At 43.2% G+C, this 72,089-nt stretch overlaps 1 protein-coding gene and 1 pseudogene across 1 annotated transcript; both read left to right on the top strand.

The window, feature by feature from the left end:
- Positions 1-727: 727 nt before the first annotated feature.
- On the top strand, positions 728-2,085 carry LOC113617692 (AP-2 complex subunit mu pseudogene; annotated as a pseudogene).
- A 42,156-nt stretch (positions 2,086-44,241) lies between these two features.
- SNX18 (sorting nexin 18) lies at positions 44,242-71,727 on the top strand. Its single transcript, XM_027101123.1, has 2 exons — positions 44,242-46,059; positions 68,978-71,727. The coding sequence occupies exons 1-2, from the start codon at positions 44,436-44,438 to the stop codon at positions 69,229-69,231; spliced, it is 1,878 nt and encodes a 625-aa protein (XP_026956924.1). The 5' UTR covers positions 44,242-44,435; the 3' UTR covers positions 69,232-71,727.
- Positions 71,728-72,089: the final 362 nt, after the last annotated feature.

The following is a 72,089-nucleotide window of genomic DNA, read 5'->3' as shown; positions in this document are numbered from 1 at the left end:
ATTTTGAAAATAACTCTGTGTTAGCAGTTGAGTTGGCTAGATGTTCTCCACAAAATAACAGAGAAGTATTTTAAATTTGAAAAGTAAATGATTCTAAGTAACTATTTTTTTCTGTATTTCCTTAGCATTGTTTAAAATATAAGAGCATGTATGTTTGCATGTATATGTTTATAAAATCCTGTTTATTAATGTTTTCTAACTTCAAGGACAAATACAAAAAAACATATTGTGGTAAGATAAAATGGTCTCTATGATACCATTCTTTGTAATTTGTTGAGACCTTCTTCATGACCCAGTATGTAGTAACTTTTCTTAAATGCACTATGTATATATGAAAATAATCCATGTGTATATTTTCTATTTGAGAATATATATGAACAATCTCCTAAGGAAGGAGACAAAAGCAAAAATAAACAAATGGGAGCTAATTAAAAGCTTTTGCACAGCAAAGGAAATCATTGACAAAATGAATAGACAACCTACTGAATTGGAGAAAATATTTGCAAATGATATGACCACTAAGGGGTTAATATTCAAAATGTATAAACAGCTCATACAACTCAATATCAAAAATACCCCCCAAACAACCCAGTTAAAAATGGGCAGAAGACCTGAATAGAGACTGCAGTGAAAGCCGAGATAGTGGGCATGCGAGCAGGGGGCAGGCGGACATCTTGGGATCCGAAGAGTGGCCAGGCCAGCTGAGCAGGGGGCCGTGGACACCAGGTCTGTTCTCAGAGAGATGGGCCATGGAGACGGAGCTGCTGCCATGACTGGAGGCTTATTCATCTATAATCACAAGGGTGAGGTACTCATCGCCCAAGTCTACCAAGATGACATTGGGAGGAACGCAGCGGTTGCCTTTCAGGTCAATGTTATCCATGCCGGGCAGCGGGTACGCAGTCCCATCACCAACATCACTCGCACCAGTTTCTTTCACGTTAAGTGGTCCAACATCTGGCTGGCAACTGTCACCAAGCAGAATGTCAGTGCTGCCATGGTCTTCGAATTCCTCTGTAAGATGTGTGACATAATGGCTGCCTACTTTGGCAAGATCAGCAAAGAGAACATCAAGAACAATTTTGTGCTCATATATCAGCTGCTGGATGAGATCCTAGACTTTGGCTACCCAGAGAACTCAGAGACAGGCGCGCTGAAAACCTTCATCACCCAGCAGGGCATCAAGAGCCAGCATCAGACAAAAAAGAGCAGTCTCAGATCACACTGGGCAGATTGTCTGGTGGCGGGAGGGCATCAAGTATAGCCAGAACGAGCTCTTCCTGGATGTGCTGGAGAGTGTGAACCTCCTCATGTTCCCACTGGGCCAGGTGCTGAGTGCCCATGTGTCAGGCCGGGTGGTGATGAAGAGCCACCCGAGTGGCATGCCCGAGTGCAAGTTTGGGATGAATGACAAGGCTGTCATTGAGAAGCAGGGCAAAGGCACAGCTGATGAAGCAAGCAAGAGCGGGAAGCAATCAATTGCCGTTGACGACAGCACCTTCCATCAGTGTGTGCGACTCAGCAAGTGTGACTCGGAGCGCGGCATCAGCTTCATCCCACCGGACGGAGAGTCTGAGCTCATGAGGTACGGCATCACCAAGGACGTCATCCTTCCTTTCCGAGTGATCCTGCTAGTTCGGGAAGTGGGACGCACCAAGCTGGAGGTCAAGGTGGTCATTAAGTCCAACTTCAAGCCCTCACTACTGGCTCAGAAGATTAAGGTGAGGATCCCAACCCCACTGAACACCAGTGGGGTGCAGGTGATCTGTATGAAGGGGAAGGCCAAGTACAAGGCCAGCGAGAACCCCATCATGTGGAAGATCAAGTGCATGGCAGTCATGAAGAAATAGCAGATCAGTGCTAAGATTGAGCTTCTGCCCACCAACAACAAGAAGAGATGGGCTCGACCCCCCCATTTCAATGAACTTTGAGGTGCCATTCGCGCCTTCTGGCCGCAAGGTGCACTACTTGAAGGTGTTTGAACCGAAGCTGGACTACGGCGACCATGATGTCATCAAATGGGTGCGCTACATTGGCCACAGCGGCATTTATGAGACCCGCTGCCAGCTGCCTAGTGGCAGCTAGCCCGCCTCCCCACCCCCCTGTTCCACAGGTCTGGGTGCCCTCCACCACCACACATCAGTGTCTCCTCCCTCCTGCTTTGCTGCCTTCCATTTGCACCAGCCCGAGTCTAGGTCTGGACCAACCACACTGCAAGCGGGGCTCCCTGGGCAGGGTGGTTTCTGAGGCTACTGTTCCTCCATGCATCTGCCTGCCCCAGCCCAATGCCAGGCTCTGAGTTCTGCGACCAAAGCCAGGTGGGCCCCATCTGCTCCCCTCCCCTGTGGCCACATCTCTCTGGAGTGGGAGGATTGGCTGCCCCTCACCTTAGAGCTCCCCCAAAGGCAAGAAATGGATCCCCAGCCCTCAGTTCCTACTCTGCTTTGGGATAGGGTGAGCTTCATTTTGTACATGTGTGACTTCATCCAGTTATAAACCTAATAAACTCGGTAGAATGGGAAAAAAACAACAACACCTGAACAGACACTTTTCCAAAGAAGACATACAGATGGCCAACAGGCACATGAAAAGATGCTTAACATTGCTAATCATCAGGGAAATGCAAATCAAAACCACAATGGGATATCACCTCACACCTGTCAGAATGTCTATCATCAAAAAGATCACAAATAACAAATGTTGGTGAGGATGTGTACACTGTTGGTGGGAATGCAAATTGGTTCAGCTACTGTGGAAAACAGTACAGATGTTCCTCAAAAAACTAAAAATAGAATTATACGCTACAGCGATTCTGCTTCTGGGTATATATTCAACAAAAGCAAAAACACTAGTTTGAAAAGATACATGCACCCTAATGTTCATTGCAGCATTATTTACAGTATCCAAGATATGGTAGCAATCTAAATGTCAATCAACAGATGAGAGGATAGAGAAGATGTGGTATATATACACAGTGGAATACTACTCATCCATAAAAAAGAATGAAAGTTTGCAATTTACAACATGGATAGACCTGGAGGGTACTATTCTTAGTGAAATAAGTCAGATAGAGAAAAACAAATACTGTATGTTATCACTTATATGTGGAATCTAAAAAATAAAACAAACTAATGAATATAACGAAACAGAACAAAAAACCCTCCTTGTATTATCTAGTAATATATATTAAGATCCCATATTAGAGAATTAGAATTTGCACATACCACTTAGCAGTATCCATTTCAAAACATATCTGAATAACAAAGCTTTTTATATTTGACATTTCCCCTCAGTTTTCAAAGCTATTCTTTCCCAATAATTTTCATCAGAACTTAAGAACACTTGGGAGATGCTCTACCAAATGTTAAAACATATTGTCACGCTATGATAATTAAAACACTGTGTTATTGCACAAGAATAAATTAATCAATGGAACACAGTTGGAAACACTGAACAGAATCCCATTATAAAAATTTAGTTTGATAATGGTAGCTGATAAAATAAATAGGAGTATAATTCAATATATGCACCTAAGATAACTGTGTAGTTATCTAGAAAAATTAAATTAAAAGCTTATCCCTGGGCTACCCTGGTGGCGCAGTGGTTGAGAGTTTGCCTGCCGATGCAGGGGACACGGGTTCGTGCCCCGGTCCGCGAAGATCTCACATGCCACGGAGCGGCTGGGCCCGTGAGCCATAGCCGCTGAGCCTGCGCGTCCAGAGCCTGTGCTCCGCAACGGGAGAGGCCACAACGGTGAGAGGCCCGCGTACCGCAAAAAAAAAAAAAAAAAGCTTATCCCTATTACACACTACAATCAAAAAGAAAAATTACAAATGAATTTTAAAAGTACTAAATGTAAAACACACAAAAGAAGCCACAAATATCCACTGTGCTGGTTACTCTTTATTCTCTCACCTTTCACGGCCCTGTTCTGTGCCCCCAGGGGACAGCTCTCTGGTTTCAAGTTGGATTTACCCAACTGACAGCACCAGCAAGACAGCAGCCTATGGAATGACAGACAGATTGGAGTATTTTTGATCTTTGACTCTTGCTGTTTCTATTCCAGGTTCTGGCAGAGGTTGCCTCCGTCTGTCAGCAGCTCGATGAGGCTTCCCTCTCTCCTCTGGCTCCAGCCCACAATGGACCAATAGTTCTGTTTCCTTTTCCCTGTTCCTCAGGCTCAAGGGGGTAATGACTTCCCATTGTTACTGGTCTCTGGGTGCCTATAAGTCTGCATCAATTCTGATGTGTGGGAGTTTTTCCCATATCACCAAACAATTCTGCCATGCCAGCTGGGTATACTAAAATTCAACTCAGTTCTGACACTATCTACCCATAGATCCTACAAGTTAAGGGGTCAGCCCAACAAGATTGCTCCCCTAACCCCAACTTCAGACATCAGCTGCAATCCCAGGTTATTACCTGTGTTTCTGATCAACTGGCTATAGACTGGCGATTCCAATGACCCCTTCCTTGGGTTGGATTAATTTGCTGGAGCAACTCAGAGAACTCAGAGAAACATTTTACTTATTAGATTACTAGTTTATTATAAAAGGGTATATAACTCAGGAAGAGGCAGATGGAAGAGATGCATAGGACAAGGTATGGGGAAAGGGTGAGGAGCCTCCATACTTTCTCTGGGTGCCTCTCTCCTTGAATCTTCACACGTTCACCAACGTGGAAACTCTCTGAACCCCTTCCTTTGGGTTTTTATGGAGGTTTCATTACATTGGTATGATTAATTAAATCCTTGGCCATTGGTGATTGAATTCAATTTCTAGCCCCTTTCCTCTTCCAGGGATGAGGACTGAAAATTTTCCAAACCTCTAACCACATGATTGGCTCCCCTGGCATCAGCCCCCATCCTAGGTTACCAAGGGGCTTTCCAAAAGTCACCATTAACCTAACAAAAGACAACTCTGTGACTCTCCCCACTTAGGAAACTCCAAGGATTTTAGGAGTTCTGTAACAGAAATGGAGACTAAGACCAACTATATATTTCTTACTAGAAATCCCAATATCACAGTGCCTCAACATTTATGTTGGTCCCTCAGCCCTGCCCACACCTCTGTAAATAATCACTTTATTATATATTTTTTTAAAAATCCAAGCTAAGTATGCTTTTTGTTTCCCCTCGGAACTCTGAATGATGTATCCACCTATATATTCTTCATTTGGCACAAAAAAGGCATCTTTAAACAAATAAACAGAAAGACAACAAAAAAAATAGGAGAACATAAAAGGAAATTTTTAAAAATTAAGGAATATTTGCAATTTTTTGGATTTTTTCTAGTCTATGTTTGAGACTAAAAAGTATGATGATATTCAGTGTTGCTGAGTATGGTAAACAATACCTCTGTACCATAAATTAGCACAATCTTTCTGCCAGATAGTATGTTAAGGCTCAGTATAATTTTAGAAGTAGAAGAGTAAGAATTAAAGAATTTACTCTAATGATACAATAAAAACTTGCACAAAAATTTGTGAGGCATTCTTTACTTTGAAGTATTGAAAATGTAAGAAATTTGTTAAACAAACTAAAGTCTATCCATATAATAAAACACTATACTGTCAATAAAAATCATCTTCCAGAAAAATACTGAGTGAAGTGGAAAAATGCTCACTAAATTTAAGGAGGGAAAGCAAGTTACAAAAGGTATATAAAATTCCCACCTTTATTTTCAGTGGGCATATCTCCATGTCAATAAGTTTTTGTTTAGGATGTGATTCTAATGGCAGTATTGTACTTCATAATATGGATATGCCAAAACTTATTGTACGCTGAGAAGAATCAAAGGTTAAGTTTAAAAATGTCAAAAGAGGAGAGGGATCAAGATGGTGGAGTAAGAAGACATGGAGCTCACCTCCCACCATAAACATATCAAAGATATATCTGCATGAGGAGCAATTCTCACGGAAAACTAACTGGAAACTGGCAGAACTCCTACACAACCAAGGCTGCAAGAAAGATTCCCCCACATATACTGGGATCCCCAGTTCCAGCTGAGTAAATAAATGCATACCTATCGATAATTACTTTAAATGTCAATGGACTAAGTGTTCCAATCTATAGACATAGGATGGCTGACTGGATAAAAAAACAAGATACTCCAATATGCTGCCTATGAGAGACTCACTTCAGGGTAAAAGACACACACAGACTGAAAGTGAGGGGATGGAAAAAGATATTTCATGCAAATGGAAACAAAAAGAAAGCAGGAGTAGCAATACTTGTATCAGACAAAATCGACTTTAAAACGAAAGCTATAACAAAAGACAAAGAAGGGCATTACATAATAAAAGTGATCAATACAAGAAGAGAGTATTACACTCATTGACATACATGCACCCAGTATAGGAGCAAAACAAATACTAACAGACATAAAGGGAGAAATTGACAGGAATACAATTATAATAGGAGACTTTAGTACTCCTCTGATATCAATGGACAGCTTTCCCAGACAGAAAATCAATAAGGCAACAGAGATCCTAAATGACACAATAGAATAGTTGGACTGAGTTGATATCTATAGGATAGTACATCTGAAAAACAAAAAAAGCAGAATACACACTCTTTTCAAGCATGCATGGAACATTTTCTAGGATTGACCACATACTAGTATACCAAAGAAGCCTCAACAAATTTAAGAGGATAGAAATTATTTCAAGCATCTTTTCTGACCACAATGGTGTGAAACTAGAAATCAGCCACAGAAAGAAAAACAGGGGAAAACAAATGATCACAAGGAGACTAAATAACATGCTGCTAAAAAACCAGTGGGTCAACGATGAAATCAAAGAGGAAATCAGACAATACCTCAAGACAAACAACAATGAAAACACAACCTTATAAAATCTATGGGATGCAGCAAAAGCAGTTCTAAGAGGGAAGTTCATAGTGATACAGGCCTTCCTCAAGAAAAAAGAAAAATCTCAAATAAACAACCTAACCTGTCACCTAAAAGAATTAGAAAAAGAAGAACAAACAAAGCCCAAAATCAGCAGAAGGAAAGAAATAATGTGAGGAAATAAATAAAATAGAGATAAAAAAATAGAAAATATCAATGAAACCAAGAGCTTCTTTTTGAAAAGATAAACAAAATTGATAAACTTTTAGTCAGATTCGTCAAGAAAAAAAGAGAGCCCAAATCAGTAAAATCAGAAATGAAAAAGGAGAAGCTAGAAACGACATCACAGGAATACAAAGGATCACAAGAGATTACTATGAACAAGCATTTGCCAATAAAATGAACAACCAGGAAGAAATGGACAAATTTCTAGAAAAAATACAGCCTACCAAGAAGGAGTCAAGAAGAAACAGACAATTTGAACAGACTGATCATTAGAAGCTAAATCGAAACTGTAATAAGAAAAACTCCCGGCAAACAAAAGTTCAGGACCAGACGGCTTCACAGGAGAATTCTACCAAACATATAAAGAAGAGCTTATACTATCCTTCTCAAACTGTTCAAAAAAATTGAAGAGGAAGGAACACTCCCAAATTCATTTCACAAGGCCATTACCCTGAAACTAAAACCAGACAAGGACACCACAAAGAAAGAAAATTACAGACCACTATCTTTAATGAATATAGATGCAAAAATCCTCAACAGAATATTAGCAAACCAAATCCAACAATACATAAAAAGGATCATACACCATGATCAAGGTGGATTTATTCCAGAGTCACAAGGATGGTTCAGCATAGGCAAAAGTGTTTTACTCATTCAATGAACATGTCCCATCTCTATTCTATTGGATTATTCTGAAGAAATCAGCATTTTTAGGACCAAAAATCCTAAGAGGTTATGAGCTATAAAATGCAATAAGCACAGATCACTTTTATTTCTAAAAGCCTAGTTTTCAGTGCATTGCAAATTATTTTCCAATTTGAACCGTAGATGCAGCCCAGAACTTCATTTAAGCTCAGAGTTTATTAGTGGGGGAGATCAAATGAGCTGTCTTGGCTGAACGGCAGGCCAGGAAAGCATGTCTCCTTTCCTCACTCCCCCTGGTGGATTTGACTGGATGGGACAGCCACCATGATGTCCCTCTGTGAAATGCTACACTGAGGTTGCCAAGCACATACATGCCATTCTCCTGAAACACTACTCTTCGAAAGGGTGGAATTTCCCTGTGCTCTTGTTTCATCTCCCCAAGCCCAGTATTCTCAAATTCTCCAAGCAACGCTCAAAGTCTTGGAGAACTCAGTGTGGCTTTAATTTTCAGTTGCTATCAAATGGGATACAATTAATTTCTTGTGGAACTGATTTTTTTTAATTTGCCAGGAGTTTCTAAATAGGCTCTTTCGGTGCTAAGTCTATGAATAAACTTTATTCTTGGGGCAAGGAAGAAATATCTCTTAAAAAATAAAAAACCTCTAAGGATTGTAACTTCATGGCAAAAAAAACAGAGTAATTAGGAAAGTAGACTTTGAAAGCAAACAAATATAGACAGACGGGGGTTTGAGTACTAACTTTGTAACTTTCTAATCTGGTCATTTTGGTCAGTTTGCTTAACCCCTCTATGCTTCAGTTTCCTCACCTGTAAAATGGGGATAATTATAGTACTGATCACATGTGTTTTGAAGATTAAATGAGATGAAGATATAGGGTGACCAACAGGCCTGGTTTTTGCCCAGGTCTGAGGGGTTTCTTGGGACACAAGACTTTCAGTGCTAAAGCTGAGATATTCGCAGACTAGGATGGCTGGTCACCCTATAAGAGGTCAGGTACATATATAATGCCTGGTATCCATAAATGATAGCCATTATTTTATGTATTACAGATATCTTTAAGCATATCCCCATGGACATGTTTTCTACGTAGGTTAATTAGACACATCTCGACTTTATGCTTTATAAAAAGACTAAAACATATAACAAGAAAAAATGCTTCATTAGTAGATCAGCATCACTGTCCATTTTTAAGGTCTACTTGGTTATTTCTAAAATTCTACAAGTCTATTTTTTTTGCTTACTGACTTCAAGTCTTGAAAAACCTCACATTGCTCTGTGAAGTAGTATGTAAGTACACATTTCTTCAAAAGTGCACTGTGACAGGGAGGGTGGGAGGGAAGGAGACGCAGGAGGGAAGACATATGGGAACATATGTATATGTATAACTGATTCACTTTGTTATAAAGCAGAAACTAACACACCATTGTAAAACAATTATACCCCAATAAAGATGTTAAAAAAAAAAAAGTGCACTGTGGCAAGATAAGAAGCTTTGTCACAATAAGAAATGACTTGTAGAATGATCTTTTTAGTACAACGAATAAAAAGTCATTTAGGGGACATCAAGCTTTTGGATACAATATTTCCATGTGAAATATTTCTAGTTAAGACGGCCTACTGAGCATATTTCTTTATCAGTCCTCTCCTACCTGTCAGTCCTATTTAACAACATAAATTTCTCTTTTGTCCTTATTCTCAGGCATTGCAGAGACTAGGAGGGAGCTTATCAGGTGACCTCAGATCCTGGCAAACTCGTGGCTGACCAAAAGCTCTTGGGATCACATTGACAAATCAGGGGAAAGGGATGCAGAGCCATTGTTTTCTAAGTTTGTCTGGTTTTAAGAGTCACCTGGGGCTCTTATTAAACATACAGATTTCTGGGTTCCTCCAATAGAGATACTGATTCAGAGAGGGGGTGGAGAGCCCTTGAACCTGTAATTGATTGGTGTCCCCTGAGACGCTTATGATGGGGCAAGTTTGGAAATGGTTCTCAACCCGGGATTGTCATTATGCCTGGGGGTCTCCAAGCACTTAATGCCATGGAACCAAGGATGCTAAACATCCCACAGTGCTTGAGCCAACACAAGACACAAAACAAACCCTGGAAACAGGACAACCACTGCATAGAATTTTAAATGGAACTCTACACTTCATTCAGACACTCCATTAACGTTTGTTAATCTAACAAAATTATCAGTATCCCAAGGAGCTAGACTAAATATAGGCTGACCTGCAGATGATAACATCTCCCTCTGGAGGGATAAGGGAAAATTACTTTCATACAAGCAATTATTTTTAAACAGATTTATTCCTGTTCTTATTTTCTTCAAAGATTATATAATGCTATGTTTTATATGTAACACCAGGAGAGAGAGTACTATTCCTTTCAGAAGGGACATTCTGAAAGAAAAGAAATAACCATGTGTAAAAAGATATTCTTTAACAAGTCTTGTTCGTCATTCCCTTCCTACTTACTGCTCATCAACATGGCATGCGTAATGCTTGTCCTCCTATTTACCTTTTTATTCTTTCTGCAGTGGTTCTCAAGTATAGTTCTCTATACCTGGAAGGTTTAATTTTCCTAGGGTTCTGTCTTCTCCTATTTTAAGTTTTCTTCTTGTATTTTCTTCTCCCCCAAGTGCCTTTATTTCCCGTGCTTACTTTCTGTCCATCTACTTCTCTTTCTTTCATTTTCTCTCTAGCATTTAGTCCCTCCTGCCTTATGATCTAGAACCTTTAGTGCCTGTATCATTCCTTGGATGTTACAGGCCAGCTGCCTGATGTGGGATGACCAGCTGTCCCAGTTTGCCCTGTACTAAGACCCCTCTGTCCCAGGCCAACCAGGATGGCTGATCACTCCACTTAACCAGTAACCTGGGGAAATAATACACTGACACCAGGTGGAGGGAGGAGTAACTCTGTTATTGGTAGTACCCTGCTGGGTGGCTGTAGTTTTTTAATTAGTGATTGTTGGAAGAGCATGCAAATGCAAATAAACCAAATAGAGGTCAGAACCAATTATTAGCAAGAGTTTCTCTGGTCCTTTCTGTGAAGGACCAGAGAAACCAAGTATGTGACTAAAAGAGACTTGGAAGATCAGTGTGAGAGACTGAGTTGGTCATTAGAGCTGAAGGCTGTGAAGCTGATGTGTAGCCCTGCCTGTAGAGAAAAGAGGATAGTTTTGGCACTGAGATGTTTGAGCCGAGTAAAAACCACTGATGATGTAGTCTATTCCAGAGTAACCGACAAATCAGGAGGACGCATTGAAGAGGCAGAAATGGCTCTTCCTGCTTCTGGGAAGCATTGTGGAGGCTGAGTCTTACCAGTCTGAGTTGCAGGATCAGAGACTTCTCACCGGCGAGCTGAGTGGGAGTTCTCTCAGGGGCTCAGTGGAGCCCCGAACAGCCTTCTGTGGCTTTCTCCAGTGTTCTGGATCAGAGCGAATTAGAGTAGTTAGGGGCTAAAATGTCTGACCGAAAACAAGCTTCACCACCCCTGTCGTTCTACCATGAAAAGGACCATTCCTCTTTTACCTTCAGATTGTCTTTGTATGTGCCAATATCCTTAGTCAAAGGCCATACTAAAATATAACTCATCCCCACTGCGATGCTAACTGATGACCCAGGGTTTGTTTTATTTTTAGGAGCCATAGGAAGAGCAGCTCTGTCACCTCTTCACTTCCCCTGTGAGAGAGGATTCCTGCTTCCAGGCGCACACGATGCCTATTTGACAAATTACACAATTTTGAATACGTGACTTATTCTTCCGTAATTAATTCATTCTAGCGGAAAGCACAGAACTCTGAGATTCTTAACAGACGAAGGGAGTGAAATCCAAGACTCTCAAGTACTTCTGGGGGAAGTCTGACTCAACCATTGTTCCTTGTTTTCATTCAGCAAACCGTTTATTGAGCATTTAGTACATACTGAGCACTCTGCTTGGTGTTGTAGATAAAACAATGAAAATAGTGTAATTCTTGACCTCAAGGCACGGACGCTATGGTTTTTAGAAAGTTACATACATGTGAATAATAAAGGTGACAGGTGCTAGAGTCAAAGCATATTCACGTTACAAGGTAAGGGTGTAGTCCGTTCTCCCTGGGCTGTGGTCCCTGTAGAGATCGAGCCTACCAGCTCTGGAGGAGGTCTGTGACTGTGATTGATTTATTCATCATTGATCTCTACTGCCTCACACTTGGTAGGTGCTCAGTAAATAGTTTCTCAATGAGCAAAAGATGGTGTTGCCATAAAGCATGGTGGATGTGCACAGAAACGATGCAAGTAGTTCAGCCAAAGGGTCCAGGTACTGCATGATCGGGCCCTGCCTCCCTCTCCAGCTGCCATCTCCCGTGCTCTGCTCCCCTTCCGTCATGCTGAGCAGTTAAGGCTTTATCCTGAAAGCAATGGGGAGGGGGGCCCAGAGCGTAGTTTTATGTCGGGCTCTGACATGGTCAGCTTTGTGTTTTAGAAACATAATTCTGGCTGCAGTGTGAAGGATGGATTAGAGGGGGAAACTCTGGAGTAGGGAAGATCATTCAGATTAGCAGTCATTCAGTTGGGAGAATGCACACAAGAATTGCCCAGTAACTGTCCAGGGCCCACCCCAGACCATTTGAACCAGAATCTCTGGAGATGGAATCCAGATATCAGTAGTTATAAATTGTCCCAGGTGATTCCGGTGAGACATGAAGTTGAGTAGCATAAGATGGTTGCAGAATGGAAAAAGGGGGCATAGATACTCGGGCTATTAAAGGTAGAGGAACACCACCACTAAGTAACAGAGCAGGGGCCATGAAGACAGGGAGGAATTGAATTACTCACAGGTTCTGGCTGGAGTCATTGACATGGGAAGTAAGGTGACTGACCTTTCTAATTTCTCTGGAGTGTCATGCTTTCAGTACGGATGATCCATCATCCCAGGGCAGTTGATCACCCTACAGGAAGGATAGTGATAACTTTTACCAAAATAAGTAGTAGGCATCAGAGTGTGGTTGGGAGAAAGATGATTAATTTTAAACATGGGTGACAGCTGCTAAGTATTGGTGACTAAGGCTGCCCTAAAGCTCACAGCTGAGGATCAAATGAGCTAAATACCCCACATTCTAAATTCCTAGAATCACAGCTGTTAGGGCCATACATCCTCAGCAGGGCTTGCTAAGAGAAACCAGGAAGCAGAACAAGCACCGCCACATCCCACCCTAATATAAGATGAGGTTGAAAGGGAGAAGGCTGTTGCCTTTTGTAGAAGTACGTTACTCACGTAGAACTACTTATTTTCCAGAACACGGCAGGGTGGCTCTGGGCTACCTCTCATCCTCAGAGCCAAGGGGAGGAGCTGACAAGAGAACTGCTCACAGGTGTGTGGGTCTCCGCCTGTGCCGGTCCCTGTCTGGACAGTTAGAGGGCACAGGCTCACTGTGCAGCCCCCGTGCTACCAGGGTAGAGGAAATGCACATGGGGGAGAGATGCTATGGTGTGGGACTGCTGGCTGAAGCAGGTTGAACCTTCAGGTTTGGAAGATGGATCCCACATGTGCCTGAAGACGCAGGAGTTGGCTGTGGTAAGTAGATCATATTTAGAGCGCTGTTCTTACCTGGGAAAGCCACAGCAAAGAGGAATGGGATATGTGGCTGCCAGCTTGGGGGCTGGGCCTGACGCTGAGAATGAAGCTCTCTCGTGAGGGACCCCTAACACCCAGAGCTGCTGCTTGGGAGCAAATTCCTTGTCAGATGAATGTGTCAGCCTCCATCTGCCCACACTGAGCACAAGGACAGTAAGCTGGGTCCCGCAAGTCCCCTCTCCCTTCCTTAACCCTCCTTCCTGAGCTCTATCAGAGGGGTATGTGATGGAAAGACATGGGCAGGTCTGTGTGGGCCAGACCGCATCCACAGCCCTGTTCTGCTGCGGGGTCAGGAGAGGAGATGGGAGAGAAGAGAGACAGTGATTGGGGATGAAACTAGAGCTTTGAGACACTGAATCTTGGGGGTAGGAAGTCATTGTTTTAACAGCTGGAAGTAACAGTTCTGAGAACTGAGAGGGCCAGAAAGTTAGAGCAATGGGCTGAAATCACTAAGGAAGCCCACTTTCCATGGGAAAGGGGATTTTGACGCAGCAGTCACTGCCACGTGAGCAACCCCGAGGAGGGACCCAGGTAGTGAGAAACCGAAGCCTTCTGCCAACAGTGAAGTGGGCCCTTCTCAGATGACTGCGACCTCATGGGAAATCCTGAGACAGAACCTAAGGCACTCCTGCATTCCCAGCCTCCAGAAATGTGAGATAATAAATGTTGTTTTAAGTTGCTAGTTTGGAGGTCATGTGGCCATAGATAAGGAATAAGAGTTGTCCTGAGTTGGGCCAAGGAGGCCAGGCCTTTATATCTGACTCGCTGACTAGTCATGGGGTGCAGGCCGCTCCTCGGAGGAGGAGGATTTGGATGAGGCCGCTTCCTTCAGCTAAGGCAGCCCCCGAAGAGGGCAGTCCGCTGAAGGCTATTTACCAACAACATTCTCACCAGCTGGGTGATTCAGTCCTTTATTCCTCAGGAGGGATCTGGGCAGCTCATCACAGCGTTCACCATGAAGTGTTTAGTTTGGGGCTTCTATGGGCCTCCAGAAAGAAGCTTCTGGAGCACAAAAAGGGTGCTGGTAAGCTAGGACTCAAGAGTTTGACAGTCTGGGAGTATCTGCCACGCATCCTATTCTCTTCGTTACCACTGCTCTCCTTTTAAATGTTGGGGTTTCCTGGGGTGTCATTCTTGACTTCCTCTCCATGTCTGAGTAGAAAAACCAGGGAGATTGGCGTCCATAAAGCAAGGAGGAGGAGAGAAATAGGAAGAAGGTGGTGGTCGCTGAATGTAACGGTTGGGGTCTCGGGAGAAAACAGACGACAGACTCAAGGGGAGAGACAGAAAACGCTTGATGAAGGGACTCTTGACAGAATTGTGGCCAGGGATGGGGGGAGCACCAGAGGGACCTTGAGGCACCACCTGCCACCAGGCCTGCAGGGGTGAGGGCAGGGAGGGCACGCAGGGGAGGTTCTTTGTGGAAAAGGCTGTCCATCGGGAGCCGTGGCCTTCCGAGGGGGACCCAGCGATCCAAGGATGCTTGGCAGGGCCAAGGGCATACCTGCTGGCTTCACTCTCCTCCTGCCCTCTGGGTTTCCGCCAAACCCACCTGGGAGCCAGACGGTCCAGGAGTCGTTGGTGCAGCCCACACAAGTCAGCTCCCTGCTGGCTGCCCCGGCGGCACAAGGCAGGGCGGAGGAGGTTGGAAAGTGGCTCTGCAAGGGCAAAAGTGAAAGGTGTTCAGCAGACAAGAATTAGATGTGCTCATGACCAGCTCCCTCTTAGAAGCGATTTAAGATAACTGCAAAGGTTGGGGTATACTTAAGTTTTAAGGATGATATCTGAGAGAAACTACTCCTCTCTTCTCCCATAGTGTCCCTGATGCCACTGACAGATCGTAGATAAAGAGGCCACGGGTCTGATCCCCGGAGTATTACTTTCCTAGGAAATTATATTCAGCTCTGTATCTTGACTGTGGCATTGTACTAGAGTCCGGCAAGATGTCCAGAGGTAAACAGGAAAAGGGTACAGGAAAACTACTTTTTACAACTGCATGTGAATCTTCAATCATTTCAAAATAAAACATGCCATTAAAATCGCATTCCCTTATTCATATTCCACTCATTCCACTTATGATAATTGAACCTGAAGCTTTAAAAGTGATGCAGAGTTCCCCAGGAATCGCTGAGCTAGTTTGCATTCTCATCTCATCAGAATGAAAACTTTGAGTCACCTGATCTGCTATGATTTGGATCGTGCTTCTGTCGAATGCAGCTGTTGCTGCCTTGAATAAGGAAGAATGAATCTCAGGCCCAGGAGAGGGGCCTGAGGCCTCGGAATGCCAGTGACCAAAATAGACCATAACTGGGTCTGTTTCACAGGCACACTTCGGTCTACTCCTTGCACTGATATTGTGATAGAACAGCTCTGCACGGCAGGCCATGCTTCTACAGACAGATCTTAAAATCCTTAGATGCTGTATTTATGAGTCTGTTTTTGTTTGTTTTTTAGATTGCCAGAGGGTGAAGGGGATTAAGAAGAAACACACCTGCAGTTATAAAATAAATAAGCCACAGGGATATCATATACAGCATAAGGAATATGATCAATAATATTGTAATAATTTTGTATGGGGACAGAGGGTTACTAGGCTTATCAAGGTGATCGTTTTGTAATATATGCAAATATCAAATCGCTATGTAGTACATCTGAAACTAACAGTATTGTACATCAACTATATTTCAATAATAAAAAATCCTTAGATGTTATTGCTTCCTTTCAGAGGCTCTTAGTTAATGGAATTAACTAGCTTATTTATCATTAGAATAAAGTAGTAATTTAGAAAACAAATCTACACTAACAAGCTCATTTGGGAAACAACAGCTGCTCCAAGATTCCAGAGGAGAAGGGGGAATTAAAAACCTGATCCCAGCTGAAGACATTTCTAGACTGAAAGTGCCTGATGTCTAACTCAATTGAAATGTGTTTGGAATATGTGTGGAATGTATAAAGTTTCCTTGAACATTTTTTCTTCAGATTTTTTAGCTCTATGATGTTACATTTCACAGGCTAAATATGGAATGGCTTGGTAGCCTAAGATTACAGAACAAAAATGATAATTCTCAGCCCTGTATACAAAACAACTCTCACTGATAGTGTGTGCTCTTTGTTCTTTTCCTTGAAGATTAAGCAGTTTTATCTCTCGGTAGGATGTACTTCATACAGGATGACTCTGGATTCCTTTTTCTATATACAATTGGTACAGTCAGGACTGAAATTTTATTTTCTCTCTCCTCATAGAAAATAATATAAGCACCTTATTAAACAGCACCTAGACCAAGAAATGCAAGGGCGTTATAATACTTCTAAGCTCATTATGATCTTAGTGAACAGGTTTAGATTCAGGACAATACCGGAAATGATTATAAAGTGCATGCCTGATCAATTTCAATGGAGTCATTACTTAGTGCGAGTTTATGAGTAAATTTATGCACATCACTGTCAAATGCAGCCATGCTTGTGGAAATATAGGAAGTCATTACAGTATCGCTTCATAACAGAGATTGTACTATCAAGACCCATAGATGTCACCACTAAAAATGGTCCCTTTCCTAGGCATTTATACTTGTATTTTTTTTTTTTTTTTTTTGCAGTACGCGGGCCTCTCACCGTTGTGGCCTCTCCCGTTGCGGAGCACAGGCTCTGGACGCACAGGCTCAGCGGCCATGGCTCACGGGCCCAGCCGCTCCACAGCATGTGGGATCTTCCCAGACCGGGGCACGAACCCGTGTCCCCTGCATCGGCAGGCGGACTCTCAACCACTGCACCACCAGGGAAGCCCCCACTTGTATCTTGATCACCCAAGAAAGAGTAGCTGAGGAAGGTCAGCAGAAGGTCACGTCTAAGGCAGAATACACGATTCCTTTATGAAATAAACTGCCTTGTTTTATCTGGCCCCTTAAACGATCCCACTAATTACATTCAAGCAAGCAGGGTGGGAACAGATTAGATTATGTGGAATTTAAAACAAAGGGTCTAGTGCATCTCCATGGCTGTTTCGTTAGAATCTGTTAGCTATAAATTACATTTAGAGTTGTTACTATCATTTATCTTCAACTCCTTATAACTTCCCATCATCAGAGTGAACCACCAGGTGGACGAAACTCTCTGGGCCTCTTCTCAGTTCAGGAAACAGTCAGTGGCATCGTGGAAATTTTCCTTTTGTATTCAATCCTGATTTAGGTTCAGAGCCTAAATTAAGTCACTGCTGTGCAATTGTGTGACCTTGGGGAAGTTATATGACTTTCCTGAGCTTCGATTTCCTCATCTGTAAAAGGAGGGTAATGTGAGATTCAGAAGTAATGTACCTAAAGCACCTAGCACTTCTGTGCTAGGCCATAATAGGCCCGAATCAATAGGTGTCTCCACAAAATAAAGCAGATCAGTGGGCTTGACTTGAAATGTATTCCTACTTTAAACGATTTCCCGATAATAAATCGGAGACAGATTGATAACAGCCTTTTACGGCTCCTCCTATATGTGAGAAACATGTGGGAAACAAAGCAGAACACTTAGGGCTTGTTTCAGAGATAAAAGACTAGATAGTGCCCTCTAGTGGTAAACGGGTAAAACGTCTGAAGGACATCTATTTTTTTACTTGGATTCAGACTGAAGTCACAGAAATACCTAGAATGTAAAATCATGGGGTCAAATATAATTAATATTTGGATAGGGTTTTAACTTTCACACCATCCTATAAAACAATGAAATGAAGGAAAACCTTACCTATTATAAGACAAATCGCAGTTTAATCATATGAGCGACAAAAGAATCAGAGCCAGAAACTATTTTCTTTTTCAATCAAAGGTGACCACTTTGATTCATTTTTGCACTCATGACTAAGTATTACATAAAGAAATTAGTTCAGTAGGATGAATTAACAGACTTCCTTCCCAGTTCACTGATCGTTTCACAGGATTTCTGGTAGTCTCTGACAGTTTAGAAAACAGGAATTGGGCTATATAATCTTCTCCAATGATTCTCTCTAAGCATTAGTTGATACAGAACTTCCCTTAACTGGACATTAATGAAGCTGCTCCCATCTAGCTCCTGAACTCTCAGAATCTCCACTTCTACCAGCACTATTGCCCTTGAAGTTCAATCAGGGCAGTGTCAGCTAGTAGTTAAAAGCAAGAACTCTGAGGCCAGACTGGGTTCAGCTCTATGACTCAGTTTTCTCATCAAGAAAACAGCAGTGTTAATATCAGCTGCTTCGTAGGATTGTTCTAAGGATTGATTAAGTTCATAGGTGGGAAGTGATTAGAACAGATCCTGGAATTACTATTATTACACAGCTCTTATGTGCCCTTCCTTCTCAGTATTACAGAGAATGCAGCAGAAGCTTAAGATCCAGGCCCTGCCCACAAAGAGTTTATGATTTACAAGGGAAGACCTTGTTAGAGGGGTGGGTCTTTCCCCACTTTTTGGTTTGCAAGGGGAGGACTTTTCCTAAAGCATATCCAGGGCCACTCATATTCTTGTCCTCCCCGCGAGAAGTGGAGTGACTCAGTTGGAGTGGGGTGACCTTGGGGACAATCCCATGAGGAAGAGGTGCATCTTTTTAATGCAGGTACAGGCTCATTTGACCCTCACTCTATAGCACATCCTCCAACTTAGCTTGGTCAACAATACAGGTGATGACTGGATTCTGCCAGCCAACCATTTGGTCTAGTTCTCCATTTGTTCAGAACTCAGTCTGAGAACTGGACAGCTATTTATTGAGGGGACCCCCTTGGAGACCCCAACAGAACACACTGATCCATAAAAGCAATTCAATACTAACCTGTATGGTGTGGACCTACCATATAAACCTGTCCAGAACTGAGAATCTGGTGTATGTTGAAGCAACAGAAAAGAGTTTCATGGAAACGGGACTTATGCTGGCTCTTAAAGAATGGGATAGAATTTGGGTGGGAGGAGGGAGGAAAAAAGAATCCTTCTGCAAGCAGAGCAATTTTTTCCTAAACCTTGCAGCAGTTTGCACTTCTATGCAATTGGAATAAAATATAAAATATTGGTTAAAATTAGAAAGTCATTTTCTGTTTGATGACTACATGGTACCATAGCCAAGCTGTGGCAGAGAAATAGGTGACGTAGTTCCTCGCTGCCTGATTTTCCAATCACGTGTGACCCAAGTGCCGGGAAAGTTCTAAGTACTTTACACATATTAGTCACTTATTCCTTACATCAACCCTACGATCTACATATTATTATGTCCCCCATTTTACAGCTGAGGAGACCAGAGCACAGAGAGTGGTCATTTGTTCAATATCAGTAAGAGATAGAACAGGGGTTTGAACCCAGGCAGTCTGACCCCAGACTCCATTCTCTCACCTCAGTCTGCTGTGTGATTTCCCAGTCCATGGGAGGGGTTTGGGGTGAGCCTTCCTTGTGAAGATGGTCAGTAAAGAGACCAGCCTGACCGGAGCGAAGGTTTGGACTTCGGAGGCTGCAACGGGAGGCTGAGAGGTAGGTGGGGCTGGTTGATAGAGGGGTTGGAAAGCCAGAGGTTTGGATGCAGGGATAAAAAGAAAAGGCAGGATTAACCCTAACATGCTCCGCCCACTCAAGAACAATTCTATATTGCTCATCATAGTAGTTCCAAAGAAGGCTTCAAGGGTTTCAGTTTGGTTGAATGGACATTACGTAAATATGAGGATATGGCAGAACAAAAGCAGCACCTGATCCCTCTGTGCATGGGCTGGGCCACCGATGGGCAGGGCCCGTGAAACACATCCTCATTCATTCTTGCCTTCCAGCTGTCTGCTTAGAAGACAAGCAAGGCTGGAAGTATGAGTTTGAGATTTCATATGTATTTAAGAGCTGAAACCACGACATGTGAAGCTCCCTGAAAAAAAGTTGCCGAAGGAGGATGGAGAGAAATACCGATGGAAGAGGGAATTTGGGCAACTCAGTGCTGTGGAAGTCAGCCGATCTGCACAATGTAAGAAGATCCCGGTCGGCTACTCTGAAGGGGTGGTAGAAGATGAGTACAAGTATGAAGCCAGGAGATTAAACAGTGAGCTGAAAAGTACTGAAGAGAGGAAATGAAGCTTGGTTTCTTCCCTTCCATCACTAGTACGTTGGGTAAGGAAAGGAACACCTGGTTCCTGTCATGCTTCTGACTTCTCCACCCTCCCAGGGCACAGGGCATCTTTTAAGTTGGCTAAGATGATGTGGTGGTGGTGAAGGGGTACAGTTTTTTGTTTTTTTGTTTTTTTTTTGCAGTACGCGGGCCTCTCACTGTTGTGGCCTCTCCCATTACGGAGCACAGGCTCCGGGCGCGCAGGCTCAGCGGCCATGGCTCACGGGCCCAGCCACTCTGCGGCATGTGGGATCTTCCCGGACCAGAGCACGAACCCCTGTCCCCTGCATCGGCAGGCAGACTCTCAACCACTGCGCCGCCAGGGAAGCCCTGAGGGGGTACACTTTTGAGAGGCTGGGCAATAAAAAGAAATCAGGAAAGGGAAGCAGATTTTTCAAAGGTCTTTTAAGATAGAACTTAACAGAACACACAGCCCACGGTATCATAGGTGTTTGATCCTTCCTGTAAAATGCCGTGATTACGTTATTAAGATCTTTGTATCAGTACAGTTCCCACCAGCAAAGCAGAAGCCACTATGACTACTTGAAACAGGGAGATTTAATGCATGTAATTTGTTATGTAGGTGACAGAAAAAGTCAAAAAGCCAAACTGAGGACCGTGAGGCAACCTAGAAATTAGCAACAGCAGGAAGCCACTTCCTTGCCAAGTCTATAGGGTCAAAGAGAAGAGGCCAGATCACTGGAACTCAGAGGCCAATTTCACCTGTAGAAACTGGGAATGGTGGGCCTGTCGGGAAAACTGGCTGAAGAAGAGGTGCAGCTGCTGCCCGAGCATCCCGGGAATAGCGGGGCAGATAGACTCTAGCTTTTCCCTTCCGCCCACTCCAGTCTCCCTCCAGCACCTCCCATGGCCAAGTCCAGCTGGGCATTCACTGACAGGGGAGCCTGGGAAATGCACCCAGGAGCGGTCAGGCCCCAGGACACAGGGCAAAGCAGGGGACTGGCCAGGGGGGCACCTGAGGGCAAACATGTATCAGACCTGATCGGTGCTCTTATAACATTTGACCCATCATGGGGACGGTCTCTTCCTTGTACAGAAGAGCCAGGGCCCACCTGAGGGTGAAGTCATTTCTACCAGAAACCAATTAGACTCATTCTTCAACCTCAGTTCCAGAAGAATCGAGACGCCTAATGGTGGCTCTCGTGTGGTAGGCCACATGGTTTCTCCTAGATGGAGGGAGATGGGCTGAGAAGTAGAGAGTGAAGGGTCAAGGAGAGGAGCCCATGAGCACCTCCCAACACCCTTTAGAAGCTGCGAGAAAAATACTGAGACGGGGAGCAGAGTGGAACAAGGCCAGGTAGGCTGGAGGCTGAGTTATGGTAGCAATAGAGACCTCTACCATTTAAGCCAGAGGGTTTACATGTTTCATATACTTTCTCTTTCATTTTCTTTCAGTATTTTGATAAATTAAGAAAGACATTTGAAACCCCTACATGTGACACTGGTGTTATGGTGTTGGGTGGGGTGAGTGGATTTCTGTCCAAGCTTATGTCACAGCTTTAGAGAGGAAGTGGATCCCTGGGGCTGGTGGTCATGGGGGGATTGACATGACTGAAGCCCAAGGGGAAGTGAAGCCCATAATAGAAGCTTCAGGTAGGGAAGCAGTTCCTTGTGTGCCCTGACTATATAACCCTAACAGTAAGCTTAGTGATCTGGAGTTTTAATAGCTAATAGTTATTGAACACTGTCTAACTCCATGCCCTCTTATATACACTGCCTGTGTCAATTAATTTAACCCACATAACAACCCTATGAGGTAGGTGCAGGTTATAGATGTGGAAATTGAGGCTTAAAGGTTAAGTAACTTGCCCTGGGTAAATTGTGGAGCCAGGAGTAAATTCCAGGCAGGCTGTTTCCAGAGCCTGCCTGTTTAACCACTATGGGCAAATCTAAGAACCTTGAAAAAAAGAAGAGAAGATGTCTTTCGGGAAAGAGAGAAGACTCTGGAAAAGATAAAATGAGGGAGGGAGCTCTTAGAAGGAGATGGGAAGGGCTGGAGAGGAGAGGACAAGTGACTGGTTCTGTGAGAAAGTCTCTGCTACATTAACATGACATCAGCCAAGCTTGAACATTTCTGCAGGGAACACTGTGTTGTACAGTCTGTGTCTGATGATTCCAATAGCTAGAGTCCCTGTGGATCTGTTGTCTGTTGTTTCTGTTGGTTCTTATTCAGGGCCTTGTCTCCTCATGTTTCTGGCAATCATTGAGAGGTGGGGTTGTATATGAAAAATAAGTTATGGAAATATGTTGAAGCCTAGACTTGTGTTAATCATCCTCAAAAAAAGACTTTTGTTTGTTTCTGGGGAGTGCTGGCAATCTGGGATCAGCTTAACTCAAGTTCAAGGCCTGAGGTTTTCTGAACTACCAGGTGATGATAAACCAAGCCTGGTATGAGCTGGGTTATTTCTGATCTACTCTTTCTCCTCTGGTTGTGGGAGAGGACTTTTGGGTCTTAGGCCAAAGCAAAGGATTACTTACCATGGAAAAATGTTATAAAAATAATGAGAAAGCAACGAATGGATTGCTATTTTCATCACGAGTTGGTTCTATCAACTCTTGTGATTCTGGGCTATGGACCGAGGCAGGTGGCAAGGTGAAAGGTCAGGGTGAGGACACAACCAGTAAACTGGACAGGGAAGTACAGAAATGGATGAGTGGAAATTCGATGCTGAGCTTTTAGAAAGACCCTGAACAATCTAACCTCACTCTCTGCTTCAGAGAGTGAACATTAGTAATGAGGGTACCACAAGCTGTGACATCCTTGTCACATCACGAAGAGACAATGAGGGTGGGAGGAGGGTCCCTGCTCAAGCACAAAAGGGCCCAGGCCAGCGGCTCCCTGACCTTATTTTTCCCGCCAGACCATCTCTGGGCTGCTAAGGGGGCTCCCAGGAGCTGCGGAGGGCAAACTGAGTGCCATGACTCAAAATTGCCAGGGGCGGGGATGGTCAGGGTCTGGGATTTGATTTGATCCTATTTTAATAATCGATTAGCTTAAAGAAGGTAATTTGGATAAAGAAGATGTGGTACATAAACACAATGTAATATTATTATTCAGCCATAAAAAAGAATGAAATAATGCCATCTGCAGCAACATGGACGGACCTAGAGATTATCATACTAAGTGAAGTAAGTCAGAAAGAGAGAGACAAATATCATATATCACTTATATGTGGAATCTAAAAAAAATGATACAGGGACTTCCCTGGTGGTCCAGTGGTTAAGACTCCGTGCTTCCACTACAGGGTGTGTGGGTTTGATCCCTGGTCGGGGAAGTTCCGCAGGCCACGCTGTGTGCCCTGCCCCCCCCCCAAAAGACTCCATGCTCCCAATGCAGGGGGCATGGGTCTGATCCCTGGTCAGGGAGCTAAGATCCAAAAAAAAGATGCAAATGAACTTATTTACAAAACAGAAACAGATTCACAGACATAGAAAACAAACTTCTGGTTACCAAATGGGAAAGGGGGGGGAGGGATAAATTAGGAGTTTGGGATTAACATACGCACACTACTATATATAAAACAGGTAAGCAACAAGACCTACTGTATAGCACAGAGAACTCTACTCAATATTCTGTAATAACCTAAACGGGAAAAGAATCTGAAAAAGAATAAGTATAAATATATGTAGAACTGAATCACTTTGTTGTACACCTGAAACTAACACATTGCAAATCAACTATACTACAGTATAAAATAAAAATTGGCAGGGGTGGGGATGTTCAGGATCTGGGATTTGATTTTGTCCTATTTTTAAGCTAATAAATTAGCCCGTTACTGTTCAACGAATGCTGGCAGAACACATCGACTTGTGCTTCAGAGAGAAGGGACTTTGACCACACCCATGGCACAGCATGACCACTACCACATTGACATGGACTCCTCTTGCCACCGGCAAGTCCCCTGGGGGTAACACAGGGGGCCTGGGATGGCCACCTGCGTGTGAGGTGAGTTGCGTTACAGGAGGGGACACTGAGCTTGGGGAGTCCAGCGTTTTCGAGCCAGCAGTAAACAGCCTCCCGCTTTGTCCCAGGGGGACACATTATCTCATTCCTCAAGGTTGCCCTTTGCAGACACAACCCTGAGAAAAGACCCAGGAGAAGTGTGGCCCCGCCTTCTTGCCACACCCAGCAAGAATGCACAGGGCCTCTCAGGGCTCATGGTAGAATAACTTTCCTCACAGAGGTGGTGTTGGGGGATAACTTAAAATGTGTACAGTCTTAAAAAGATTATTATTTTCCATTTGTAGTCTCCAACAATGGGAGTCAAAGCCCCACTTGTTAGGGTTCTGCTCTTTTGGGGGACCCAGTCCGGCTAGCTAGCACGGCTTCCACCACTGCTGTCTCCTGAAGTTTGCTGCCTCCTTTCAATCAGCTGTGCTTGTTTTCAATTATGCTCTTTTGCATGCTCTGCTGATTTTGAAAGCAGCGTGCACAGTGGCATGGTTGCTGATCTTGGCATTAAGAAAGCTGGGTTTAGGTCCAAGCTCTACCATTTACCAAACAAGAGAGCAACAAGCCCATCAGGCAATTCAAAGTTGGGCTAACATAGTACCTTCCCTTTGTTTAGTGAAGGACACTTCAAGATCATCATTTTGCAAGTCACACTTCTCCTCCTCCCAAAACGTGTTCCTCTGCCTCCTGCATTCTTTATCTCACGTAGGGACACCATCTACCTGTCCAGATTCTTGTCCCCCATGCCTCTGCCTCCGGCTTGCCAGCTTTACCTTCTAAGTAGTATTGTTCTTATCATCCTCTACTCACTCTCCTCCCTGACATTGTTCATCTTTATCATGTTCCACCTGGAATCACTCAATAGTTCCCTCAGGAGCTTCTAGCATCAGGCTCACCACCCTTCAGTGGAACCATCTTACTGCCTGGTCTTTTCATTTCCCTCATTTCAAATACCTCTCATCCTCGTCCAGTCCAGTCTCCTTACAGCATGATCCTTACATGATCCTTACATGATCTCCTTACACCATGATCCTTAAGTCCTTCTGCACCTCACCTTGTGTTATTATTACTTACTTCTTGTGTTTCTCAGCTCCCACCATGGTGTTTTACATCTTTGGGTCTCTTTTGCTCTTCCTACATGGAATGCCAATCCTCTCTGTGACTAAGCCCTACTCCTTTAAAAACTCAGGTCTGGTAATACCCAATGATGCAATACAAGAAAAGGAAATTAGGAGTATAAAGTTGGAAATGATATTATACTCCAGGAAAACCCAAAACAATCAATAGAAAAATTACTATAAGCAATAAGAGAATTCAGTAAGGTAGTCTGATCAAAATAGTACCCAGAAACATCCCTCAGATAGGGAATGGAATGTTTCAATACATTATGGTACATCCATACAGTGTGATGTTATGGTACAGTAAAAGAGTATGAGGACACGCTCCATATCCTGACATGGAAATATGTCTAAGATATGTTGTTTAAAAAAGTTGCTTTACAATGTATATAATATGCCACCTTTGTGTAAAGGTGGAGGAGGGATAAATATATTTGTGTAAGGAAACTCTTGAATGATAACAAGAAATTATAAAAGTTTTTGCTTTTGGACAGCGATAGTGGAGAGGGTTGGAAGTAGAGAGGACAGTATATGGCCAAGACTTTCCACTGTATATTTTATGTCGTTGAGTTTTGAATTAGATGAGTTATTCAAAAGACTTAAAACAAAAACAAAATAAAAACCAAAACCTCAAGCAGCACCTCTGTTCCTTTATGTCTCCTTCATATGAGAGGAAGTCCAGTGTGGTGGCTGGGAGCAGAGGCGTGGCATCCCGCAAACCTGGATTTAACCCCATGGCTCCGCTTACCAGCTTTTTGACCTTAGGAAAGTCATGTATTCTCTGAGTCTCAATTTCCTCCTTTATAATTTGGGAATAACAACCCTCAAAACAACCCTTTTAGATGAATATTAGGTGTGATAATGTTTGTAATGTAATTAACACAATGCTTTATATAAAATCAGCACTTGACATTTTATACATACATATTTACATATACCTACATATGTGTGTTTGTGTATATACATGTATACACACACACACACACACACACACAGTTGACCCTTGAATAACATGGGGGTTAGGGGCGCTGAAACCCCATCCAGTCATAAATCCAAGTACTGCTATCTCTGCCTCAAAAACAAAGGAATTGATAAATGTCTCACCCAGGGGCAGAAAGTTGAAACGGTTTGGATAGAATCAGGACTCAAACCCTAGTTCCGTTGATTCCAGATGCTGTGATCTCTAACTGAAAACAAACTTGTCCCCATACTTCATTTAGAGATCTTTAAAATGGCCATAAAAAACAAACTTAATGGTGACCAAAGGGGGAAGGGGGTGGTGGAGGGGTAAATTAGGAGTTTGGGATTAGTGGATAAAAACTACTATGTCTAAAATAGATAAACAACAAGGTCCTATTGTATAATACAGGGAACTATATTCAATGCCCTATAATAAACTGTAATGGAAAAGAATATGGAAAAAACATATATATATATATATAACTAAAACACTTTGCTGTACATTAGAAACTAACACAACATTGTAAATTAACTATACTTCAATATAAAATTTAAAAAATAAAGATCTTTAAAATAAAAATACAGGTATTATATTTATTGGAAAAAACTCCATGTATAAATGGACCCTTGCAGTTAAAACCTGTGCTGTTTAAGAGTCAACTGTATACACACACACACACACACACACACACACACACACACACGGATACAGATATAAATACATACCTGTATGTTCCAGGAGAAGTATAGTTCATGCTCCAGCTTTACTTCACAGGGCTCAGATGCTCTTTCTCTCTTCAGGATTCAGACAGGTAAGAAGTAACTTGGACTTTCAAAACAGGTGCTGCAAGCTGGAAGCCAACAGAGGAAATGTTGCCCGTGGAAACATGTTATCAGACTCACATAATGTTTTCAGAATCAGGACATTTTACATACAGATCAGGGTTTCTGGCTTCTTAGAAAAATTAAGGCATATGGCAATACAGGGCCCATATTCCAGCTTGTCCCCAGGGGACAGTGCTGTGTGTCAATGTCCCCTTTAGACGGGGCGAACTCTCATTTCACCACAGGCCCCCAACTTCCTACCACTCACCACTGCCCCGTCCCCACCAGTCCCATTTATGTTACTTCTTTCCCACATGGGCATTTGAATTGATGACTTCTTACTTAAAATGTTATTTTTCTCTCATATTTAAGCATCTATCTTTCACATTTAAATAATAGGTCTGCTCTGAACCCACTTCACGTAAGTCAGATTACTGGATTAGCACATCGTTTTACCCTTAGATTGTATTATAAATGGCAGTGCTCTCCTAGAATTCTATATTAAGTTCTCAGGGTGATGAATGTTCTGTCTGTTGCATGCATATTCATTTCCCTTCCAACTCATTTCCTTGTCTTAGAGACATTTGTTAGTGTGTTTTGATAGGTGTCTTGGGGGAGTTATTAAGATATTGTGAAAACCGATCCTGAATAAGTTTTCACTTAGGTTTTGTTTGGCAGTTTCTTCTTTTAGGTTTGCTTGTCGGTTTACTTCTCTGAATTTTAGATTCTCCTGCAATTTCTGACCTCCAGGCAAAGGTGGATGAATGCAGTTCTGAAATGGTAATGAGATAAAGGCTTCATCAGAATTAATAGGCGAGAGAGAAGGACACAGCTGCTCCAGGGAGAGCCACCCTCGTCTGAGGAAATCAAGGGCTTCTCTCAACAGGATGCTTTTTTACTTTTCTCTGTTCCTCTTCTCTTCTTGATCTCATATAGTCTAACTTTAGAGATGACTTTTTTCTTTTCTGAGCTAAAGGATGAAAATGGAAGACTCTTCCTACTTCCATGTCCAAGAACTGAAACTCACCGTATTTATCCCAAACATCTCCTTTGATTCTTCTCCCAACGTGGGCTAATGACCACTTTGTAACATGCTTATATTTCCTATAGCTGCTACATATTTGTTGACTTCCAACATGAACTACTTCCGTACCTCCTGTATTCCTGCCATTAGGATAGCCACAGAGAATATATGTGTGAACCAAGGATAATGTCCATCTGTAAGAACCATCACCTCAAACTCTTGGAATTTTCACTCTGAAATCCATGTAAAGGGGGCAGATTGGTAACAAATCCACAACACAGTGGGACAGATGCCATGAAACAGATATGAACAGAATACTGTGAGAACACAAGGGAAGGAATAAATTATTCTGCCAGGTTTGCCAAGAGAAGCTTCTTGGGGGAAGGTTAACAGGATTTCAAAGTATGACCAACAGTTTTGCCAAACAGATTAAGAGAGGTGGGTACTCCAGGCAGAGGAAAGAGCCCATGTAAAAGTCTCAAGTCTTGACAGGCACATAGCCTGTTGAGGAAACAGTGGGAAAGCTAGTATGGCTAAAGTGGAAAGTAAATAATACCAGGGCATTTGCAACAGTCCATTATAGTAAGAAATGAGCCTAAACTCAGGTGGTGGTGGAATGGATGGAGGAGAGGGGCTAACCTCAGGATACAGGTAAGAGAGGAAGGGGCAACAGGAGTTAATGGTAACTGAAGTTTCCATCTTGGGAGTATCTCTGTACTCTAACACCATCACCAGAGGAGGAAAACCCAGGAGTGGGCAGGTCTGGGGTCAGCCAGCAGGGTTTGGATACCGTGACCCCGTTGAATGACCTCTGTGGCTAAATCCAAATGGATGTTCTTCATTTTCGTTTGCCAATGTGACTTTTTCCCTCTCTTCTGTGAATTTTTTTCTATTTCCTAAGACATCGCTCTCCTGAATTTCCTCTTACCTATCTGATCCCTCCTTCTCAGGCATGCAGAAGAAAAGGGGTGTTTGAAGGAGGTTATCTGTGGTTGGCTACTGTTCCTATCTCTTGTCCACACTCTCTCACTATGGTAATTTCCCATTTCACAGCTCCTCAATTACTACCTATGAACTGGTGACTTCTAACTCCAAGTCTGCATCCTTCATCTCTCTGGGTTCCAGACCTTTTTGTGCAACTGCCTACTGAACATTTCCACCTGGGTGTCCTGTAGGCACCTCAAACTCAGTGTCTGAAACTACACTCTCATCTTCCCAAGCCAAACCTGCTCTCATGTATGTCTCATCTCAGCAAATGACCCCTCTATCCACTTGGTTACCCAGGCTCCTCTCAATTCTAAGTTCCACTGGACCACGTCCATCTTGGTTACCACTAACATAGTGAGTGGCCCACACATAGCAGACATGTATTGGTATAACAAATGAAGGAGGCAGATTGGCTCCTTAGGTTTCTGAGTTTTGTCAATCCTCCTGGAATAAAAGTCATTCTCTATCCTCCTCCCAACCCACTTTGGTCTGAATTAATCAAAGCAAGCACCATTTGCTTCAGAAAGACTTCCCTAACTACCACCCCACATCCCTCCAAGATCTGCTAAGTTCCATAATTTCCTGCATACATCCTAACCATAGCTCATAGCATATGGCTTCCATGCTGAGTTCATCCACCAGCTCCCTAAAGGATGAAGCAGGTATCTTCGTAATATCATAGTGCCTACTTGCTTGATGGAGGGAAGCAAAGAAGGAAAGACAAACTGATAGGAATTCTGTGAGAGACATCCAAAACATATTTTAAAATGAGTGTGGGGCTTGGAAGAAATCTGTGACAGACAGGGATGTGAATTACCTATGGTGATGCCACTGGGGTGATTTCTTTTGCCCTGGAAGATGTGTGAGGGACGAACTCTCCTATGTCTATAGGAGCTGAGATGGAAGTCGGTCTCTGGTATAAGGTACCAAAGAGTAACAAGGACTCGCATGAACTCCCCTTATCTAAAGGGGAAAAGCCAATAATTGCAATGTGGAAGTGCTGGCCCAGTGTAGTCAGATCTTCTGATTTTTTTCCAAAAGAAGTCAGAAATCTATATTTTTGGATGAATGAAAAATCTCCTACATTTTAAATGTTGGTCAAACTAAACATTAGGCCAGATTCAGGCCTTGGCTTGACAAACTGTGACCTTTGGTACAAAACACTGAGGAATGTTGACTTCTAAACTATCAAATTGTGTATATACTGACAATGAAACAGAGGTCACAATTCGAAAGAGGACAGTAAAAAAGCAAATGAGGAAATGTATCTATAAGAACGCCCTCATCAATCAATAGCTGAGTTAACTTAGGAAACACATGTTTGAAGAAAGTGGAAATTTTATAAAGGGAGCCATCAGGTAAAGAATATTGAATCAGGTTCTTGGTTTGATTTTGGAGTAGGAATCACCTGTGTGTGAAAGGGGTCCAGTACTAAAAAACAAGGGATTTGGCAGACAGTATTTTAGGTCCTTGTGGTATATTCTCAGCTATAAATACCATGCAGAAGAAGCAAACATCATAGAAGCCAAATATGAAAATGTGTCTAAGTCGATGAGCTCTCTGCTCATTTCAGGGATGAAATGCACAATTTGGGAAATTGATTTTAATTAAGAATTGGACTGGATTTTGTTCAAGATGGAGGAGTGGAAGGAGGTGCTCTCACTCCCTCTTGCGAGAACACCAGAATCACAACTAACTGCTGAACAATCATCGACAGGAAGACACTGGAACGTACCAAAAAAGATACCCTACATCCAAAAACAAAGGAGAAGCCACAGTGAGACAGCAGGAGGGGCGCAATCACAGTAAAATCAAATCCCATAACTGCTGGGTGGGTGACTCACAGACTGGAGAACACTTATACCACAGAAGTCCACCCACTGGAGTGAAGGTTCTGAGCTCCATGTCAGGCTTCCAAACCTGGGGGTCTGGCAACGGGAGGAGGAATTCCTAGAGAATCAGACTTTGAAGGTTAGCAGGATTTGATCGCAGGACTTTGAGAGGACTGGGGGAAACAGAGACTCCACTCTTGGAGAGACTGAACCAGACCTACCTGCTAGTGTTGGAGGGTATCTTGCAGAGGTGGGGAGTGGCTCTGTCTCACTGTGAGGACAAGGACACTGGCAGCAGAAGTTCTGGGAAGTACTCCTTGGCGTGAGCCCTCCCAGAGTCCGCCATTAGCCCCACCAAAGAGCCTGGGTAGGCTCCAGTGTTGGGTCACCTCAGGCCAAACAACTAACAGGGAGGGGACCCAGTCCCACCCATCAGCAGACAAGCAGATTAAAGTTTTAGTGAGCTCTGCCCACCAGAGCAACATCCAGCTCTACCCCCCACCAGTCCCTCCCATCAGGAAACTTCCACAAGCCTCTTAGATAGCCTCATCCACCAGAGGACAGACAGCAGAAGCAAAAAGAACTATAATCCTGCAGCCTGTGGAAGAAAACCACATTCACAGAAAGATAGACAAGATGAAAAGGTAGAGGGCTATGTACCAGATGAAGGAACAAGATAAAACCCCAGAAAAACAACTAAACGAAGTGGAGATAGGCAACCTTCCAGAAAAAAGAATTCAGAATAATGATAGTGAAGATGATCCAGGACCTTAGAAAAAGAATGGAGGCAAAGATTGAGAAGACGCAAGAAATGTTCAACAAAGATCTAGAAGAATTAAAGAACAAACAAACAGGATGAACAATACAATAACTGAAATGAAAAATACGTTAGAAGGAATCAGTAGCAGAATAACTGAGGCAGAAGAACGGATAAGTGACCTGGAAGACAGAATGTTGGACTTCATTGCTGCAGAACAGAGTAAAGATAAAAGAATGAAAAGAAATGAAGACAGCCTAAGAGACCTCTGGGACAACATTAAATGCAACAACATTCACATTATAGGGGTCTCAGAGGGAGAAGAGAGAGAGGAAGGACCTGAGAAAATATTTGAAGAGATTATAGTCGAAAACTTCCCTAACATGGGAAAGGAAATAGCCACCCACGTCCAGGAAGTGCAGAGAGTCCCATACAGGATAAACCCAAGGAGAAACATGTGAAACACATAGTAATCAAATTGGCAAAAATTAAAGACAAAGAAAAATTATTGAAAGCAGCAAGGGAAAAACAACAAACAACATACAAGGGAACTCCCATAAGGTTAACAGCTGATTTCTCAGCAGAAACTCTACAAGCCAGAAGGGAGTGGCATGATATACTTAAAGTGATGAAAGGGAAGAACCTACAACCAAGATTACTCTACCCTGCGAGGATCTCATTCAGATTCGATGGAGAAATCAAAAGCTTTACAGACAAGCAGAAGCTGAGAGAGTTCAGCACCACCAAACCAGCTTTACAACAACTGCTAAAGGAACTTCTCTAAGTGGGAAACACAAGAGAAGAAAAGGACCTACAAAAACAAACCTAAAACAATTAAGAAAATGATAATAGGAACATACATATTGATAATTACCTTAAACATGAATGGATTAAATGCTCCAACCAAAAGACACAGGCTTGCTGAATGGATACAAAAACAAGACCCATATATATGCTGTCTACAAGAGACCCACTTCAGACCTAGGGACACATACAGACTGAAAGTGAGGGGATGGAAGAAGATATTCCATGCAAATGGAAATCAAAAGAAAGCTGGAGTACCAATACTCATATCAGATAAAATAGACTTTAAAATAAAGAATGTTACAAGAGACAAGGAAGGACACTATATAATGATAAAGGGATCAATCCAAGAAGAAGATATAACAATTGTAAATATATGTGCACCCAACATAGGAGCACCTCAATACATAAGGCAAATGCTAACAGCTATAAAAGAGGAAATTGACAGTAACACAATAATAGTGGGGGATTTTAACACTTCACTTACACCAATAGACAGATCATCCAAACAGAAAATTAATAAGGAAACACAAGCTTTAAATGATACAATAGACCAGATAGATTAATTGATATTTATAGGATATTCCATCCAAAAACAGCAGATTACACTTCCTTCTCAAGTGCACATGGAACATTCTCCAGGATAGATCACATCTTGGTTCACAAATCAAGCCTCAGTAAATTTAAGAAAATTGAAATCATACCAAGCATCTTTTCTGACAATAACGCTATGAGATTAGAAATCAACTACAGGGAAAACAACTTAAAAAGCACAAACACATGGAGGCTAAACAATACGTTACTAAATAACCAAGAGATCACTTAAGAAATCAAAGAGGAAATAAAAAAATACCTAGAGACACGTGACAATGAAAACACGACAATCCAAAACCTATGGGATGCAGCAAAAGCAGTTCTAAGAGGGAGGTTTATAGCTATCCAAGCCTACCTCAAGAAACAAGAAAAATCTCAAATAAACAATCTAATCTTAGACCTAAAGGAACTAGAGAAAGAAGAACAAACAAAACCCAAAGTTAGCAGAAGGAAAGAAATCATAAAGATCAGAGCAGAAATAAATGAAATAGAAACAAAGAAAACAATAGCAAAGATCAATAAAACTAAAAGCTGGTTCTTTGAGAAGATAAACAAGATTGATAAACCATTAGCCAGATTCATCAAGAAAAAGAGGGAGAGCACTCAAATCAATAAAATTAGAAATGAAAAAGGAGAAGTTACAACAGACACCACAGAAATACAAAGCATCCTAAGTGACTACTACAAGCAACTCTATGCCAATAAAATGGACAACCTGGAAAAAAATGGACAAATTCTTAGAAAGGTATAACCTTCCAAGACTGAACCAGGAAGAAAGAGAAAATATGAACAGACCAATCACAAGCATTGAAATTGAAACTGTGATTAAAAATCTTCAACAAACAAAAGTCCAGGACCAGATGGCTTCACAGGTGAATTCTAGCAAACATTTAGAGAAGAGGTAACACCCATCCTTCTCAAACTCTTCCAAAAGATTGCAGAGGAAGGAACACTCCCAAACTCATTCTATGAGGCCAACATCACCCTGATACCAAAACCAGAAAAAGATACTACAAAAAATGAAAATTACAGCCCAATATCACTAATAAATATAGATGCAAAAATCCTCAACAAAATACTAGCAAACAGAATCCAACAACACATTAAAAGGATCATACACCATGATCAGGTGGGATTTATCCTAGGGATGCAAGGATTCTTCAATATACACAAATCAATCAATGTGATACACCATATTAACAAATTGAAGAATAAAAACCATATGATCATCTCAGTAGATGCAGAAAAAGCTTTTGACAAAATTCAACACCCATTTATGATAAAAACCCTCCAGAAAGTGGGCATAGAGGGAACCTACCTCAACATAATAAAGGCCATATATGACAAACACAGCAAACATCATTCTCAGTGGTGAAAAACTGAAAGCATTTCCTCTAAGATCAGGAACAAGACAAGGATGTCCACTCTCACCACTATTATTCAACATAGCTTTGGAAGTCTTAGCCACGGCAATCAGAGAAGAAAAGGAAAAAAAAAATGGAATAAAAATTGGAAAAGAGGAAGTAAAACTGTCACTGTTTGCAGATGATATGATACTATACATAGAGAATCCTAAAGATGCCACCAGAAAACTACTAGAGCTAATGAATGAATTTGGTAGGGTTGCAGGATACAAAATTAATGCACAGAAATTTCTTGCATTCCTATACACTAATGATGAAAAATCTGAAAGAGAAATTAAGGAAACACTCCAATTTACCACTGCAACAAAAAGAATAAAATACCTAGGAATAAACCTACCGTGGGAGACAAAAGACCTGTATGCAGAAAACTATAAGACACTGATGAAAGAAATTAAAGATGATACCAACAGATGGAGAGATATACCATGTTCTTGGATTGGAAGAATCAATATTGTGAAAATGACTATACTACCCAAAGCAATCTACAGCTTCAATGCAATCCCTATCAAATTACCAATGGCATTTTTTATGGAACCAGAACAAAAAATCTTAAAATTTGTATGGAGATACAAAAGACCTCATATAGCCAAAGCAGTCCTGAGGGGAAAAAACTGGAGCTGGAGGAATCAGACTCCCTGACTTCAGACTATACTACAAAGATACAGTCATCAAGACAATATGGTACTGGCACAAAAACAGAAACATAGATCAATGGAACAAGATAGAAAGCCCAGAGATAAATCCATGCACCTATGGTCAACTAATCTATGACAAAGGAGGCAAAGATATACAATGGAGAAAAGACTGTCTCTTCAATAAGTGGTGCTGGGAAAACTGGATAGCTACATGTCAAAGAATGAAATTAGAACACTCCCTAACATCATACACAGAAATAAACTCAAAATGGATTAGAGACCTAAATGTAAGACTGGACACTATAAAACTCTCAGAGGAAAACTTAGGAAGGACACTCTTTGACATAAATCACAGCAAGATCTTTTTTGATCCACCTCCTAGAGTAATGGAAATAAAACCAAAAATAAAGAAATGGGACCTAATGAAACTTCAAAGCATTTGCACAGCAAAGAAAACCATAAACAAGACACAAAGACAACCCTCAGAATGGGAGAAAATATTTGCAAATGAATCAACGGAACAAGGATTAATCTCCAAAATATATAAACAGCTCATGCAGCTCAATATTAAAAAACAAACAACCCAATCAAAAAATGGGCAGAAGATCTAAATAGACATTTCTCCAAAGAAGACATACAGATGGCCAAGAAGCACATGAAAAGCTGCTCAACATCACTAATTATTAGAGAAATACAAATCAAAACTACAATGAGGTATCACCTCACACCAGTTAGAATGGGCATCATCAGGAAATCTACAAACAACAAATGCTGGAGAGGGTTTGGAGAAAAGAGAACCGTCTTGCGCCGTTGCTGGGAATGTAAACTGATACAGCCATTATGGAGAATAGTATGGAGGTTCCTTAAAAAACTAAAAATAGAATTCCCATATGACCCAGTAATCCCACTACTGGGCATATACCCAGAGAAAACCATAATTCAAAAAGACACATGCACCCCAATGCTCATTGCAGCACTATTTATAATAGCCAGGTCATGGAAGCAACCTAAATGCCCATTGACAGACGAATGGATAAAGAAGTTGTGGTACGTATATACAATGGAATATTACTCAGCCATAAAAAGGAACAAAATTGGGTCATTTGTAGAGACGTGGATGGGTCTAAAGACTGTCATACAGAGTGAAGTAAGACAGAAAGAGAAAAACAAATATTGTATATTAACGCATATATGTGGTATTTAGAAAAGTGGTACAGATGAACCAGTTTGCAGGGCAGAAATAGAGACGCAGATGTAGAGAACAAATGTTCGGACACCAAGGGGGGAAAGCAGCAAGGGGTGGTGGTGGTGTGATGAATTGGGAGATTGGGATTGACATGTATACACTGATATGTATAAAATGGATGACTAATAAGAACCTGCTGTATAAAAAAATAAATAAAATAAAATTTTTTTTTTAAATTGGACTATGTTTTAAATTATATTAAAATTACTTTTACACTTTGAGCATTATAAAATACTACACAAACTCAGTACTTCATTAAATACTATTGTAAACCCATGAAGTGAGTTATTTTTATTCCCATTTTGCAGACTAAGAAACTAGTGTTCAGAAAGCTTCATTCATTCATTGATTCATTCATTCATTTGACAAATATTTATTTGATTTAATATGCTGGGCATACAGTGGTGAACAAAGCAGACAAAAATCCCTGCCCTCATGGAGCTACTAGTCCTGGTGAAACCAGATAGACACAGAGACACAGTAAATAGCCTTCCTTTCAGACACAAAGCTGCCCTTGCACCCATTCCTCCTATTAAATCTCAGCTACAAAACTTCTAGCAAGTGGTCACTATTGTTTCATAACAGCAGTTTTGAGGCGCCAGCAGGGGGAAGACCTGCGCCCCAGACAGTGGAAGTTCTCAGGACAACTGAGTAGCCGCTGGCCCTCTCCCCAGCCTCGCGACCTCAGCAGAGAACCCTCTCCGCTCTCTGTGACACTGCTCTGCCCATGGAAGAGCTGCTGTGAAAATACAGCAGCAAATAAGATTTTAAAAGATGGAAGTGCTTGTAAAATCCTATGTATATATTTGTGTAATTCTTGATACAGTAAACAAAGAGCTTTCAAGTAAATTGTAAATATAGTGCTATTTATAATAGTATACAAAGAGCCAAATATAAATTAGCCAACTGTGAAATTTCCAGTAATCTCAGAAAATATCGAGTGGTGTTCCGGGTGGTTGAGTTAGCTTTAAGGTCGTTGACTTTTTTTTTTTTTTTGCGGTACGTGGGCCTCTCACTGTTGTGGCCTCTCCCGTTGCGAAGCACAGGCTCCGGACGCGCAGGCTCAGCGGCCATGGCTCACGGGCCCAGCCGCTCCGTGGCATGTGAGATCTTCGCGGACCGGGGAACGAACCCGTGTCCCCTGCATCGGCAGGCGGACTTTCAACCACTGCGCCACCAGGGAAGCCCAAGGTTGTTGGTTTAGAGAAGTGTCATTTATCTGTCCTTAGAAATAGTTAGTTATAACTGGCAGCCGAGAGGCTGAGGCAAATAGAGCCAGACACAGCAAGAGCTACTAAGAAGAGCTGACCTCCAGGGAGATAATAAGTGGGCATTCCCTCATTCATGCACGGAACAAATATTTGTGGGTTTCCTACCATGTCTGTTCTGTTCATTGCTGTATTCTCACTCCCCCAGACTTGCTGCCCTGAAAAAGGTTTACATTCTAATAGGGAGAGACTGTGAATATATCGATGTGTTTATATTAGGTAGTAAGTGCTATGAAGGAAAGTGGCACTGGATGATGGAAGGAGATGAGGAAAAGCGAGATGGTATTTATCAGAGTAATTAAAGCCCGCTGTCTCAGTAAACAAACCATGTAATCTCACTGGCTTACCAAACAAAGGCTTTTTCTCTCACAAAATCCAACTGGGGTTGGTGACTCAGGGGCCCAGGCTCCCTCCATCTTACTTCCGGGTTCTCCAAGGCAGGAGAAGAAGGGAGAGATGGAGGAGCCACAGTGACTCTGAAGGGAAGGTGCAGCACGGTGGATCTCTGGGGGAGGAGGAATCCAGAAAGAGAGAACAGCAAAGACAGCAAAGCTGGGCAACGTGGAACATCAACAACTCTTCTTAGATCCATAAAAGAAGTGAGGTCACAGGACAAACCCTCCAAAACTGGAGAGACCCACAGGAGAATATAGAGAATCACAACTTACAAGAGGAGAAACCTCCACAGGAACCGGTGCCGGGGTAGGAAAACCTGAACTGTAATTCAGGAATTGCTGGAGGCTTAGCGTGGACAACTCTGAGAGTTACAAACTCCAGGGAGACCCAGTCATCAGGGGGTCCCACACCTGTGTACGTTTTGCCTCTTGGATCTCTACCAGGTTCTCACAGGGCATGCTGGAGAAATATTCTGGCAGGGAAAAAGGAACCATTTTGAAATATGCCAGAGTATTCTGTTCTTCTTAACAAGGCCCGCCCTCAGGAGAAACTATTTAACCAAAGCCTAACCTGTTTGGGCTTTAACAGAGCCCAGCTGACCTAGGGGAAGGGAACTGGCTCAACTCCAGTCCCCTCTAGCCATCCAGTCCCACCTAAGAGAAGAACACGTGAAGTTTACAATGCAGAGGTACAAGCTCATGAAACCTAATCGTAGCCTATATTAAAGCTTCCCAGCCTCCTACACCTTACTGTCTGTTGCTAACAGCTCCTTTTACCCAGTACATCATGCCTGGCTATCAAGAAAGTATGACAAGGCATACTGAAAGGCAAAAAAACATAGTTGGAAGAGAGAAAGAGCAAGCCACAGAACTAGATTCATGGATGGCCAGGATGCTGGAATGATCAGATCAGGAATTTAAAACAACTATGATTAATAGGCTAAGGGCTGTAATGGATGAAGGAGACAACATGCAAGTACTGATGGGCAGTGTAAGCAGAGAGGAGGAAATTCTAAGAAAGAACCAAACGAAATGCTGGAGATCAAAAACACTGTAAGAGAAATGAAGAATGCCTTTGATGAATTTATAGCAGATTGCACATGACTGAGGAAAGGGTGTGTGGGCACCAGCTTATAGGAGATGTAGCTCTTCATGCCCTTGAACTTGGTCTGCTTGGTGGGGTCATCTATGGTACACTGGAAAAAGGGGTTCTCCTTCCACTTGTGGCTGTAGACCCCCAGTACCACACAGCTTGTCCCTGTCCTTCCCCCTCTTATGACTGCTTTTCAGCATCATACTGGAAGTCCTAGCTAAGGCAATGAAGAATAGGGTATAAAAGTTATACAGATTGGGAAGGAAGAAATAAAACTGTCTTTGTTTGCAGATGATATAATTGTTTATGCAGAAAATCTGGAAGAGTCAACAACAACTCCCTCCTGAAATTCATAATACATTATAGCAGGGTTGCAGGATGCAAGGTTAATATACAAAAGCCAACTGTTTTCCAGCAGCAATGAACAAGTGGAACTGAAATTAAAAACACAACACCACTTACATTAGCACCCCCCAAAATGAAATACTTAGGCATAAATCTAACAAAATATGTGTAAGATCTACATGAGGAAACAACAAAACTGAGGAAAGAAATTAAAGAACAACTACACAAATAGATATTCAATGTTCATGAGTAGAAATACTCAATATTGCTAAGATGTCAATTCTTCCCAACTTGATCTATAGATTCAATGCACTTCCAATCAAAATCCCAGCAAGTTGTTTTATAGATATCGACAAACTGATTCTCAAGTTTATACAGAGAGGTAAAAAACAAGAATATTCAACACAATATTGACGAAGAAGAACAAAGTTAGAGGACTGACAGTACTCAACTTCAAGCCTTACTCTAAAGCTGCAGTAATCAAGACAGTGTGGTATTGGTGAAAGAAGAGACAGATAAATCAATGGAACAGAATAGAGAGCCCAGTAACAGACTCACAGAGTCACCTGATCTTTGACAAAAGAGCAAAGATAGGTTTTTCAACAAATGGTGCTGGAACAACTAGACATCCACATGCAAAAAAATGAATCTAGACACAGACCCCACACCTTTCACAAAAATTAACTCAAAATGGATCAGAGACCTAAATGTAAAAATGCAAAACTATAAAACTCCTAGAAGATAACATAGGAGAAAACCTAGATGACCTTGGGTATGCAATGACTTTTTAGATATAACTTCAAAGGCACTATCCATGAAAGAAATAATTGGTAAGCTGGACTTCATTAAAATCAAAAGCGTCTGCTCTGGGCTTCCCTGGTGGCGCAGTGGTTGAGAGTCCGCCTGCCAATGCAGGGGACATGGGTTCGTGTCCCGGTCCGGGAAGATCCCACATGCCACAGAGCGGCTGGGCCCGTGAGCCATGGCCGCTGAGCCTGCGTGTCCGGAGCCTGTGCTCCGCAGTGGGAGAGGCCACAACAGTGAGAGGCCCGCATACCACACACACAAAAAAAAACCCAGAAAACAAAAAACTTCTGCTCTGTGAAAGATTATGTCAAGAGAATGAGAAGACAAGCCACAGACTGGCAGCAATATTTGCAAAAGACACATTTGATAAAGGACTCTTATCCAAAATATACAAAAACATTCTTAAAAATCAAAAATAAGAAAACAAACAACCCAATTTAAAAATGGGCCAAAGACCTTAATAGACGCCTCACTGAAGAAGATATACAGATGGCAAATAAGCGCATGAAAAGATGCTCTACATCGTATGTCATCAGGGAAATGCAAATTAAAACAACAGTGACATACCACTACACACTTATTAGAATGGCCAAAATCCGGAACACTGACAACACCAAATGATGGTGAGCACGTGGAACGAGAGAGACTCACATTCATTGCTGGTGGGAGTGCAAAGTCGTGCAGTCACTGCAGAAGACCACGGGCATTTTCTTACAAAACTAAACATACTCTTACTATACAATCCAGTAATCGTGCTCCTTGATATTCACCCAAAGGAGTGGCTAACTTATAGCCACACAAAAACCCACACAAGGATGTTTACAGCGGCTTTATTCATAATCGGCAAAACTTGGAAGCAACCAAGATGTCCTTCAGTAGGTAAGTGGATAAACTGTGACATACCCAGGCAATGAAATATTATTCAGCGCTAGAAAGAAGTGAGCTATCAGGCCATTGAAAAGAAATGGAGGAACCTTAAATGCATATTACCAAATGAAAGAAGCCAATATGAAAAGGCTACACAGTATGCTTCCAACTACATGACATTCTGGAAAAGGCAAAACTTTGGAGATAGAAAAGATATCAGTGTTTGCCAGGGGTTAGGAGGGAAGGAGGGAGGGATTAATAGACAGAGGAGTTTCAGGGCAGTGAAACTATTCTGTATGATAATATAATGGTAGATACATGTCATTATACATTTGTCCAAACCCATAGAACGTACAACACTGAGTGAATCCTGACATAAGCTATGGACTTCGGGTGATAATGATGTGCCCATGGGGAGGCTGTGTGTGTGGCGGGGAGGGAGCATATGGAAAATCTCTGTACTTTCTCCTCAGTTTGCTATGAACCTAATACTGCTCTAAAAAAAAAGTCTACTAAAAAAAAAGAAAAAAAAAATGAAAGGCACGCTTGGCTTGTTCCAGAAATAGCAAAGAAACCACTGTGGTTTCTCTCTAGTGGAAGAGAGGGATGGAAAGAGAGGCAGGGGCCTGGCCACCTTTCAGGCCAAGGGAAGAAGTGTGAAAATGCAGTTGTTTGGAGCCATTTAGTGTCCCTTAATGACTTGTCTTTATAAAAGCGTAATAAAATAGAAATAGTTGATGGCTATAATGATGATTCTGTAAATTGAATTATGAATAATATGCTCCATTTTCTAGAGAAATCTTTTTAAAATGTTATTACTGTATCTACTTCTGTAAGTGAACAGTTTTAAGTTTCTAATACTGGAGTATATTTTCTAGATATCCAAGACCCTTAAGTGGTAGGGTCTTTCCTGCCATTAGGGTGCCACAGGGCCAGGTACCACATCCCTGTTCTTCATGAACCCCGAGCATTTGCTCGTGCACTGGCGCTGCAAACAACCTCCGAATCCCAACGGTTCCTCAACCACTGCTCTACAGAGCAGTCCAACCTGTCTGTAAATGCCATACTCTCAAACTCCTGGAAGTTTCACACCCAAAATAGATTTTCAGTTTCCCTCTCTATTTGAAAGCCTGAAACGTTGCAAGTTTCCTGCTACTTTAACTCTTTAACCTAAGGAGTAACTACCAGATGAATAGTAAGGATGAAACTAAATGTATTTATCTGAAATATTCTAGATTAGCTTCTCAGAAGTTACTAAGTAAAATAAATTGTATTCTAGATGTTTCACAAATGTTGCCTTCATGTTTCTGACCACATAAATTGTTGACGCCGAAATTCAATGACCTCTGTTACTTACTGTGAGAATTGTCCTAACCCAGAATTTTCAGCTACAAATGGTGTAATTCAGAATTTGCTTACTGCATTGAATTAAGGTTTTGCATTAGGGATAAACACTATGGGAGTGATTCTGGTATACTGGGTTGGTGGTTTTGTACAGAATGCTTAGAATACCACAGCTCTTACAATAATTGTATACTCTTCTGGCTTGTTTCCCAGATTTGCTTGAAAAAAGTCAGAGGACAGGATGAAATTAATGACATATGAATGCTAACACCCAATCAGAGGTGTCTTCAAAAGAATAATTAGGCTAGACAATAAGAGGGGGTTCTGAGAAGAAAAAGCTTTAGGCAAATTATACACTGAAGGAAAAGAAGATGTGAAACAAGGCAACTCTAGGAGACTGGAGTTGATTAATATTTCAGGAAGTGATTTTTTATCTACTTATCTTAAAAATAATATAAATATAGTGAGGCAGAGATGAATGGAGAGGGATGGTCACTGATCGCAGACTAGGAGCAGGGGTGTGAACACTGGTACCCTTCCTGGGGCATATACCCCAAGATTGTAATTTAGGACGCCCATTATTTTTATGAAGGAGGACAGAGGTTTTGCTTTCCAAAATAACAATAACAACAGCAACAGCAGCAGCAAACACTTAAACTGTGCTTACCACGAATAATGCTAGTCATATATTAAGCTCTGTTTCATTTTCCTCATCTATAAATAGGGATTACATGATTATCAAATCCCCACAGCAAACCTAGGAGTCCAGTAAGTAACTTGCTCAAGGTCTTACAGATAGGTATTAACAGGAGGCCGATTGAACCCAGCAGCCTGGCGCGGAAGCTTAAGGTCTCATTCATGTGGCTTAGGGAGGGGAAGGGACACATGCAAAATGCTAGCTCTCTCTGCACACTTCTTTTAGTGTAAACTCTCCAGTGCCTCCTTCCCCACACCACCCTTAGCCTCTTAATTGGTCAAACACAGCGCCTTTCCTTACTTTGCTCTTGTCATTCTCCCTTTTTTGACAAAAAGCCTCCAGTGGGGAGAAGATGAAAGGGAGCTTCTCCGTCCGTCTACAGCCCCGACACAGGCATCCTGTCTCTCTTCTTAGCGCAACGCTAATATTCATTGAAAATCCTTTAACAGACGCATGGGTTAAGTCATTGCAGGAGTATTCAATGAGCGCTCAGAGTGGGAACGCTTATCAGCAATGCAAACATTTACTTACTTTCCAGGATACGTTTTTTAACTTAAAAGCCTAAAAAAGTCTCAGACAATTTACTTCTGAATAGAAACCTTCACCCGCAGCTCTCACCCCTGAGCCTCACTGCGCGTCACAGGCCACAAGGCGGCAGTGGCAGCTACGGAGTCAGACCCGGGGGCGGGCGCGGCGGCTCGGCCATCGCTTGCTCTCGCCTGGCGCGCGGCTCTCGGCCGTGGATTAGCGTAGCTGGGGACGTGGGAGGCCGCGGGCCCCGCCCCCAACCGGCCGCGGCGGCCGCCCAGCGCGGCAGTCAGCGCTACAAGCCCAGCGGCGCGGAGGGTGCGACCGGCGGGCAGGGGCACAGGAGTGTGCGCCGCCTTCGGGGCTTCTCTCCGCGCGCCAGGGCGCGGGCACCACCGCGGCCCCCTCGGGCCGGCAGCAGGCTCGGGGCGCCAGGAGTCGGGGGCAGCCCTCCGGGGCGCCGGGACCATGGCGCTGCGCGCCCGGGCGCTGTACGACTTCAGGTCGGAGAACCCGGGCGAGATCTCGCTGCGGGAGCACGAGGTGCTGAGCCTGTGCAGCGAGCAGGACATCGAGGGCTGGCTCGAGGGGATCAACAGCCGCGGGGACCGCGGCCTCTTCCCGGCCTCGTACGTGCAGGTGATCCGAGCCCCCGAGCCCGGCCCGGCGGGCGACGGCGGCCCGGGCGCCCCGGCTCGCTACGCCAACGTGCCACCCGGCGGTTTCGAGCCCCTGCCCGCCGCGCCGCCCGCCTCCTTCAAGCCGCCGCCCGACGCCTTCCAGCCGCTGCTGCAACCGCAGCAGGCGCCGCCGCCGAGCACCTTCCAGCCGCCGGGCGCTGGCTTCTCGTATGGCGGGGGTGCCCTGCAGCCGTCGCCGCAGCAGCTCTACGGCGGCGGCTACCAGGCCAGCCAGGGCAGCGACGATGACTGGGACGACGAGTGGGACGACAGCTCCACGGTGGCTGACGAGCCGGGCGTGCTGGGCAGCGGCGCGTACCCGGACCTCGACGGCTCGTCGTCGGGGGGCGTCGGCGCTGCGGGCCGCTACCGTCTGTCTACACGCACCGACTTGTCGCTGGGCTCCCGCGGCGGCTCGGCGCCCCCGCAGCACCACCCGTCGGGGGCCAAGAGCTCGGCCACCGTGAGCCGCAACCTCAATCGCTTCTCCACCTTCGTCAAGTCGGGCGGGGAGGCCTTCGTGCTGGGCGAGGCGTCGGGCTTCGTGAAGGACGGGGACAAGCTGTGCGTGGTGCTGGGGCCCTACGGCCCCGAGTGGCAGGAGAACCCCTACCCCTTCCAGTGCACCATCGACGACCCCACCAAGCAGACCAAGTTCAAGGGCATGAAGAGCTACATCTCCTACAAGCTGGTGCCCACGCACACGCAGGTGCCAGTGCACCGGCGCTACAAGCACTTTGACTGGCTGTATGCGCGCCTAGCCGAGAAGTTCCCCGTCATCTCGGTGCCCCACCTGCCCGAGAAGCAGGCCACCGGCCGCTTCGAGGAGGACTTCATCTCCAAGCGCAGGAAGGGCCTGATCTGGTGGATGAACCACATGGCCAGCCACCCGGTGCTGGCGCAGTGCGACGTCTTCCAGCACTTCCTGACCTGCCCCAGCAGCACCGACGAGAAGGCCTGGAAACAGGGCAAGAGGAAGGCCGAGAAGGATGAGATGGTGGGCGCCAACTTCTTCCTGACCCTGAGCACACCCCCCGCCGCCGCCCTCGACCTGCAGGAGGTGGAGAGCAAGATCGACGGCTTCAAGTGCTTCACCAAGAAGATGGACGACAGCGCGCTGCAGCTCAACCACACGGCCAATGAATTCGCGCGCAAGCAGGTGACGGGCTTCAAGAAGGAGTATCAGAAGGTGGGCCAGTCCTTCCGCGGCCTCAGCCAGGCCTTTGAGCTGGACCAGCAGGCCTTCTCTGCCGGCCTGAACCAGGCCATCGCCTTCACCGGAGATGCCTACGACGCCATCGGCGAGCTCTTCGCCGACCAGCCCAGGCAGGACCTGGACCCCGTCATGGACCTGTTAGCGCTGTATCAGGGGCACCTGGCCAACTTCCCCGACATCATCCACGTTCAGAAAGGTAAAGCCTGGCCTTTAGAGCGGGTGGTGTGGAATGTGTTGTTCAGGCTGAAAGGGTGACTTTGACAGAACTACCATCCTCTGTTTCAGATTAATATCCCACAGGTTGGGAATACAGCAGGGATGTGGACAGCCAAGCGGTGCCCTGAGCATAGGGCGGATTGGGGGCCGGTAGCTTCCTCCTTAAAATATTTGCGGACAGGGCGCCGGTACTCTTCAGAGGAGTTTCTGAGAGTACTTTTGATGACAATGCTGTCATTTTAGAGTTTGAATAGTCGGGCAATGAGCTTCTGGAATCTGTAATCTTGTGTCTAGGGTAGAATTAGAAGGGGACCCAAACCATGTTAGGCATCCATTTGGACACTGGTAGTGTCACTTAGTCGTGGGTTTCCGGAAGTGTGGAAATAAGGGGGGGGAATGGATATCTGCAAATAAAGGTAAGTTCTGCTTTCGCCCTGCACACCACTCAGTCACTGCGTTGGTAGACGTTAGGGTCAGTTCTCTGAGGTACTGGCTGGGGCAGCTTAGGTATTGTCTGCACAGGCTTTTTGCTTGCAACCTTTGTGAGATGAGGTAAAAGACCCACTCTAATTTCAGGAAGTTTTAAGAAAATTAATCTCTTTAGGTTCGGTCATTTTGAGTTTGGAGTCTATTAACAGACTGAAATTAAGAGCATTATTTATGAGAATGATGCAGGGATGCTACGTAGAACGTATAGAATCTCTGAGTATTGTGTCTGAGAGCAGTGTTTCTGGTATCCCAGTGAGTTAGCTGCCTAGCTGCCTGTCAGAGCTTGTTTTGTTAGTAGTTGTTAGAGTCCCTAACTATTGTTAAAGCACTGAAGTTTGCAGATTGTTTTTTTTACAATCTGCAATAAATAAATTAGTAATTCCTGTCTTAACGTTAGTCACTAACTTCTGATAGCATGCCTCCAGTGAGGGAGAATGGGGAGGGGGTCGAGTTAGGGAGGCAGCCTTGCCTCTGAATGTCTTCTGTTCAGTGTGGAGAGGGAAGAGGGAGTCACCTAACTACCTTCCTGAGGTGGTGGAAACCTTGGGCCACCAGGTCTCGCCTTCAGTAATGAGATGCTCACTGCCCTGCCATGTGGGCCAGTCCCTTTACGAACAGCCCTGATTTTTGACCTATTCTTCCTGGTATTGAACTAAAACTTGCCTCTCTTGATTCTCTTTCTGTTCCCTGGAACCACACAAAATAAGTCTGTTCCTTACCAACATGTCAGCCCTTCAGACCTTTGGGGACAGCAGCTTCCTTCCCCTCTGCAGCAGTCCTTCCCCTTCCAAGTATGTGACAGTCTTCTAACTTACCAAAGGGGGGGTCCTTCAGACACGTTGATCTTGGCTTTGCCCCTGATAAAATGCACCCCAAACATCTGCAGTACTAGTTTTAGTAGAGAACAGTAACTTTCTTGGCAATTTACATTTTGTAAGTGCAGTGTAAGGCTGAATTAGCTATTTGAGCAGCCATATCGCTTTGGACCTGCATTGAAGCTGCATCTACATTCCTTATGCTTTTTTGCATAAATTGCTGTGAACCCTTGACATTTTGGATGGTGCTGGTGCAACTGGCTCTTTGAGCCTTTAATGCAGGACCTTACATTTAAATTCCATTGTGTTACATCAGTGCTGGCCGCCTTTTTAACTGTTTCTGTAAGTTTATGCAAATTGTTGGTAAGTAGTTGAAAGGGTGGAGCCAGGACAGACTCCTGCAGCCACACATGGGTGACTGGCTACTACAGGGTTTCATCCATCCATTCACTGGTTTTACTGTCATCAGACCACCCACTCAGTCTTGTCAGGTGCTCTGCCGTTGAAATTATTTATTAGAAAAGGTGTGATGTTTGCTCTAAGGTCTATTTTGAGTTTATATGCAGCCTGTTAAACCATATACATAGTTTATTTTTTTAACTCTAGAACTAAAATTGTTTCCTGCTGGGATTTGAGAAACTTCCTTCATTAAAACCAGTACCATTTTTACGTTGTTTAAACAATTCAAGGGCACTAAACATAATCTTTAGGAACTTCGGAAAAGAACACCAGTTGATATTCAACGTAGTTTGTTTCTGGGGTATCCTTGGTGTGTGACGTACAGGGAACCTGTGTCCCTAGATGACGTGTCTTTAGAATGTACTGCCATTTAAAGCTATAGTGTGCAGTACATAAGGCTAAAAGCATTTGTTTACAGCCAGCGTTTATCAAGGATGCTAGTGCTGGCATTTTTAGGAATGCAGATGAGCTTTAGCCAGGCTAAAGCTTTTTGAACATGTTCTGGATGTTCACGTGGTTGTAAAGAGCAGCTCAGACACCTCCCCCCACAGCCCCATACACAGTTGCTGTTGGAATGAATCGTTCTTAGTCTGAGCACTTGGGGATTTTGTTTGCAAGTTGTTTTTTCCTCCAAGGCCTCAAAGTGTAATCATATCAGAGGCCTTACTGTGACTTTTGAGAGGAGAGCCAAAAAAAAAAAAAAAGTGAAAATCTTTAAGCAGCGTATACAATCTTTTGTTGTAAGTATTTGGTGCAAAGTTTATATTTCAACTTGGGAGAAATTTAAAAATTCAAAATAGTTATTTCAAGTCTGAAATCTTCATTGTTTACAGTAAGAGAAAAACAGTTTCACCACTTTTACATTTTACATGTTCTAATCATATATTAAGAGACCCACATTCAGTTGAGTCACAAAATGATTAGAAAGTGCTTTTCAATTACTAAAGCAGTTAAGAAGGAGAGTTAATTAGTTTTTTCCCCCCTTAATTCTGGGGGAAAGGACAGGAACAGTAGGCTCCTCTGAGCCCTTTTCTTATCCAGGAGACTGCTGCCATCAGCCAGCTTTCCTAGCATCCTGAACCTGTGCTGTTCCATGCTGGGTCTGCAAGCCACGTGGGACTGTTTAAGTTAGTTAAAATAAAGTTCAGTTCCTTAGTCACACTAGCTATATTTCAAGTGTTTTATAGCTAGCGGCTACCATATTGGACAACAGAGGTGAGGAATATTTCCATCCCCGCTGCAGGTTCTAATTGGAGAGTGTCGAGCTGGACCGTTGGCCATAGTTTAACTGTCAGTCCTGTCATAAGTTTGCCCGGCAAATTGATGATCTTTTCACATACTTTCCAGATAGTTTGCTTTTTTCTTGGTCATCGCCTGGCATCTCCTCTCCATATAGGCTTAGGCGATAAAAAATGGGAGGGGAAACAGGTCCTGCTAGATCCCTCTCTATGGAGCTTCCCAGGCACTCAACCAGCGAGGAATATTTCTGCAGTGTGAGGACGTCCACCTGCTTTGCAGCCTGCCTTCATGTCCCATTAAGAAAATGCAACTGGTCTCAGGATGGACATCTGAGGCTGGTGAGGAACCAGCTCCAGAAAGAGGGTGGAAAACTCAGATACTCTCAAATGTGGTGGACTGGGATTTTCTGACTCTACTTAGTACCGAAACCATCGCTTAAACTTAATAATGGTTTTAGTATAAGTACTTTCTGCAAAAGTGAAAAGAGCCTTGTGTTTCCTTCAGCGAAAAGGGAATGGTTAGAATTCTGATTTTTTTCGTTAACTGATGAAGTCTTAAATAAACAGACCTATTTCTGTTAATGGAGTTGAGTGTGGGAAGAAGGCAGTTTGCTGTAGTTTGAAGTACAGTAGGTGGAATTCAGAACCTGTTTGAATTTTCTTCATATTTTGCTTTGTCTTCACAGGAGCCCCTTAAATTCTTTGTTCATGGGCAGTTCATTGATCGCTGACTAAGCAGTCTACACAGGTCTTATCAGTGAGCTTTGTAACCCTGTGGTCTTGATTGTCTTTTCTTGAAATGGCAGCCTTTTATCCTTTCCCTCTTTATCGCCCCTGCCTGCAGTATGTCTTTATAATGCCGGCCTTGCTGAGTTTGGGGTGGTACATAGAATATATTTCACTATCAGTTTCCTAGCATATTCAGTTCTGTTTCCAAAGATACAATTAACCTCTAATATTTAATGAAGCTTAATCTGAATGGCAGTGAGTTGTGGTGGTTTAAAAGCTTTAGGCTTATCTCTTGGGGAATATTGTGAAAGGGAAAGGCTGTAATGTTAGATGATGAGAAATGTTGGTTTCATCTTTGTTTATGAATCTGGACTAGATAGCCAGAGGGAGTCATTTATGAAATTGTATTCCAGAGAAAAGGTATAAAATCATGTAAAAGTGATTGGTTGGTAAAATGTAGTCTTAGTGTGTGAAGTGAGGATGCAGAACTAGATATATAAACAAGGCAGTGCTGTTTTCTGTACTTGTAAATTAAACATGCAGGCAGGGTCTACTTCACTGCCCTCTGTAAACGTTCCAGATGGAGCCTTCTTTTGAACAGAAAACAGCCCCGGGACCTCAGGAATGGTACACCAGTAGTGGGCCTATCAGTCTTGTGGGGTAGAATTTCACCATTGTGCTTCCTTTCAGCACAGGGAGGGTCGGTCTTATGTCCCTCAGACATTAATTAAAGATAGCCGGAGTCCCGGCAGGGCACACGAGGTGAGGCTGGGCCACCGTGAGCCCTTCCCTCTCTGCTCCCCTTTCTCCTGTAGCTAAAAATAGCCCTGAGAGGGTGGTGCCAGGAATACAGAGAAAAGGTCTAATAGGCGGGCTGTTTACAAGCTCATCCTTATTTTGAAACCTCGGCTAGAAACCGAGGTCATTCATCTTTTTTGCTTTAGCCCCGTCTTAACTGCACCCATTTCTCCTCTCCCGTCCTTCCATCCCCAGCTCCTTTTTTTTTTTTTTGCGGTACGCGGGCCTCTCACTGTTGTGGCCTCTCCCGTTGCGGAGCACAGGCTCCAGACGTGCAGGCTCAGCGGCCATGGCTCACGGGCCCAGCCGCTCCGCGGCATGTGGGATCTTCCCGGACCGGGGCACGAACCCGTGTACCCTGCATCGGCAGGCGGACTCTCAACCACTGCGCCACCAGGGAAGCCCTTCCAGCTACTTTTTAAGGAAAATTCAGTTCCAGGCCTTAATCTTTGGTCCAACTATATTTTCTTAGTGAAGATGAGGTTACCTTTGGGGCTTTTGTTATAGATGACTGAATTCCTTGGTTAAAATGTCAGCATGGGGCTTCCCTGGTGGCGCAGTGGTTGAGAGTCTGCCTGCCGATGCAGGGGACACGGGTTCGTGCCCCGGTCCGGGAAGATCCCACATGCCGCGGAGCGGCTGGGCCCGTGAGCCATGGCCGCTGAGCCTGCGCGTCCGGAGCCTGTGCTCCGCAACGGGAGAGGCCACAACAGTGAGAGGCCCGCACACAGCAAAAAAAAAAAAAAAAAAAAAAAAAAAAAAGTCAGCATGACTGGCCACCAACAGTCTTGGTCACGATCTAGATGGGGATACTGCTCACATCACCCTGTCATTGGTTTCTCTGACTTCTTTTTTGAGCCACGAAGCCCTCGTGAGAATCACACCGGGAAGCCCAGTCTGTTAGGCTGGTCACCACAGAGCCCAAAGGAGGCGGGGACCCACACTCCCACCCATGGTCTTCTGAGGACTCTTGGACTCAGCTGGACTTTCCTCTTTATTCAGAAGTATCCTCCTCACAGGCTCCTGTCTGGTCATCTTTGGATTTCCAAAGACTGTGTGGAACCCAAACAACCGATACAAACATGACATTTTTCTTAAACTACATTCCCTCTTTTCAGGCTGAATAAAAATCTGCTATATTGTCTCTCAAAGTGTTTTAAAACCAAAGTGTAATATCAAGTTAGATTTGATTTACCGTCAATTTATGATGATCACACACACACACAGACACACACACACACAGACACACACACAGACACACACACACACACACACACACACAGCACAATAATGCTTAGATCTGTTTAGAGAGACAGTGCCCGGAAGACCTGTACTGTCTGTCATCCCGCGTTTACAGAGACTCGATTCGTGTCTGCAGGAGGGACAGACAGGACTCTGATCCTCACGAATTTTGTTTGTTTGTTTGTTTGTTTTAAATTTTATTTCTTGGCCGCGCCAAGCAGCATGTGGGAGCTTAGTTCCCCGACCAGGGATCAAACCCGTGTCCCCTTCAGTGGAAGCATGGAGTCTTAAACACTGGACCACCAGGAAGTCCCCTCATGGAGTTTTTTGACTAGTGGCGGAGAAGCTGTGTGCCAGGTTGCTGAGAGCCCTCAGGGCTACACAGAGGAGATGGGGCTGGCCCAGTTCTGGCAGGGAGCTGAGTCAGCTCTAGAGCCCCACAGGCACAGTCTCACCACTGTGGGCCAGCCTGGCATCTGGGCGACCAGTGTGTGATGTGAGCGGAGCTTTGGGCAAGCTGTTCTAACCTCTGTAAGCCTTGTTTTGAATTGACAAAGTGGGAACACTTCCTCATAAGGTTATCATGAGGATCAAATGTTATGGTTCTTAGTAACTGCTCACTTAAATGCTTTATTTTTGCAAAGTAAAATGGTACCTTTAAAATGGGAGGTACTGTCCCTTAAAAGGCAATTCCAGGGATCTTATCATCCCTCCTGGTGGCCTTTTACCACCAGAATTGCAGGCAAAAGGATGAAACGCCAAGGGAGCATCGGTATAGCAGTTGAGCGTTGTATTTTAACTCAGCTGTCCTGTATTGCACACCAGAAGAAATGGTAACAGGAATAAACGTCAGTGTTAGTGGGGTCACCAGTTTGCTGTCGCCAGTCCCTCTCCTCCTCCAAATTACTTGTGGCCTGCACCAAGCACTGGCATTTCTGAGCTTCAGTTCCCTCATCTGTAAATGTGAGGTTCACGATTTCCTAGGTATCGTTCTGTTGGTTGACTTTAATAGCATCGTTCCTGCATTGAAAATAAAATACTCCTAAGTATATGATGAACATTTCGACATTGTTTCAGGCTAGTTTCAGTAGCATTCTATTTGCTTACGAGACTGTGTAATCTAGGAGTGTGAAAATCCTTTATCAGTTGACGTGAAAGAAGAGTCATGCGTGTTTAGTTTGGATCAGCAAACGTGCATGCAGGGCTTGCCCTGCCAGGTGCTGCGGATGTGAAAGTGATGACTACCTGGCTTCTTGCCTGCGGGCGAGAGCTCCCAGGTGTTCCGAAGCCGAGGCGAGCTGGGTGCCGGAGCAGCTTCCCTCCGACCCCAGTGAGGTTGTAATTAATAGGGCCACGAGAGAGAGGAGGTGTGACGGGCTTTTTCCCTCCTACAAACTGTACTTCGCTGTGAGTTCTAAGTGCTGTCTCCTCTCCGGAAGTAGAACCAGTCTTGCATTGTTGGTCTTGGATTTGTAGCTTGGTTAAACTTCAGTGTGGACGAGTTTTAGTCCACGTCATTTCTGCTCCTTTTCTTAGAACTTTACATCTCTTACTGTGTTGTGACTTTTCTCTTCTGATAAAGAAATTTTATGTGTTATTTAGCGGGTCGGAGACAGTGGTTACGGAGGGGAGCTTAACATCATTCGATTTATTCATGGGATCCTCTGAAAGATAAACCTGATTTTACTTAACAGATGTTTAAGTGCCCATCATAGGTCAGGCACTATAAAGATGCTAGGGTTGCATCAGTAGTCAAAACAAAGGTCACTGCCCTCGTGGCGTTTACATTCTAGCAGGGTGGAGCCACAAGGGGAAACACAGTACGTAATTATAATGTACGTCAAAGGATGATATGTGTTAGGGGGAAAAATTAAAGTGGAACGGTTCAAGTGGGCATGGGGCAGAATGAAAAGGGTGATCGTTGAGGCCTCCCTGAGAAGGTGAGATTTCAGCCGAGGCCTGCAGGAGGTGAGGGCATTAGCCAAGCAGGTATGGGGCAGAGCTTCTCAGGCAGAAGATAACAGTTAGAGCAAAGGCGTTGGCATGGGTGTGTGCTGGCCAGGCAGGAGGAGGCCAGGTGCTTGGAGCTAAGAGGGTCTGAGTAGGAGATGAGGTCCCAGAAGGTTCGGCCTATAGGGCTTTAGAGGTCATTGTCAGGATCTGGAGTAAAAGCTCAAGTGAGAAGGGAGCCATTGCAGGTCTTGAGCGAAGGAATGATGTACCAATAGGCCTTGGAAGAGACCTAGTCCAGTTGGTGTGTTGAGAATAGGATGGGGAGGGGGCAGGGGGTCAAAGGCAGGAGCAGGGAGCCAATAATCTAATAATCCAGGTGAGAGATGATGAGACAGTGAGGAGGGGTCCCACTGTAGGTATGTTTTGGAGGTAGAATCTGCAGGTTTTCCTAAGGGATCAGATGTGGCACCTGAGAGGAAGAGGGGTCATCAAGGGTGACTGGTTTTTGGCTTCACCAACACTGAGAATGGAGTTTCCGTCAGCTGAGATGAGGAAGGCCGTGAGTGGCACAGAGGTGGGGATGGGCCGTCAGGACGTGAGTGTAATGCTTGGAGACTGACAGGCTCCTGTGTTCTGTTCCACATCTCCCTCATCCAACACGTGCACAGTCAAGCCTCAGGTCGAGTTCTCTTCCTTGGAGTATCCCAGCCCTTTTCCAAGTCACCATCACTGATGGAACGCTGACTGGTGTGCCAGAGACTATACATTGCTTGGTTAGTGTGTGGGGATCGGAGTTTTTACGTTCCTCTAGTATGAAGTTCCACCGTTTTGTGCATGCGTAGTAAGTACTTAATGAATGCTTGTTGAATTAATGAAGTAGTCACTCCCGTAAGTATTTTTTGGTTGATTTTAAAATAGATTTCTTCTGTGATTCATAGAATGTTTTTGTTTTTCAATTTATATGATGATGGATAACAGGGTTTAAAAGTGTACAGGAAATAAAGATAGGATCTGGTTATGGATTATGGATGAAGTCATTAACATGTGAGCGATTTAAACGTCTTAGACTTAAGTATCTACGAAATGACTTTCCATAATTCATTGAGACGGTGGGGAGGAAGTTTGAAAATGCTTTATGTGCCAGAAAAATTAATATTATGTACCTCAAGTTTCACTTTATATTGATTGCTGGTGTTTAAACTTGTATATCATACACTTCTTTCCTCTTCGGTAAGCCTTCATGATAATACTGAAGGTCCCTTTTGCTTCATTCGAAGCGTATGATCCAGAGTGAGTGCCTTCACCTTGTTGAGTGACTTGGATACACACAGCACTGAGCGTCTTAAGCAGGAGGTACTTGCCCTCAGGGAAGATGCAGTTCCATGAGGGAGGGAGGATGTGCGTGCAGAAAATTGAAATAGGAGGTAGATCTAACTTAGTGCCTGTATAATAAGAGTGCGTGGGAGTCAGGAGGATGGAGAGTTGCTGTCATTTGTGTTAGAGGTTTGGGTGGTAGCGTTGGTTTTCCCTTTGAAAGATAATTGTATTTTGACTTTTGGAGGAACATTGATGGAAGGTGCATGGTTGATCTTGAGAATGCTTTAGGCTAGCTTTGATAAGCATATGAAAGCTGATACGCTGCAAGCGCAGGGCTCAGGTCAGTGAGGGAGGCTGACAGGGTGAGTTAGCTGTCACTGTACAGCGTGACTCATGCAGTCGTGGGCACGTGCCATGGTGTGAAGTAGGACAGAGGAGGCAGGCATGGTTAACTATGCAGAGTGAACGGGAGAGTTCAGGGGTGGCTTCTCCCAGTCTCAGTCTAAGAAGAGTTTTGAAAAGCAGTTGGAAGTTTGCCTGGTAGGCAGAGCAGGGAAGGGCATTCTGGGCAGAGGGAACCATATGTACAAAAATCAGGGATTAAATTCTGGGTGCCTCGCACAGTCAGCCTTGGAGTGGTTGCAGCTAGCTGTATGTGGGCCCCACCCTGGATCTGTTGAATCTGAATGTCAGGAATGTGTGGCCTAGACATTGAAGTTCTTAAGAAAGGTCCTCACGTGATTTTGATGTGCTGCTGGAGTTGATGGGGGGAGCATCATGGAAGATCAGACAAGGGTATTGATGTGGTCGGGCCGGCACTTTAGATGCGCAGGTCCTGGAGACAGGTGTGAAGGGTGGCTCAGAGTGGGGCAAGATGGGGAGTTCTTGCAGTGATTCAGGCAAGACATGTTGCAGTCCTAAACTGAGGCAGTGTGTGGGAGTGGGGAGGAGGAGACACAAGGGGCTGTGTGCCAACAGGAGTGGGGCAAAGGACAGGAAGGAGTGTAAAATGACCTGCACACTAGGGCCTGTGGAGCCATCAGTGGAGATGCTTGGAGATGGAGCAGGGGTCTGCAGACTACAGCCTGCGGGTCCAGCCCACCCAGATGCCTGTCTGTTTATAGCACTTGAGCGAAGGATGCTTTTTACATTTTTTAAAGGTTCCATTTTTAATGGTTATATAGGCCTTGATTTTGCCTCGTCTTGCAAAGCATCAAATATTTACTATCTGACCCTTAAAGAAAATGTTTGCTGACCCTTGACTTGGAGGTCCAGCAGGTTAGGTAGCTGGTGTATGTGTAGCTGTGGCCGCCAGTTTGGACTGTTTGCTTTGTGAGCAGCGGTATTGCGGGCAGTCACATCCATTGTGTCTCATTCTGTTCAGGAGTGGGTATAGCAGCAGGGTGGTAGTGCGCCTGGACGCACAGCTGCGTGGGGCTGAGTTCCCACCAGCAGCTCCTCTCAGCCTCCGTTTCTTTGGGTGGACCATTTGCCATTTCTATGGCAAATGTCTTTAAGCATTAACTATTAGCTGTTGTATTTGTTTGCCAGGATTGCTGAAACAAGTTACCACAAACCGGGTGGCTTAAAAAAAGTAGAAATTTATTCTCTCACACACAGTTCTGGAGTGTAGAAGTCCAAAATGAAGGTGTCGGTAGGGCCACACTGCCTCCAAAGGCTCTAGGGGAGGCTCCTTACAGCTTCTGGTGGTTGCCGGCACTCCTTGCTGTTCTTGGCTCCGGTCTCCCTCCGTCTTCACCTGGCCTTCTCCCTGTGTGTCCCTTTGTCTCCTTTTCTTTTAAGGATGCTAACTAATCACGTTGGATTTAGGGCCCATCCTAACGGAGTACAACCTTACCTAAACTAATTACACGTGCAAAGACCCTGTTTCCAAATAAGATCACACTCTCAGTTTCCAGGTGGATGTGAATTTTGTTGGAGCGGGGTTGGGGGGTAGATACTATTGAACCCAGCACAGCTGTTAACTCCCCCACTGGGTATCTGTGGGAGCTGAGGCTCAGGGACGTAAAGTGAGTTCCAGGATCACACAGCTAATAAGGAGCCAGCATTTGAGTTCACTTTTTGCCTTGACCTTGGTCAGTACTCTTTATGCTACAGTAAGTAGTACATCTGCTAGAAAATTGAGTTTTATCCTGTAGGCAGTCAACAGCCACTAAAGGTTTGAAACTGAAGAGTGACATCGGAATTGTGATAAAAGTAGGGAACATGCTTTGGGGGCTTCCTGTGTGCCAGGCACGATGCTTCACATTTTCTATGCATTATATCCATTTAAACCTCATGGGAGATTTTGAGGTATATTCTCTCTTCATCCCCACTTGGCAGACAGGAAGTGAGCCGCAGAAACCTAACTGTGAGCTCTTGCAGGCATCCCTCAGTGAGTGCAGCCTGGTCCCCAAGAAGCTGCTCCTGTGGGCTGAGTACAGGCTGGCAGAGGCTTATTAGTAGACCAGGCTCGACGCGGGCTTTGAAGTTTTCCATCTGGGTGACAGAAAGTAGTGATACCAGGAATAGAAAGAGGCAGGTTAAGAAAAGGAGAAGGATTAGAGGGAAAGAGAAGGAATGGGGCTGAAGGGAGTCTTAGAAATCCTATTTTCTGTTTTTTTAAAATTATACTTAGTTATATTGACATCTGTGATTTTCACAAAAGCCCACCTATTGCCTGCAGTGAGACCTCTTTAAAAACTAGTAAATGTCAACATGGGTGATCTATAAGTTTCCATGCTTTTTGAGTTGTATTTCATGTCTATCTTAAAATGATATATTTCTAGCTCTTTGTTTTGGCTTCAGCTGGTTATTTACAACTAGTTCAGGAAGTCCAGATGTGGCCAGAGTAAAGACTCAGAGCCAGTGGAAACCTGGTCCCTGCCAGTGTCAGGAAGCAGGAAAACCCCAGGGTCAAGAGTGTTCCTAAGTTTACAGCAGCTGATTTAGAAATTGTCTCCAAAGCTTAGTGATTATAAAGCCATGTGAAGTTCCAGTCATAAGGGCCACAGCAGACGGCACTAAGGAAAGCGATTAATGCTGGGCTAGCTGCTCACCACTGGTACCACCATAGCTTAAATAGCAGTTGGTTAACACCAGGGTTTACAATTACAGTTCTAAAGTTAAAAACTAGACATTATTTGAGAAGAATACTTGAAAGAAAGATTCTTTGAAAATATTACTCTAACTGTAGTACGAACTGCAGCCCTCTCAGAAGCAGTCATGGCAATCAAGGATCCTGGCTTTGGGCAGGTAGCTCACATCTCCCTGGTTTCCATTCTAAAGGGCTGGTGCCACCTCACTCTCTTCCTGCCCCATATAGAGGGGCCTATCTGTTTAGCAGCTTCTATTAGATTTATTTTAGCTTGGGTCTCCCTTTATCTTCTGGAAAAAAAGAAACTAATGTTTACCTTTGGTTAAAGGTAGTTTCCAATGTTCACTTTTCTCTTGGGTACATGTATGTTTTGTTGTATGTCAAAGGTCATTTCAATTCAAAGTGCTGGCAGCTTGCGAACATATCTAATGCCGCTTTATTTGTACAGACCAATATTCATGCATGTATATCAGGAAACAAAAGAATTAGGAAATTAGGAACTGTGAACAATGGACCTCAGTCATCAACTGTATTCTCTGAATTTAAACCATTATATGGATTCTGTTTTACAACATCAGTTGTTTTTTCAAGTTTTATTGTATGTTCATGATTATCAAGGATATTCTTTCTACCTTATATTATTATGATTTTCTGGGTATAAAACCTTTAAGAAAAAAATGATACATGCTTTTCTTATTCTCAGATTTTAAAGTCTTTATCTATGTTTGCTTGGCCATAGGCAAATCAACATTTTCACCATTGTATCCAGACGCTGCTGAAATAAAGACACTGTTTTGCAGAATTCTCTTGAATCTATCACCCTAGTATCTTTATCACAGATTTAATATTCAGTATCAGCTGAAACATAGGAACGTTTATTATATGTAAAATTTCCTAGCGATGAACAGCCTATTTTACCAAATGAGCCACAAGAGATACAATCATGTGATTTCCCTCTTCATTTTTGGAACAAGGTGAGCTGTGTGAATGTATGTACATAGTGAGTAAAAGTAATCAAATGTTTTAAGATGTGGTGCACTCAAGTGAATGCTTTCATTCATACGAAATGTCCTTCTGCCCTTACACTTGTGGTGATTGCTGAATGAAGCTGTAAGGGCTGCTTAATTAGGATATAATAAGGCTTTTACCTAGAACAAACGACTTCTTCTTGTACCTTCAGGACCAAACCAAGCCTAGAGGCTTGAGTTCTTTAAATGATTAATTTTTTCATTATCAAGCAACCAGGTTTTTGTTGTTGTTGCTTTTTGCAATTTATGATCCTTGTCCCGAGAGCCTCTTCCCTCCTTTTAAAATGACTCAGAAGTTCTCTTTGTGAATTGAAAGTGAATTTTAAATTAATTATATCTTTGCATTTTGATAGTTCTTGGCTCTAAGGACACTTAATCCCTTCAAAAAATTGCTGTCACTGTCTTGAGTTCAGTAGTGCTATTCGTGCTCTCCAGAGATTACTAATGTGGTCCAGATCTGGAGCCCACTTAGTAGGATGTGATTCAGGAATAGAATTTTGAGGGCCTGGAGGCAGGTCAGGGGTTGCTTATCCCTGAGATGAGGCTTCTGGAAGGCTTGGCGTGGCGTGCTGTGTACCGGGGCTGGTCCATGGGGCTTTGAGATCTCAGGGAGGAGGCAGCCCCCATCGGGCAGGTACAGGGAACTGCTTGGGCTGGGAAGTTGGGCAGCCCAGGTTCATGTGCAGCTGACACCTCATAAAGTTGCTTACCTTGTCTAAGTTTCCTGGCCACCTCTGAGAGAAGAAAATGAGACCCCGCGAGGTGCAGACCACAGCTTTTGCATAGAGCAGGTGCTCACGTGGGACTGTTTTGCCTGGATGGACGGCCGTCCTGTCTCTGTTACGTAATGCCAGCCTTTGTTTTTTGAGCCGTTTTACTCAAAAAAAAAAAAAAAAAATCAAAAAGTAAATATTGGAGCAGAGAGGGGAAGGAGGAATCAACAAGTGGGTGGGTGGAGACCAAAAGGAGGAAGGAAAGGGGACGGGAAAGAGTTAATGGGGAGTTAGCAGGGACCCAGAGGGGTGGGTACCAGTGATGAGAGGATAAGAGCAAAGTAGGCCACATTGACCAAATTAGCATTCTCTTTCAACATTTTACGCATACGAGGGAATGAAGAAAAACAGGTCTAGTCCAGTCTCAGGCAACTTCTGCGCAGCTGTGCCTGTGCCCTTCAGCCTGTCTCCTGTTCTGTCCCTCACACCAAAGTCTGGGTTTTCTGGGGCAGGGCCCTGGGAAGACAGAAAATCTAGTTAATGTTTCTGGCACAGTCATGATTTCAAAATTAAATAAAATGCTTGCTTTTTTTTTTTTTTTTTAAAGGGAGAAAATGTAGCTTTTGGATCCCTGTTGCTTAGTGACTGGGCCTTTTGTATAATTGGTCTGAGGAGGGACAAAGCATACTGAGAATAAGAGATTTGGAAGAAAGGAAGGCAAAGTTCAGGTGCAGAAACTGGTGGGTTGGGAGCGTTTGGAGCAGCCAGCAAGCCCTGGGGGGGCCTGAGGGAGGTGGAGGAGAGCCCTTAACCAGGGAAACTGGAAGGAAGCTGGACAACTTCTTCAGCTGAATTTAGGGCCTCCCTGGTTAAAATGCCTGAGGCACTGCAGTGGTTTTTTTGCCCCTGTCTAGTTTTGCTGGGTCAGAAGTTGCCAGGAAAGTGCTTTCTCTCTGCAAATCAGAAGCAAACGATACAGCAGAGTTTAATGTAGTGTGACTGTATTTGCTAATGTGCTTTAGTTCAGCTGGTAGTGGGTTCTTAAAATGTGCTAATTGACTACATGACACCAGAGCTTCACTGCTCTCATTGTAGAAAAACCAAAATGGCAATAAAATGCTTCCTAAACAGTTTTACTGATGTACATAATTTAATGGCATGCTGTGTAAATAACATGATGCTTTTGAAAATGGTGCTGGGACTTCCCTGGTGGCGCAGTGGTTAAGAATCTGCCTGCCAATGCAGGGGACATGGGTTCGAGCCCTGGTCTGGGAAGATCCCACGTGCCGCAGAGCAACTAAGTCCGTGCACCACAACTACTGAGCCTGCACGCCTAAAGTCCGTGCTGCACAAGAGAGGCCACTGCAATGAGAAGCCTGCACGCCACAATGAAGAGTAGCGCCCGCTCGCTGCAAGTAGAGAAAGCCTGTGCGCAGCAATGAAGACCCAACGCAGCCAATCAATCAATCAATCGATCAATCAATAAATTTAAAAAAAAAATGAAAGAAAAAATGGTGCTGACTTCCTGGATTGTAATTAATCTATAAAATGAGTTTGTTTGAGTTTGAGCCTTTTAAGGTTATAATATTAATGAACTTTGTCATATGATTGATTTCTTTATGTTTTTATGTTCACCACAAACGTGTAATATTCCTCTGAAATTGAGTGCATGCGGATTATGAGGCAGGATGCTCATTCCAGCCTGAGCGTGCTTTAAAACTGTGCTCACACTGTAAGATACCAAGCAGATGGTAGGAGAGGGCTGGGAGTGAATTTAGGACATGAGTTCTGCTGGGTTTGGTGATGGTGAAGCAGGCAAAGTGCCTTTCTCTGAGACTGGGCAATTGCGATAAGTATACAGATGAACGTGTTAGGAATTTTGCATGTACAGAGTCAGCTAAGAATGCCAAAGGAGTCTGGGAGATTTTGTTAATAGCAGGTCCTAAAGCAAAGTTGAAATACTGGTTTAGTTTTCCTTTTACCTCTCCAAACATGGAAAAGGAAGGACCCTTTTCAGCAGAGTGGAGCAGAGGCCCTGCCTGGTATGTTAAGTGGGAAGTGGCAGGGTTGGCAGGCAGGTAGGAAGGGTGGGTTCTTTGCCAGGAATTAGCTGTGGGACTTTGGACAAGTCACTTAGCCTGTTGTTAGAGAGACTGAGAAAACTGTACCAAAAACTCATCTAAAGCCCTTATTGTGCATTAAAAAGAAAATCTGGGACCCAACTCTGCCCTTCTCACTGAGGAATCAGCTCTCCCGGCTTCCCCAGTGGGTGCCTTGCCAGGATGGAGTGATGGATGAGAATGAAGTCCTCAGGGTTCCTGCTCCACCCTTTGGAATAAAGGCTTAGGGTGATCAGTTCCTGGGTGAACATTCTATCCTGTGGAGAAATTTAAATAATTTGTCCAACTGATTTAATAATTAGATTGAGTGCTCAGCTGAAGGTTCCCTCTCAGCCTGTAAGCCTTTTTAGGAGGGGCTGTCTCTGTGTTCCTTTCAGCCACCCTCTGAGGAAGAAACACCTGAAATGTGTCCAGCTCAGCCCGGTGTCCTGAACGGGAGCTGGGTTGCTTTTGCCTGTTTGGAAGCAAAGTCATGGGTGTGGTGGAAATATATTGCCCCACTTTCATTAATACTTTTTCCTGTACTTCAAATACACTTTAAGAGTTTATTTTCAGTTGTGTAACTTGGGGAGGCTGAACCATTTTTCATTTGTTACCTTCTTGTTATTTTGTCTTGTTATTTTTTTTTAAATGAAGAATATAATACTGCTCTGTGTTGTCAGCCCCTTCTTATTTAATGTCAGAATTTAATACTTGCCTCCACCATTTTCTTTTCATAGTAAAATCTTATTTTGCCCATATATTATTCCATATAATGTCTGTCTTTTAGCCCGAGAGACAGTTTTACAGTTATGTACTTAGGTTCCCATTCTAAAATGTGTTTCCCTCTGATCTCTCCTATTTTTAATTTTCTTTCATTTTTTTTAACATCTTTATTGGAGTATAACTGCTTTACAATGGTGTGTTAGTTTCTGCTGTATAACAGAGTGAATCAACCATACATATACATATATCCCCATATCCCCTCCCTCTTGCATGTCCCTCCCACCCTCCCTATCCCACCCCTCTAGGTGGTCACAGAGCACCGAGCTGATCTCCCTGTGCTGTGTGGCTGCTTCCCACTAGCTATGTGTTTGACACTAATTTTCTTTCATTTTAAAATCACTGCCCTACCCATGAGTGTTATGGGGACTTCTGTTTAATACAACAGCAACTACTTTTCATCTTAGGCTTTATTTTATCATTTCTCTCCCTTAATTCTTTGTTTTTCCTTTTCTGTTATGAAAGCAAGATAGCAATGTGATGTTTATGAGAGGAGAGACCTGGCAGGGGATAGATACCTTCTAAATTAGCCACATAAAAAGTACAGGTTTTGAAAACCCTTGCCTGTTTTTTTATCAATTGCATGATAAAAATGTGTGTTCCCTCTCTGCTCTTTAGATTCTGGGCCATGGTTTTAGCTTTTATTTACACTCCTCTTGGGTTTGGTAAAAAATGCAGTACGGCTGAGAGAGTACTTAAAAATATGCTGTAATGCTTTGTTACAACTCTACAGCTGGTTATATTGTACCTCTGCAGTTGTTTCTTAAGCTACAAATTAATTTTTTAAGCTATCTTAGAAGTAGCAAGTCTGTAGTGATCTAACTCTGCTCCAGTAGTTTTCTTTCTCCAACTCTCACTCCTTAGAAGCTAAACCTGATTGAAAATGTGGCTATCTCTGCCTTCCTTGTGATACTTAATATTTTAAGTATGAAAATATGTGAAGCGTAGAAGTGTGTACAGATAATTCCCAGTTTGAGAATCGGCAAACTGCGAGAATACGCCATTTGTGACAAAACCCAAGTGCTAGTTCTATTACTTAAACTATTTTTCTTACATCTAAACCAATGTTTGTAATATAATTTCTATTGGAAAAGTATGTACCCACTTTGATCTTGAGAGAACCCAGAATTTAGAAATGCAGTGGGTAGAAGGGGGGTAAGAGGGAAGCTTCAGGGAAACTCCAGAAAGTACTGGATTGGCCAAAAAGTTCGTTTGGGTTTTTTCTTAAGATGTTACTGAAAACCCGAGTGAACTTTTTGCCCAACCCAATAGTTCTGTTTGTCAATCCCCAAGTGTTTAAACACCCATGCTGTTTGTTCAGATGGATAGCTTGAGCTGTTTAAAGGATGTCACTTTTTTTTTTTCCTGTTCACTCTCAGACAGTAAACCAGTTAATTAACTTCCATAATTAGCTTTACTGAAGGACTTGACTTTATCTTTCTCATAAGAAAGCAAACACACTAAACCCTTAGTGTTTAATGTATAGGAAGTGTTAATGTATAGTGTTAAAATGTATAGGAAGAACTAACCAGAGGATTGTAAGGTGAATATTTAAAAGCAAAATGGTTTTCTTCTTAAAGGAAATAAGTTTTTAAACTTTGAATAATATTTTACAAAAGATAACTTCCTTTTTGGGGGGTTTGGCGTTGAAGGTCTTTGGGGTTGTCATCCTGAACTTTAACAGCCAGCTGCTTAGAGAAGAACTGGACTGCTGTCTCAACTCAGGAACTCTTATGATTTTTCAAAAAGTATATTGCTGGGACTTCCCTGGCGGTGCAGTGGTTAGGAATCTGCCTGCCAATGCAGGGGACACGGGTTCGAGCCCTGGTCTAGGAAGATCTTACATGCCACGGAGCAACTAAGCCCGTGTGCCACAACTACTGAGCCTGCACTCTAGAGCCCACGCACCACAACTACTGAGCCCGCGCGCCTAGAGCCCGTGCCCCGCAACAAGAGAAGCCACCGCAATGAGAAGACCGCGCACCGCAATGAAGAGTAGCCCCTGCTCGCCACAACTAGAGAAAGCCCGCGCGCAGCAACAAAGACCCAGTGCAGCCCCCCCCCCCAAAAAAAGTATACTGCTATCAGCCTGTTTTATTGTTAATCATTTTTGTTCTGAAGGTGGATCTGGGGGAAAATCAGTTTAACTACATTTTAGTTAAAAGAGGTTGTTGCTGTTGTTATTTTAAAACTTGCTCTAAATTCGTGGGTCCCGTTTTGTGGAGACGTGATCTTCTTTGATTACACCTAGCACTCACTCTTCTACCAGAGTTTGTACATTCATAGAATGCTGTTTGATACATATGCTGCCTTGTATAGCTTTTTAATGGTTTCAGGCATGTAAATCTTGTCACATCAAAAAATAGTCCCTAAGATAGGAAGTATGTCTCTTCCTAAAAAACATATCTTATATCTCCTCCTATTTCCTTGCTACTTGCAATCCTGATGCATTATGCTAATGGATTTGAATTGCATTAAGTGCATTAACCCAAAATTCCAAGTAAAATTGGCCTTTGGGTGCTTACTCTCCTCAGTATTTTTTTCTGTCCTTCCTAGTTTGCAAAATAATTTTTTGCTGGGATGTCCAACTGCACTAGAGCAAACAAAGGCAAAGCCCATCCAGGGGTTGTATGTTACTATTTTTGGTGGTAGTTCTTAATTTATATAACTTTCCAGTAAGATCTAAGTCGGGGGGGAGAGAGGCAGGGGAAGAGAGGCCCCCCTCCCCCATGTAGGTCTGAGCTTACATTTTCAAAATAATGAAATATGTGCTGCTTTTTCGATGTTTTGTGGCATCCTAATCATATGCTACAAAGATAAGAAAATCAGACATCTTATAAATATTAAAATCAGACATCTTATAAATATTAAAAGGCTTTGCAGGTACAATTAGTGAATTGAATGAGGTTCGTAAGATTCCAGAGGGAAATTTTCAAAACCTATATGGTTTATTTTACATACTCACAAGGTCTTCTGACTTGCATGTCAGAATAAAAGTCCGGGACCTGCAAGGAAGGTGGGAAGGGAGAAGGGCAGTGCGGGAGCCCCAGCTCTGGGGCAGGGGGTGGGGAGGCCTGGGGTCAAGGGGAGGAGAGGGGATAGCTGATCCTCAGTGGCCCAGCCCTTATCCCCTGCACCCTGCTCACCAGCGCCCACCTTGCTTTTTTGCCTATTCAGGCTCCAGTTTCTTTTCTGAATATTTGTAGTGTTTGCTTTGAAGTCATTGTACACTCAGATCCCATCTCCTCTGCCTCTTACTGGGTTACCGCTGACTTTGAGGCTCGAAGAGGTTGTGTGGCTTTCTCAGTTCCCTTGTCATAAAATAGTAGTAATGTCTGTTGCAAAGTAGCAGCAGGGTGAAAGTTGGTACACGGAAAGTGCCTCGCCTATATTGTGACTATTTTTGGCTGCTACCATTTACTGTTATCTACGCCTGTTCCCTGCCTCTCGCCCTTCCTCCCCCCTTTGTCCACAGCACTGCCTGGCACGTAGCAGGCCCTCCAAGCATTTTCCCTTGTGACACGATCACGTTATCTTGGAGAAAGCCATATTCAGCTCCTATGCAGAATTCTGTGCTTTGTGGTCCTGTTTCACTTCATGTCATGGTTGTGTGCCTGTCCTCAGTGTGCTTTGCGAGGTGATTTCCTCGAGAGCTTCCGGAGGGTGGGGACTTGAACATTTCTTGTGAGTTTCTCCGTGTGCCAGCTCTGTGCTCTACACTAGACCCTCCATAAATGTTGGTAAAGCTGAGATTCTAGCCCCAGAGCCCAACTGTTTGGGGCTCTGTGTTATTTAGTAAATAAACTTATAGTTGGGAGAAAAGTGAGTCTTAAATTCTCGGCTCCTTTAGTATGTACACTCAGAAAGCTTAAAGGTGTCAAATGCCAAAAGGCCTTCAGACCTTGCAGAGATTTAATACTCGTACTGTGTCCAGGAGTTTTGAAAATGTATGCCGATGTGATTCAAGTTGTGAAAACTTCAGTCTTGTTCATTTGTAAGTTGGTTTCATGGATGCACATCTGCAGTCTGCAGTTCTGTGTAATAGAATGTCATTTCTGAGAATATGGTGATCTCATCTGGAGTCTGACAAGCTGCAGGTTCATTGACATTGGCACAGCTCAGGGCCAGGTTTCTGAGCTCCTCTGTGCTGGACTCTAGTGACTAGAACAAGTAATACCTGCAGCATATTCGCAGGACAGGCCACAGCTGCTGCACAGCTGCCCGGGGGTCTGCGGGAGCAGGGCGCCGGCGCCTGTCCTCTGTGTTCGCACGGTGGGCCCCGCACCTCGGCCCCGAATCACATGAACAGTCAGATCTCCTGAGACTTGGCTCTCTTGACTTCTTGTTCTCACTCTCAACCATTTGAAACATAAATTTCATATTCTCAGCCATCTTTTTGAAATATTTTTCTTTTCTTTTTTAGTTTTGTGTCTCATGCTTTCCTGGTCTCTTCAACTTCAATTTTTACATATAAACCGGGACAGGACACTTGTACAAATATAATGAACATAAGTTTGCTACAAAAAATTATTTTCTCTCTCTGAGGGGGAGCGCCCTTTCTCTGTTTAGTATTGAGACCACAAGCAGGCAGGTTTCACTGCTTCCCGAGTCCCGTCCGCCATGGGGAAAATGTTAACAGCGCTGTATTTTCAGGGCGATGGCTTCTTAGGGGAATGGGTCAGGGGTCTTCCTGTAGCTCTGCTAACACGAACGGCATCTCCGCTGTGTGGTCACAGGGGAAGCAGGGCATTTTCTCTACTCCAGGGCTCACCTGCTTTTCAGGTAAAGATCTTCTTTAGAATAAATAAATGAAAATATACATACATACATACGTAGCTATAACATTTGTTGCCGGTGGGTTTTAATTTCTCGGGTCTTTGAGCTGTGCCAAAAAAAAAGACACTGTTTAGGCTCTGAAAGGCGCTGTATTTAATACTAGGTTTACTCTATATTATTTTGTAGATTTGAAGAAATTTAGATATAGGGCTTTTCCCCTGTGTATTTCACCATCAGCTAAAACTGAACATTTCCACAACAAAGTTGCTCAGCTTTCCCACTGCCTTCTAAACAGGCTACCTTTCCCCCCCTGTAGCATCACCATGTCCGCAGACCTCCAAGCCAGGTGTCCTAGACGTTTCTCTCTTTCATCATGGTTTAGTAGAATGGGTGCCAGGTGGAGTCAGGTATTCTGAATTCTTGAGCTGGCTGTGCTCAAGTGATCTGAGCTTTATCATTTTTACGAACCCATGAATAGTCTTTATTTTTCTTACCCCCTAAGCATCCTCAGCCTTTTGTGTTTTCATATGACTATGCTTCTAGGGGAGGGTCTGCCCTCATGTGGCACCTGCCACAGAGACCGTGCTTTTTCCTCCTCCTTGCACACACCCTCTGGTGAGACATTTCTTGACTGGAGGCTATGACACCTTCTGGCTTCATTCCCAGATCATCACTAGGGCAGACTCAAAACTCACTGATCTTTACAGCTCCTAAAGAAAAGGAGGCGAGGGACTTCCCTGGCGGTCCAGTGGTTAGGACTCTGAGCTTCTAATGAAGCTCAGAGCACAGGTTTGATCCCTGGTTGGAGAACTAAGATCCCACATGCCACGTGGCCAAAAAAAAGAAAAGAAAGAAAAGGAGGCAAATTTTTACTTCACAGGGCCATTATGCTGCAGGTACGGGTCTCCTGATAGAATGTGGAGTCAAAACCAGGCATGCATGCAGTATTCTCCCCTTTATAAATGTCTCTCTTAATATATGCATATATAATGGTGTCACACCTTTTCTCTTAAGAATGTTAAAACTGCAAAGTTGCTTAGTTTGTCTTTTTAGGGACAATTCCTTGGAGTTTGATATCTGTCATTTATAGTTTCTCTGCCTGCAAGAGATGAAACATGCTATAGCTACTTGGTCAATGGCAAAAGCTGGTTTTGATAACTGAAGTTGCAGCAATGGAGGTGTTTTCAGGAACTTTACCAGATTTCTTCTTTTTTAATAAGTGATTATGGCCAACCCTTTAAACGCCAAAGGACTTTAAAATAGTTCAGGCAAGTATTTATAATGCCCAGCATTCTGTTTACTATGTAGCTGAACCACTGGGATACATACATATTTTTTAATTAATTTTTGTCTTAACTACAGGAGCTCTTACCAAAGTAAAGGAGAGTAGGCGACACGTGGAAGAAGGGAAGATGGAGATCCAAAAGGCTGATGGCATTCAGGATCGCTGTAACACTATTTCTTTTGCCACTTTGGCAGAAATTCACCACTTCCATCAAATTCGAGTAAGAGACTTTAAATCACAGATGCAGCATTTCTTACAACAACAAATAATATTTTTCCAAAAAGTGACGCAGAAGTTGGAAGAGGCTCTTCACAAATATGATAGTGTTTAATGACTGGAGGTTGGATTATGGACTTTTTTTCAGTTCAAGGATAATTTCTACAGCAGAATAAAAACTGCTATCAAAGAGCTATTGCCAACTGTCAGCAGTGGTACAAGGATGGTTTTGTGTTCAACTGAAACTCGGCTGAATATATAATTATGTAGGAAAGAAGCAGTTAATATGGTTATATAATAGAAACAGTACCACACATTGTAACTAAATTATACTATGTATGCCTACACTACCATTGTAACTTTTGGAATAATGATTATACTATTTGCCTTATTGCTTTTTGAAGTATGGGTATTTTAGTGCATACTTTGTAGACCTCAAAACCCATGAAGGGTCTCAAAGAAGCTGGCTGGATAAAAGCCTGCTGCGGATGCCTTTTTACTCTCACAGATTGGGATTACCTAAATTCAACTTATTCTCTGTTTACAAACTCCAACTAGAGCAGCTATGCGACTTTGTGCCTTTAGACTCTTGGTTTTTTCATTTCTCCACCCCCCCACCCCCTTTTTAAAGTAACCACAACTTTTCTGACCGAAAGAGTGAAAGGCCAGTGCACATAATGACAAACTGCTGGGAACCTCCTGTTGATGCTGGGGGTGGGGTGGGAGGATCAGCTGTCATCAGTTTGCCCAGCAAGTTTTGTCTCCTGATACATGCTGGTGAGCACAGTGGAGGGACACGCATGCTCATCTTCGGATGTGGTGTCTGTTAGGGAAGAAAACGGTGCCACTCTGTTCCCTTAGATGCTACAGTAGCATAGCCTCTTCACTCAAGTGTCCTGGAAACTTGGTGTGGAGATTTCATCGAACATGTCTTATAACCCAGAGAAGGAGTCTAATCAATTGGAGACACGAGCACAGAATCAGTGACAACACACACTCGGTTTTAATTCTAAGGAGGGTTTTCTTTTCTTTTCTTTTCTTTTTTTTAGCTTGAAGATTTTCTTTTAACATTCAGTGTAATTTTTGTTTTGTTTTGTTTTGTTACTGGATCTACACTGTTAACTGATGGAGACTCCACTGTGATTCACTCGTTTACTTATCAAAAACTTTTCAGGGATGTCTGTAAAATTCAGTGTTATACGTGATGAAAAGTAGTGTTGGTTGATCTAAGGAGGGACCAGAAATAATTTCTACTATTCCAAATGCTGACGGAAAAAAGTATTTGTTTTTGTTTCTGTTTTTAAGTATTGATAAGCCCCCAGAACATTTAACCTTAAAAATTACCTTAAGTATATTCTTTTATTATTATAAGGGAAATACGATGGCTGATAAATACCAAAACGATTCAAAAGCAGCTTAATTTAAAAAGCACAAAGAGATTCTGGTTAGAAATGCCAAAATCTCAATGTTTTTCTAGTTGCTGAGCTCAATAATGTGATTCTTGAGTTTACAGATTTAAAAACTGTCACTGAAAGGTTAAAGTATTTACTGTTTTTAATGAAGTCAAACTTATGCTGCCTCAGAAATCCCTGGGTATAAAAATGGTAACATAGAAGTAAAGAGGTCAGTTTGAAATGCTGGTGAGTCACATTGATTAAAGAAAAGGGTCAATTTGCAGATAGTCATACAAAGAGAAGGTTATTGAAATGATTACTCAACAGCACATTTACTCTAAAAAGTAATCTCACATGGGTTGAATTTTGAAGATCAGAGTATCATAATTTTGATCAAAATTTTATACCTTAGGTAACTTAGAGCCAGATTTAACATCATGTGGCTTTGTCTCTACTACCAACATGTGGAACTGTAACCAAATATATTGTTCTTTAAAAAATAACTTTCTCTTGTTGATTGCAAAATACAGTTCTATAAACAAAACCCATATATATATATATATGTGTGTGTATATATATATGTGTGTGTATATATATATATATATGTGTGTGTATATATATATATATATAAATGTTAATTTTATTGCAGAAGTTTGGAGATTATAATGATAGCATTTAATTTAAGTTTGAGTCTGTATTGGACAAATAAGCACTATGCTTTTCAAATGATTGGAAAATCAGTTTTACTTGCCTCCTTTTTTGGCAGTGGTTTGATTTTGTTTGTTTGTTTAAGTAAAAATCACTAAACTTTGCAATGGTAGCATTGAAATTATCTGAGGTGTCTTGTATGATTGTGCTTTGGCCAGGGTGGACATAGCTTAAATTATAAAAACTAAAGATTAAAGAAAAAGGAAGTATAAGTTCATGCTGCCTATTTAGAAGAAAACTTTCATCCTTCATAACTATATAACATTATAATGCCACTGATTCATAAGGGGTTTAAATTAATTCTGTGGGGTAGGACACCAGAATTATTAGTGTTCATTTTCATCTAAGATCTTTATATCTCTAACGTTCTTGGTCCTATTGAAACATTTCAGTATACAAAAATACTGCAATGTTAATACCCAAGAGAAAAGCCATCATAATGTGTATGCTGGTCATTATGATCAGTGTGGTACAGTTTTTTAAAATAAACTATCATGCCCTTCATGCCATTATTTGTCTTTATTTCTATAATTTATACTTCAGATATATGATGTATTTAGAACAGGAGGGCATGCACTTGAGCTTGGCTTTGCTATTTTAATTAGAGACAGAGTCGTTTATATGCTGCAAGTCTAATGCAGCGAGACTGGTTCTACAGCCGTGCATTGGAACCCTGTTTCTCTTCGAGGCTTTTGTATCTGAAGGTACAGTTTAAAACTGGAATAAGGGAACACATTTGAAAATGAAACGGAAAGTCAGTGCTCCTTGGCTTGAATAGAGTCATAATTGGGATTTTCTTAGGCTTCACTGATACAGTCGTCTTAGATTTATTCACGACAATACAGCAGATTCTTAAATGCCGATTTTTAAT

This window comes from Aethalodelphis obliquidens, unplaced genomic scaffold (assembly GCF_003676395.1).
Source record: "Aethalodelphis obliquidens isolate GAN/ISIS:26980383/991018 unplaced genomic scaffold, ASM367639v1 scaffold4, whole genome shotgun sequence".
NCBI classification, from domain to species: domain Eukaryota; kingdom Metazoa; phylum Chordata; class Mammalia; order Artiodactyla; family Delphinidae; genus Aethalodelphis; species Aethalodelphis obliquidens.
The sequence above is the reverse complement of the archived record's forward strand: the minus strand, read 5'-3'. Positions and strand labels throughout refer to the sequence as shown.

Coding starts and splice junctions, on each gene's coding strand:
- SNX18 (XM_027101123.1), top strand. CDS start 44,436: ATGGCGCTGCGCGCCCGGGCGCTGTACGACTTCAGGTCGGAGAACCCG. Junction 46,060..68,977: donor CATCATCCACGTTCAGAAAG/GTAAAGCCTGGC, acceptor TCTTAACTACAG/GAGCTCTTACCAAAGTAAAG.